The sequence below is a fragment of the Panthera tigris genome, chromosome X (genome assembly GCF_018350195.1).
Source record: "Panthera tigris isolate Pti1 chromosome X, P.tigris_Pti1_mat1.1, whole genome shotgun sequence".
Lineage (NCBI taxonomy): Eukaryota > Metazoa > Chordata > Mammalia > Carnivora > Felidae > Panthera > Panthera tigris.
Genome location: NC_056677.1, coordinates 746807 through 818105, shown reverse-complemented (window position 1 = coordinate 818105; position 71299 = coordinate 746807). Strand labels below are relative to the sequence as shown.

The 71299-nt window shown below is 51.6% G+C and overlaps 1 protein-coding gene across 1 annotated transcript; it reads left to right on the top strand.

Annotated features, from left to right (window-relative positions):
• Window positions 1-29306: 29306 nt before the first annotated feature.
• CRLF2 (cytokine receptor like factor 2) lies at window positions 29307-51686 on the top strand. Its single transcript, XM_007091017.2, has 8 exons — window positions 29307-29416; window positions 38505-38607; window positions 40047-40210; window positions 41693-41826; window positions 43851-44013; window positions 45177-45282; window positions 47736-47820; window positions 50755-51686. Exons 1-8 carry the CDS (start codon window positions 29335-29337, stop codon window positions 51028-51030), a joined length of 1113 nt encoding a protein of 370 aa, XP_007091079.1. The 5' UTR covers window positions 29307-29334; the 3' UTR covers window positions 51031-51686.
• The last annotated feature ends 19613 nt before the right edge of the window (window positions 51687-71299 follow it).

Genomic DNA, 71299 nt, shown 5'->3' with positions numbered 1-71299 from the left:
CTCCCCTGTTCATGCTCTGTGTTTCTCTGTCTCAAAACTAAATAAAAATGTAAAAAAAAAAATTAAAAAAAAAAAGTCTGAATACTCAAGATTTTTTTAGAGTTCCATGGCATAGATTATTTTTCCTTAGAAAGTCAACAGATTGAAAAGGGGAAATAAAGAGGGACACCTGGGTAGGACAGTTGGTTAAGCATCTGAATCTTGATCTTGGCTCAGGTCATGGTCTCACGATTTGTGAGATCGAGGTCCATGTCAGGCTCTGTGCTGACTGACCAACCTGCTTGGGATTCTCTCTCTGTGTCTCTCTCTCTCTGTCTCTCTCTCTCTCTCTCTGTCTCTGCCCCTCTCCTACTTGTGTTCTCTGTCTCCAAAACAAAATTAATTTATTAAATACAATTTTTAAAAAGCTGAACTAAATAACAGGTATGCTATAGAGAAAGCAGGATTTTGAATAAAAACCAATAGCCATAGAAATCATGACGTGGACGAGAGGGCTGGCAAGCTATCACTCAGACGTGCTATTCAGCATTGTGTCTGAGGTCTTGGCCAGCAAAGAAAATAAGATAATTAACAAAGAAAAGGATGGAAAGCCCTTTGATCCACCGGCGGTATGATTCGTGGCTTGTGTAGAAAAATCCCAGAGAGGGGACGCCCTCTGGCTCAGTCGGTAGAGCATGAGACTGTTGGTCTCAAGGTAGTGAGTTCAAGTCCCACGTTGGGTACGGAGCCTGCTTCAAATAAAATATTTTAAAATTATTTTTTTAACGTTTATTTATTTTTGAGGGCGGGGAGGGGGAGGTGCAGAGAGAGAGGGAGACACAGAATCGGAAGCAGGCTCCAGGCTCCGAGCTGTCGGCACAGAGCCCCACACGGGGCTCGAACCCACGAACCGTGAGATCATGACCTGAGCTGAAGTCGGATGCTCAACCGACTGAGCCACCCAGGCCCCCTGAGCATCTTTTACTTTTAATTAAATTTTAATTTAAATTCCGGTATACTTAGCAAACAGTGTAATATTCGTTTCAGCTGTACAACATAGTGATGGAACCCTTCCCTACGTCACCCTGTGCTCATCACGACAGGGGCATCGTCAATCCCCGTCATGTAGTTAACCCGTCGCCACCGACCTCCACTGACTTTTCGCTTCTGTTTCCCCGGAGAGAGACAGTGTGTGTGCCTCTGTGCGTGTCCCATATGGGCGGGCCGGGCGTCCCAACATACGCCAGATGGAAGGACGTTGAAGAAACCAGCAGGAACGTTTAGGAAACACCGGGACCCGTAGGGGAAACGTGAACACGCTTCAGCGCGCCTTGAATGCTTTTGCAAAAGCATCTACCTGTCCTTACGCGGGTCCTGGGCAGCCACCGTGAAAGGCGGGGCATTCGTGCAAATAGGCGAGAGGCGGGTCTGGCGGGGAGGCACCGAGCTATCTGGAGAGGCATGACGCACGGTGCGTTCTCGTGAGCAGACTCCGCTGCGCGGGGGTTCGCGTGCGAATGTGCACACACACCCTTTCCGCCCATCGCAATGGGGATGCAGCTGCCTGTGTTCGTCTCCACCTTGGACCCGCCTTCCCGCGGGATTCATGTCTGCTTTGTGCCGTTTCACACCAGGCCCTCACAGAGCCTCCCTGTGGCCCCCAGTCCCCATGGAACGCTCTTAGACACTGTTTGTCAACAGGCCCGAGTTCAGACGGTCTCTACTGGGGGAGATTTCGCTCTTATTGTCTCCATCCCCCCCCTCCCCCCCGCCCAGGGGACACCTGACAGTGTCTGGGGACAGTTGGTGTCATGCTAGTGTGGGGACTGCTACTGGGATCCACGGGGTAGCGACCAGAGACACTGCACAGCAGTCTACACTGCACAGGATGTACCGTGTCATGGTCTTCAGCCCCGGACGTCAGTGGTGGTGAGGCCATGAGAGTCTGTCTGTCCACCTACATGTCCATCATCTATCCATCCATCCCCCACCCCCCATCCATCCATCCATCCATGCCTCATATCTTGTTATCTATCTATCTATCTATCTATCTATCTATCTATCTATCTTGTCCATCCATCCATCCATCCATCCATCCATCATATCTATCTATCTATCACCCAACATATATTCTATCTATCCATCCATCCATCCATCCATCCATCTTTCCATCCATCCATCCATCCATCTTTCCATCCATCCCCTATCTATCCATTCTTTTATCTATCTATTTATCTATCTATCCATCATCCATCCATCCATCCATCCATCCATCCATCCATCCCCTATCTATCCATTCTTTTATTATCTATCTATCTATCTATCAATCTATCATCTATCCATTCACCAATCCATCCATCCATCATCTATCAGTGTATCAAGCCATCTTTCTCTCTGTGTGTCTATGGCAATGCTTTAAAAGTAGGGTGATTTTGCCCCTTAGGGGACGTTGGACAATGTCTGGGACATTTCAGTGGGAAGGGGATGTGACTCGCATCTGGGTGTGGAGACCAAGGATGCCTCTGAAAGCCCAGGACACCCGCATCCGAGAACTGTCCAGCCCCAGATGCCCCTGGTGTGGAGTTGGACACCTGCACGGGGGGCTTGGGGATACTCGTTTGCCCTTCCTGTCCCTGCAGGCTCCCTTCCCCTCCCTCACGGCCCCGGGGACCCTCCCGCCCAGTGTGTCCTTCCAGAGAAGAAGGAAGGGGGCTGTCCTCGTCACTCTTCCAGAGTAGGGCAGGGGTGAGGTGGGCGACTACTCAGAAGCAGGACCTCAGCAAGCTTTCTGGGGTGGGTGTAGTTCTGGCCACTTGTCACATCTCTTCCCAGAAATAGAAGCAGATACAGTGAGGCGCATTTCCGAACAGCCTCAGGCAGGATTTCTCAACTTCCTGCCTGCCAGTGAGCAAGACCGAGCACTTCCTGGGGAGATGTGCTGTGGCCCCATCTCCTCGGGGTCGGGAGGCCCTGGTTCACAGTTATCTTCAGGGGCACAGGGTTGGTGGCTGGGTTGCTGACCGCTGCTCCTGTGCCCGGTGGGTGCCTCATCCCTCACGTCAACATGGTGCTCTCCACCTGGGGGACCCGGACCTGGGGACAGACTTTCAGTCCCTGAGAAAGCGTACAGGGCAGAGCCTGAACCCCGCTGGCCGGCTCGGTATTTCCAGGGTGGACCATGGGCGTTGCAGACTGAATGTGTCCCCCAGAGTCACCTGACCCCCAAGGGGTCAGTAGGGGGGAGATTAGGTTTAGATGAAGTCAGGGTGGGTTTGTGTCCTGGTGAGTAGGGGTGTCAGTTAATATCAGAACCACACTGTGTAGTGACCTCATTACACACACACACACACACACACACACACACACACACACTGCCAGATACACTTGTATGTCTTATAGACTGGCCTAGGATAAGTGATGAATCTCACATATCCATGCACTATATATAACATAGGCTGTATTGCAGTGCATATTACATATTTTATGGTTCATTATATACCAAATATTTTGTCATACATAACATATACTTTTAGGTAATGCATATATGACATTTCACATACACTGGGTACATTTATATTAGATAATGTATACTTTAATGCAATAGATGTGTTCACTTTATATATTACACACATCTCTATATGTCTATATAATTTAGTGTATATTTTATGTAATAGATGTGTTCACATTACGTATAACATACTTGTATATATTTATATTATATAGTGTATACTTTTATGTAATACATGTGTTCACTTCATATATTACATAACCTGTATATATTTATATTATGTAGTGTATATTTTATGTAATAGATGCGTTTACTTTATGTATTATATATACTTCTATATATTATGTAGTGTATGTTTCATGTAATAGATGTGTTCACTTTATGTATTACATATACTTGTATATATTTATATTACATAGCGTATGCTTTTATGTAATAGATGTGTTCACTTTAAATTTTTTTTAAAGTTCATTCATTTTTTTTTAATAGACAGAGACAAAGCGTGAACGGGGGAGGGTCAGAGAGAGAGGGAGACACAGAGTCTGAAACAGGCTCCAGGCTCTGAGCCGTCAGCACAGAGGCCGACTCAGGGCTCGAACTCACAGACCGTGAGATCGTGACCTGAGCCGAAGTCAGACGCTTAACCGACTGAGCCACCCAGGCGCCCCAGACGTGTTCACTTTATATATTACATACACCTATATATATTTATATTATGTAGTGTATATTTTATGTAATAGATGTGTTCACGTTACACATAACATATACTTGTATATATTTATATTACATAGTGTATACTTTTATGTAATAGATGTATTCACTTCATATATTACATATATTTATATTACATAACGTATACTTTTATTTAATAGACAATTATACTTTATATATTGCATGTATTTATATATTATGTAATACCTGTATTATATTTTATGTATACTACATGTATTTATAGATCTATATTACATAATATATACTTAAAAATGTTTATTTATTTATTTTGAGAGAGAGAGAGAGAGAGAGAGAGAGTGCACTCGCAAGCAGGAGAGGGGCAGAGAGAGAGGGAGAGGAGAATCCCAAGCAGGCTCTATGTGGTCAGCACAGTGCCCGATGTGGAGCCCGATCCTACAAACCCGAAATCAAGAGTCGGATGCTTAGCTGACTGAGCTTCCAAGGTGCCCCTACATAATGTATACTTTTATGAGGCAGATATATCACACGTTATGTACAATATATACTTTTGTGTGATATATATTACATTTTATACATTACATACACATATATGTTTAGATATAATGTGCATATTAGAAAATGTAGGTTTTTATGTTATATCTGTTATATAATATGTATAATATTTTATATGTAACATATATTATGTATTATTATTATTTTTTAAGTGTTTTATGTATTTTTGAGAGAGCGCAGGTGGGGAGGGGGTGGAGACAGGATCTAAAGTAGGCTCTGTGCTGACAACAGTGAGCCCAATGTGGGGCTTGAATTCATGAACTGTGAGATCATGACCTGAGCTAAAGTCACATGCTCAACCAACTGAGCCACCCAGGTGCCCCCATATTATGTGTTATATATTATATATAATGTATATGCCTGTATGCAATATATAATCTAATCTATATTTATATACTTCTTTAACATTTTTTTTAACATTTATTTATTTTTTGACAGAGAGAGACAGAGAATGAGCAGGGGAGGGCCAGAGAGAGAGGGAGACACAGAATCCGAAACAGGCTCCAGGCTCTGAGCCGTCAGCACAGAGCCCGACACGGGGCTCGAACTCACGGACCGCGAGATCATGACCTGAGCCGAAGTCGGACGCTTAGCCAACTGAGCCACCCAGGCACCCCTATATATTTATTTTAAATGTCATATATACTTTTGTATATGTCTTATTTATTATATATATGTATGTATTTACATTATATATGTAATATATAATACATTTTATATGTCATATGCATATATTCATATGTATGTTTATATAATGGAAACTAGATATTTAGTAATATTCATTATGAATAATATAGATCTTACATGTCACATATACTATGCATTATATATTATGTAAATATTATAGAAATATATGCTTTTATGCAACATATAAACAATTATGTACTTATATATTTATTTAATTGATTGTATATACTTTTATTTACTATATTTTATATCAATTACCTACATTATATGTATATACTTTATGCAATATATATTATCTGTATATTATATTGTTTATTTATTTATTATTTTTATTGTTATTTTAATGTTTATTTTTGAGAGAGAGAGAGAGACAGAGCACAAGCAGGGGAGGGGCAGAGAGAGAGGGAGACACAGAATCCGAAGCAGCTCCAGGCTCCGAGCTGCAAGCACACAGCCCGAACCGGGGCTCGAACCCATGAACCGTGGGATCATGACCTGAGCCGAAGTCGGACGCTCAACTGACTCAGCCACCCATGTGTCCCCATTATATTGTACGTTTAACAACCCCAACTGGAGTTTAATTAGACTCAGGTCTTCCTGACTTTGGTCACTCTGCTCCTGTAAGGAATCCCTCACACAGAAAACCTCTGTTCTAGACCCTCCCAGGTACACGGAGGTCACTCCCATGACCACGGAGTCCATTGAATGTACGTGGCTGACATGCTTCCACATGGCCATTGCTGTTTCTTGGGGTTATTTTTGTCACTCATCCACTCATCTAGATGAGTGCTAACTCCAAGCAGGGCAAGGTTCGAGTGTTTCCCAAGAGTTTATCTCGGACGGCGGCCCCTCAGTTCCTCTGTGGATGCAATTCTGACGCGCCTGTGACTCAGAAGAAGATGCCCCTGCTTGGACGTGGCTGTCACTGGCTCACGGGGCTTCTTGTGAAGCCAGAGGAGGACGTCGCCTTCCGGGGAAGATGGCCCTCTGACGTCTCAGTGCGTGTCCTTCGGCTGAGTCGGGTCTGGGACACAGACGGGTCTCCCAGGAAGTTCTTGCGGGAAGAGTCCCAAGGCAGTGAGGAACCATCTGGAACCCTTCCTCGTCCTGTACTTTCTACCAGCCGTGGACAGTGTGCAAGACGTTCGTCCTCCGCCCTGGGGACCCACACGCTCAGGCTGTCCTAAGACCCCTGCCTGTCCCTTCGTCCTGCATCTCCCAGGCTGGACACGCAGATCCCGGACCTCATGCACCTGCTGTGATGCTCCAGGCCATTTTATGTCCTGTGCCTGTGCCCTCAGACCCTCTCCACACACTGCCCCCTCCCTCCCCAGCTGACCCGGACAGACAGACTTGGTCCCTGGTGCATTTGCCACCCAGAGAACCTCACATCTTCCTTTGGAGTCCCTTCCTGCACTAGCCTGGGGGCTCCTGGGTCTCCATTGCCTTCCCCTGCACACAGCCCAGCAAATGGACCATGGTGATGTTTCTAGAGTGGGGGGGGGGGGAGCGTGGGAGCAGACAGAACACCATAAAGGGTGCAGGGTGGGGGACCACACCGTCAGTCCCCGTGAGTGAGTCATTAGTAACAACCCACCTGGCCGTGTGAGAGTCCAGAACGTGCCGAACCCCCGCAGGAGAAAGAGCCCATGCTCCGGGGTACCTCGAAACCGACAATGGAGGGACATGCCTTCTCTCTGTTGGGAAACCACCAGGTAACAAGGTTACCACAGAGTAACCACTGAGCTGGGTACCAGCTGCTGAGCCAGTGGAAGGTTTTCGCTGGGGTGTCCTGGAGAAAGACACTGGACGTTGAACACCGTCCCCTCCCAGTTCATGCCCACCTGGGACCTCAGAAGGCGGAGTTACGTGGAAATAGGACATTTGCTGATGGAATTAAGTGAAGGATCTGAGAAGAGGTCATCCTGGATCAGGGGGCCCTAAATCCTTACAAGGCAGGAGACAGAAACAGAAGACAAGCCATGTGAAGACAGAGGCAGAGACTGGGGAACGAGGCCACAAGTCCAGGGGCGCCCGGAGCCCCAGAAGCTGGGGGAGGCAGGAAGGACCCTGCCCTGGAGCCTCTGGAGGGAGCACAGCCCTGCCTGGATCTCAGCGGCCCTGCCCCGCCTGGATCAGACTCCCTTCTCCAGGGCTGGGAGGGGAGGGGTTCTGGGAGGAACCCACCTGGGCCATCAGCGCATCTGGGGAGAGACAGACACAGGGTCCTGGGCAGGAGTGGGAGGTGGTCTGAATCCTCATCACGTCTGTATCCAGAGTCCGCAGCCAAGGGGACTGTGGACACCGCGCTCTCCGTGCAACGTGCACATGCTGCCCCTGAATTTCCGCTCCTGAAAAGTGTCTCCTTCCCGGTGGGCGTGAAGTTGTGCGGGAGATGTCACAGTTGACAGGCACTGAAAACGTCCCGGTTAGCGATGCGCAGACAGCAGGGAGGTCGGGGGCACGTTCTGTGTGTATGTCCTGGGGAATTTAAGATTTTGTTTTTTGTTTTTTTTTTTTAATATTTTTTAGTGTTTTTTAATTTATTTTTGAGACAGAGAGACAGAGCATGAATGGGGGAGGGGCAGAGAGAGAGCGAGGGAGACACAGAACCGGAAGCAGGCTCCAGGCTCTGAGCCATCAGCACAGAGCCTGACGCCGGGCTCGAATTCACGCGAGATCACGCGAGATCGTGACCTGAGCCGAAGTCAGACGCTCAACGACTGAGCCACCCAGGCGCCCCTAAGATTTTGTTTTAATGTGTATTTGTTTTTGAGGGAAACAGAGACCGAGCACGAGCAGGGGAGGGGCAGAGAGAGAGGGAGAGCGAGACACAGAATCCGAAACAGGCTCCAGGCTCCCAGCCGTCAGCCCAGAGCCCCACGCGGGGCTGGAACTCTCGCGAGATCACGCGAGACCACGCGAGATCGGGACCGGAGCCGCAGTCAGACTGAGCCGCCCGAGCCCCCAGGCGCCCCAGACGTGCGTGGAAGGTCTGATCGTTCCGCCATAATGGTAGTACCAAAAAAGCGTTACAAAAACGTTCCGATCAGCGGATCTTTCTGCGGAAATCACTCCCGTGTGTCGCGGGGGCCCTGTTTTAGAGAAGGACTGAGCACTGAGCACCAAGGAGGACAGCAAGGAAGGGAATCCGGAAGCACGGGAACCGCGGGAAGACGACGCTGGACGGGGATGGGGAAGAAGGGTGGGGGCCACGGCAGACCCTCCAGCAGCAGGTCAAGTGTCCGAGTCCTGGAACAAGGAAAAGCTATCAGCCTGTCCTTCCCCCTGACCCTCGTGTGGCCCTCCAGGGGGACGGTCCCGGGGACCCGGCTCAGCCCGTCCCCTGTCCCTAGACCCTCCGTGTGGCCACCCAGGGGGTATCGTCCCGGGACCCAGCTCAGCCTGTCTGTCCCCTGGACCCTCGTGTGGCCCTCTAGGGTGGACCGTCCCGGGGACCCGGCTCAGCCCGTCCCCTGTCCCCTAGACCCTCCGTGTGGCCATCCAGGGGGTATCGTCCCGGGACCCAGCTCAGCCCGTCCGTCCCCTGGACCCTCTCCCACCTCAGCCCGTCTGTCCCCTGGACCCTCGTGTGGCCCTCCAGGGGGACGGTCCCGGGGACCCAGCTCAGCCCGTCCCCTGTCCCCTAGACCCTCCGTGTGGCCGTCCAGGGGGTATCGTCCCGGGACCCCAGCTCAGCCTGTCTGTCCCCTGGACCCTCGTGTGGCCCTCCAGGGGGGACGGTCCCGGGGACCCAGCTCAGCCCGTCCCCTGTCCCCTAGACCCTCCGTGTGGCCGTCCAGGGAGTATGGTCCCGGGACCCAGCTCAGCCTGTCCCCTGTCCCTAGACCCTCCGTGTGGCCATCCAGGGGGTATCGTCCCGGGACCCAGCTCAGCCCGTCCGTCCCCTGGACCCTCTCCTACCTCAGCCCGTCTGTCCCCTGGACCCTCGTGTGGCCCTCCAGGGGGACGGTCCCGGGGACCCAGCTCAGCCTGTCCCCTGTCCCCTAGACCCTCCGTGTGGCCATCCAGGGGGTATCGTCCCGGGACCCCAGCTCAGCCTGTCTGTCCCCTGGACCCTCGTGTGGCCCTCCAGGGGGGACGGTCCCGGGGACCCAGCTCAGCCCGTCCCCTGTCCCCTAGACCCTCCGTGTGGCCGTCCAGGGGGTATCGTCCCGGGACCCCAGCTCAGCCTGTCTGTCCCCTGGACCCTCGTGTGGCCCTCCAGGGGGGACGGTCCCGGGACCCAGCTCAGCCTGTCCCCTGTCCCTAGACCCTCTGTGTGGCCATCCAGGGGGTACTGTCCTGGGACCCAGCTCAGCCCGTCCGTCCCCTGGACCCTCTCCCACCTCAGCCCGTCTGTCCCCTGGACCCTCATGTGGCCCTCCAGGGGGGACGGTCCCGGGACCCAGCTCAGCCCGTCCCCTGTCCCTAGACCCTCCGTGTGACCATCCAGGGGGTATCGTCCCGGGACCCCAGCTCAGCCTGTCTGTCCCCTGGACCCTCGTGTGGCCCTCCAGGGGGACGGTCCCGGGGACCCGGCTCAGCCCGTCCCCTGTCCCTAGACCCTCCGTGTGGCCACCCAGGGGGTATCGTCCCGGGACCCAGCTCAGCCTGTCTGTCCCCTGGACCCTCGTGTGGCCCTCTAGGGTGGACCGTCCCGGGGACCCGGCTCAGCCCGTCCCCTGTCCCCTAGACCCTCCGTGTGGCCATCCAGGGGGTATCGTCCCGGGACCCAGCTCAGCCCGTCCGTCCCCTGGACCCTCTCCCACCTCAGCCCGTCTGTCCCCTGGACCCTCGTGTGGCCCTCCAGGGGGACGGTCCCGGGGACCCAGCTCAGCCCGTCCCCTGTCCCCTAGACCCTCCGTGTGGCCGTCCAGGGGGTATCGTCCCGGGACCCCAGCTCAGCCTGTCTGTCCCCTGGACCCTCGTGTGGCCCTCCAGGGGGGACGGTCCCGGGGACCCAGCTCAGCCCGTCCCCTGTCCCCTAGACCCTCCGTGTGGCCGTCCAGGGAGTATGGTCCCGGGACCCAGCTCAGCCTGTCCCCTGTCCCTAGACCCTCCGTGTGGCCATCCAGGGGGTATCGTCCCGGGACCCAGCTCAGCCCGTCCGTCCCCTGGACCCTCTCCTACCTCAGCCCGTCTGTCCCCTGGACCCTCGTGTGGCCCTCCAGGGGGACGGTCCCGGGGACCCAGCTCAGCCTGTCCCCTGTCCCCTAGACCCTCCGTGTGGCCATCCAGGGGGTATCGTCCCGGGACCCCAGCTCAGCCTGTCTGTCCCCTGGACCCTCGTGTGGCCCTCCAGGGGGACGGTCCCGGGGACCCAGCTCAGCCCGTCCCCTGTCCCCTAGACCCTCCGTGTGGCCGTCCAGGGGGTATCGTCCCGGGACCCCAGCTCAGCCTGTCTGTCCCCTGGACCCTCGTGTGGCCCTCCAGGGGGGACGGTCCCGGGACCCAGCTCAGCCTGTCCCCTGTCCCTAGACCCTCTGTGTGGCCATCCAGGGGGTACTGTCCTGGGACCCAGCTCAGCCCGTCCGTCCCCTGGACCCTCTCCCACCTCAGCCCGTCTGTCCCCTGGACCCTCATGTGGCCCTCCAGGGGGGACGGTCCCGGGACCCAGCTCAGCCCGTCCCCTGTCCCTAGACCCTCCGTGTGACCATCCAGGGGGTATCGTCCCGGGACCCCAGCTCAGCCTGTCTGTCCCCTGGACCCTCGTGTGGCCCTCCAGGGGGACGGTCCCGGGGACCCGGCTCAGCCCGTCCCCTGTCCCTAGACCCTCCGTGTGGCCACCCAGGGGGTATCGTCCCGGGACCCAGCTCAGCCTGTCTGTCCCCTGGACCCTCGTGTGGCCCTCTAGGGTGGACCGTCCCGGGGACCCGGCTCAGCCCGTCCCCTGTCCCCTAGACCCTCCGTGTGGCCATCCAGGGGGTATCGTCCCGGGACCCAGCTCAGCCCGTCCGTCCCCTGGACCCTCTCCCACCTCAGCCCGTCTGTCCCCTGGACCCTCGTGTGGCCCTCCAGGGGGACGGTCCCGGGGACCCAGCTCAGCCCGTCCCCTGTCCCCTAGACCCTCCGTGTGGCCGTCCAGGGGGTATCGTCCCGGGACCCCAGCTCAGCCTGTCTGTCCCCTGGACCCTCGTGTGGCCCTCCAGGGGGGACGGTCCCGGGGACCCAGCTCAGCCCGTCCCCTGTCCCCTAGACCCTCCGTGTGGCCGTCCAGGGAGTATGGTCCCGGGACCCAGCTCAGCCTGTCCCCTGTCCCTAGACCCTCCGTGTGGCCATCCAGGGGGTATCGTCCCGGGACCCAGCTCAGCCCGTCCGTCCCCTGGACCCTCTCCTACCTCAGCCCGTCTGTCCCCTGGACCCTCGTGTGGCCCTCCAGGGGGACGGTCCCGGGGACCCAGCTCAGCCTGTCCCCTGTCCCCTAGACCCTCCGTGTGGCCATCCAGGGGGTATCGTCCCGGGACCCCAGCTCAGCCTGTCTGTCCCCTGGACCCTCGTGTGGCCCTCCAGGGGGACGGTCCCGGGGACCCAGCTCAGCCCGTCCCCTGTCCCCTAGACCCTCCGTGTGGCCGTCCAGGGGGTATCGTCCCGGGACCCCAGCTCAGCCTGTCTGTCCCCTGGACCCTCGTGTGTTCTCCAGGGGGGACGGTCCCGGGACCCAGCTCAGCCTGTCCCCTGTCCCTAGACCCTCTGTGTGGCCATCCAGGGGGTACTGTCCCGGGACCCAGCTCAGCCCGTCCGTCCCCTGGACCCTCTCCCACCTCAGCCCGTCTGTCCCCTGGACCCTCATGTGGCCCTCCAGGGGGGACGGTCCCGGGACCCAGCTCAGCCTGTCCCCTGTCCCTAGACCCTCCATGTGGCCATCCAGGGGGTATCGTCCCGGGACCCCAGCTCAGCCTGTCTGTCCCCTGGACCCTCGTGTGGCCCTCCAGGGGGGACGGTCCCGGGACCCAGCTCAGCCTGTCCCCTGTCCCTAGACCCTCTGTGTGGCCATCCAGGGGGTACTGTCCCGGGACCCAGCTCAGCCCGTCCGTCCCCTGGACCCTCTCCCACCTCAGCCCGTCTGTCCCCTGGACCCTCATGTGGCCCTCCAGGGGGGACGGTCCCGGGACCCAGCTCAGCCTGTCCCCTGTCCCTAGACCCTCCATGTGGCCATCCAGGGGGTATCGTCCCGGGACCCCAGCTCAGCCTGTCTGTCCCCTGGACCCTCGTGTGGCCCTCCAGGGGGGACGGTCCCGGGACCCAGCTCAGCCTGTCCCCTGTCCCTAGACCCTCCGTGTGGGTGTCCAGGGAGTATGGTCCCGGGACCCAGCTCAGCCTGTCCCCTGTCCCTAGACCCTCCATGTGGCCATCCAGGGGGTATCGTCCCGGGACCCAGCTCAACCCGTCTGTCCCCTGGACCCTCGTGTGGCCCTCCAGGGTGGACCATCCCAGTGACCCAGCTCAGCCCGTCCCCTGTCCCTAGACCCTCCGTGTGGCCGTCCAGGGAGTATGGTCCCGGGACCCAGCTCAGCCTGTCCCCTGTCCCTAGACCCTCCGTGTGGCTGCCCAGGGGGTATCGTCCCGGGACCCAGCTCAGCCCGTCCGTCCCCTGGACCCTCGTGTGGCCCTTCAGGGGGACGGTCCCGGGACCCAGCTCAGCCTGTCCCCTGTCCCCTAGACCCTCCGTGTGGCTCTCCAGGGGGGACAGTCACAGGGACCCAGCTCAGCCAGTCCCCTATCCCCTGGACCCTCCCTGTGACCTTGCTGGGGACAGCTGAGACAATGCGTCCCCCTCTGGCCTGTCACCATAGGGTCCCCTGTCCCCTCCCCTGCCTTCTGTGGGGTCCCTGGGATCAAGGGACCGGCTTCCACCCTCACTCTTTCTCCCCCCCCCCCCAGTGTCGGAGTTAGGCTTTCAGGGTTTGGAGCCTGGCTGACCTGCCCCAGGTTTCCAGAGGGTGCTACTGACCCCTAGTGACCAAAACTTCTCCTCGGAGGCAAACACAGGATGGCTGGCCCTGCAGGTTGGCGTTTCCGGAGCTCAGGGCACAGGAGGGCTGGGGGCTCGGGAGGCACAGGCAGCAGGTGGGGGGCGCTCCAGGACCCTCGAGGGACACATGGGGTCACAGCCGCTCCGGCCCGTTCTCTGTTGTGGGTTTAATGGTAACCCACCCCCACCCCACCCCCACATATCCATATTGGAATCCTAAGTGACTGGGACCGGGAGGCTCTGTGGAAACAGGGTTCTTGCAGACGTAATTACTGGCCCCTGCAAGAACACAGACGTGCGGGCACAGTCCCCATCCGTCAGGCCGTGTGTTCAGAGTTCCACGGGGATCCCACACACCTCCTGACCCACCACATAAGCCCGGGGTCCCCTCTGTACCCCTCAACTCAAAAAGGCAGACAGCTCAGACCCCTGGGCCACCTCCCTGGTCTTGCCCTTCGAAGCCCTCTTTCCGCGGCCCCCCACAATCGCAAAGCTTTCCCCTCGGGTGGGGGAACGGCGGTTTCCACCTTCGGGACATTTCTGTCTCAGCGTTCAGAGCCTTACTCCCTATTCTGGGTTTCCCACCCCCACCTCCCTGCCCCGAGAGGCAGGAAACCCTGGAAAGCGAAACACAGTTGGGAAAATTGCCATGTGGGGACCGCGGGTCCCTCAGTTTGTGGGGAGAAAGCAGAGACACCCCCACCCCTCCCCAAAACTTCTCTGGGTCCCGGTTGCGGGGGATGAGAACCCTAAGATTTTAGTTAGAAAATCTTCCCGAGACTCTTAGTTTGAGGTGCAGGCAGGTGCGGGATAAGCTGGCCTGTGTCCCTTTCCTTATTTCCCCAAACAGCGGGATCTTCAGGGACCCTGTCCTCGGCTTTCCTGGGGACAATACTGCCACCTGATGGCCTTATTTTGCGTTCGCGGCCGAGGGGCTGCGGGAAGCTGACAGGTTGACTTGTCAGTTTGGGGGTTTCAGTGCTTTTCGGGTAATAATAAACGGCCACATTCGGGGGCTTAAAGAAGGAGGAGTTTGCCCATCATTCATCTGAGGTCCAAGGGTGGCAGGACCACTGAGATCCAGGGGGGGCAGGACCACTGAGACCCAGGAGGAGCAGGACCACGGAGATCCAGGCAGGGCTGTGCTCCCTCCAGAGGCTCCGGGGGAGGCTCCTTCCTGCTTCTTCCAGCTTCTGGGGCTCCAGGCGCCCCTGGGCTCGTGGCCGTGTCCCTCCCGTCTCTGCCTCCCCCTTCACGCGGCGTCTCCTCTGTGTCTGTGTCTCCTCTTCTGTCTCCTACAAGGACCCTGCGATTGGATTCAGGGCCACTCCAATGACCTCACGCTTGATTACATCTGCATATGAGAGCCTATTCCCGGGAATCAACCCATAACTTTGGGGGACACAATTCCACCCACTGGGGGACACTGCCTAGAACAGCCATAGGCATCAGCTTGGGCCACGAAACCATCCAGGTCCTTTTTCCTCCGGGTGCCCGGGCGGGTCCTGAGTTCAGAGCCTTGGCCCTCAAGTCCTGTGTCCCCTGGTCTTCTGGGCCGTGGCTTGACTTGGAACTTTCGGTCACTAGGGGTCAGCAGCTCTCTCTCTCTGTCTCCGAACACCCGGTCGGCCCAGGCGGGTGGAGAGGGCGTCCTGTCCGTAAAGGTAGGGCCATCACGGGACTCGGGGACCCGTCCTTGGCTGAGGGCAGCGCACGAGTCCCTTCTCGGAGGCCAGGACGGGCGCCCCCACTCTGGGCTTGGGGAAGCTGGGATGCCTCCCGTCACCGTGCCAGAGCCGACCCTGGGACACGGGGCTGCTCCCGGAAGGTTTCTCTGCACACTCAGCCTGGTGCCTCCGACGGACAAAGCCTCCCCCCCCCCCCCCACCCGCTCATGGGGCGTCCTGTGGGGCCCGCGGGAGGGAAAGGGTGTGGTCCTGCTGCCCTCGGGGTCCAAACTTCAGCCCGAGCCCTCCTGGAAGAGGCTGGTGCCCGAGCCCAGGGCAGAAAGGCACAGAAAGTCGTTCTGTAACTTTTTTTTACCTTTTAAACTGGAGATTAGCTTCCCCCCTCCGGGTTTCGGGTTTTCTCAGCCATGGTTTCCCCAGGGGCCACCTTGCGGGGATGGTCGCTGCACTTTGATGGGGGGCGAGCTCTTTTTCCACCTTTTATTGTTTTGCAAACTTGTCCCAGGAGAGCCTTAAACGTAGGATTTCTGCAAAGTCAACCTTTGCACGGAGGTTTCGTGTCCCCCCCCCCCCTTTCTGGCACATTCCTGCGAAACCCCCACCTCACCTGCCCTGGTGTCTCTCCAAAGGTGCGGGTCAGTTACCCGACTTCTGAAGATTCCCAGACTCAGCCCAGATTTCCATCACTCACCCCAGAACCCCCCACTCACCCTGCATTTGCACCATTCACCTGAGACCCCTCAGAATCACCCCAAATTTCCATCACTATGTTGAGACCCCCAGAATCACCCCAGATTTCCATCACTTACCCTAGAGACCCATGGATCACCCCAGATTTCCATAACCTACTCCACAGAGTTTAGACTCACCCCAAATTTCCATCACTCACCCCAGAAACCCCTTTTACCCCAAATTTCTGCTGGGGAGGAAACATGCGTTCTCTATCCAAGGCTTTACTGTCTGGTCTAAAAATCAGACAGACGGATTAGGAGGAGAAAATCAAACCGGCCCCAGGAGCCCCGGGAAAGCAAAACGCTTCTGGGAGGCCTTGGGGGGAAGGGCAGTGCTGTGGGGGGCGGTCCTCCAGCAGATTTCAGTCCCGGCCGCCTTCCTGGAGGGGGTGGGGGAGTTTCCTGGATTCTGAGCCCCTCCCCCACATCCTGGTCCCCTGAGGGAGACCCCCTCACACCCGCAGATTTCCTTACAAATGTAAATGTCTCCTGGGTCACAGCACCTCCCACCAGGCAGGCCCCCCGTCGGCAGTGTCGTCAAAACAACCGGCTCTGGAAAATCAGTACATCAGAGGTGGCATCTTGGGCTGGAAAATTCGCTCCCCACTCACCGAGACCTTCAGCTCCCTTCGGAAATCCCCAGGCTCACCCCAGATCCCCATCCCTCACCCCAGACTCCCCCAGATCTCCATCCCTCACCCATGACACCCCCAGACTCACCCCAAATCTCCATCCCTCACCCCAGAGGCCCCCTGACTCACCCAAAATCTCCATCCCTCACCCCAGAGACCCCCAGACTCACCCCAATCTCCATCCCTCACCCCAGAGACCCCCAGACTCACCCCAAATCATTATCCCTCACCCATGACACCCCCAGACTCACCCCAAATCTCCATCCCTCACCCCAGAGGCCCCCTGACTCACCCAAAATCTCCATCCCTCACCCCAGAGACCCCAGACTCACCCCAAATCTCCTTCCCTCACCCATGACACCCCCAGACTCACCCCAAATCTCCACCCCTCACCCCAGAGGCCCCCTGACTCACCCAAAATCTCCATCCCTCACCCCAGAGGCCCCCTGACTCACCCAAATCTCCATTCCTCACCCCAGAGACCCCAGACTCACCCCAAATCTCCTTCCCTCACCCATGACACCCCCAGACTCACCCTAAATCTCCATCCCTCACCTCAGAGACCCCAGACTCACCCCAAATCTCCATCCCTCACCCCAGAGGCCCCCTGACTCACCCAAATCTCCATTCCTCACCCCAGAGACCCCAGACTCACCCCAAATCTATATCCCTCACCCATGACACTCCCAGACTCATCCAAAATCTCCATCCCTCACCTCAGAGACCCCAGACTCACCCCAATCTCCATCCCTCACCCCAGAGACCCCAGACTCACCCCAAATCTCCTTCCCTCACCCATGACACCCCCAGACTCACCCCAAATCTCCACCCCTCACCCCAGAGGCCCCCTGACTCACCCAAAATCTCCATCCCTCACCCCAGAGACCCCAGACTCACCCCAAATCTCCATCCCTCACCCATGACACCCCCAGACTCATCCAAAATCTCCATCCCTCACCTCAGAGACCCCAGACTCACCCCAAATCACTATCCCTCACCCCAGAGAGCCCAGACTCACCCCAAATCTCCATCCCTCACCCCAGAGACCCCAGACTCACCCCAATCTCCATCCCTCATCATGGAGACCGCCACTGACCCTCAATTCCACCACTGACCCCAGAGACCCTCAATTTAACCCCCAAATTTCCATCCCTCATGCACAGTCCCGTTATATGCAAAGTTCTCATAAAGACCCCTTGTATCCGGGAAGAAGGGGGCTTGGGCTCCGTGGCCGTCCAGTCCCTCCCAGAACCCTGTAGGCCACGACTTTTCAAAGCTGGGGGGGGGGGTTGTTCTTTGCACCAGGAACATCAGCATCGCCTGGGGGCTGGTGAAATGCTGAGCCCCAGGTCCCACCTGGATCCCCGTCCTGGAACCTGCATTTTGCCCAGACCCTCCCGGCCTCAGTGACTCACCTGCACCCCAGAGTCAGGCTGCTTGTTCCGGGTCCTCCCAAGTCGGGTCCCACGTCCAAATTCTGTTCTGTCCACGTCCTTCTCGAATCCCTTCAGAACGTGTTTCTGGACTGCTGTCTTTGCCACTGGAGCACAGAGCACATTCCCGGGGCGCAGATAGGGGTTTGGTGCCCTGTTACAAAAGTCTACGATGCGGACCCTTCGGGGGTTCAGGCCGGTAGGGGTCCCAGTCTTGGTTTCGGCTCAGGTCGTGATCTCGAGGTTTGTGAGTTCGAGTCGCGTCGGGCTCTGTCCACGCCCCGGGGGACTGGGGGTTAAATTGAGGGTCTCTGGGGTCAGTGGTGGAATTGAGGGTGAGTGGGGGTCTCTGGGATGAGGGATGGAGATTGGGGTGAGTCTGGGGTCTCTGGGGTGAAGGATGGGGATTTGGGGTGAGTCTGGGGGTCTCTGGAGTGAAGGATGGAGATTTGGAGTGACAGCAGGGAGCCTGCTTGGGATGCTTTGTCTGTCTCTGTCTCTGTCCGTGTCTCTGTCTGCCCCTCCCCTGCTCAGGCTCTCTCTGTCGCTCAGACATGAATAAACATAAAAATGAAGAAATAACAGCAGACAAACCCAAGAAAATCCGCGAGTCCCTTTCCCAGACGTGCTCGTACAGGGTCCCCTGATGCACACACCTCAACGGCATCCAGAAACGTGATGCTGTTTCCCACCCGGAGTCAGGACCCTGAGCAGCGGGGACATTCCTACAGGACAGTCACGCCATCCACCTGGCCGGCGACCGCCGGGCTCCACGGGGGTGGACGTGTCCCACAAACACCCTACCCAACGCATCCCCAGCCCAGAGCCCCCGCAGCCCATCCCACAGGGCTTTGGCCGCACCCAATGCACAAGGAGAACTCGGGCAGAGGGCACGTGGCAGGGAAAGTAGCTCGTGGCCAAACAGGCTTCAGCGTCTCACTGTGACCCAACTTTACGAAAAGCGGGACTGCGAGGTCACTGCCGGGGGTCCTCCCCAGCGGCCAGGATACATGCAACCCGGAGCTTGAGTGACTTTTCCAAGCCGTGCCTTCCCTGCTTCCAGTACGTGGTCCTCCCGCTGAAAGCGAATTCTCTTCTTATTTCAGGGGGAGCAAATATTCTTTGCAAATTCCTTCGTGCATCATGGTGACAAAAGACGCAACGTGAAATTTACCCTGTTCGCTGCGTCTTACGCGCACGGCTCGGGGGCATGTGAACATACACACTGTTGGGCACCTACCCCCACCATCATGTCCAGAACGTGCCATCGTCCCAAAGTGAAGCTCGGTCCCCGTGAAACCCTGACTCCCCGTCCCCCCGTCCCCAGCCCCTGTCTCCACCATCTCCTGTCTGTCTCTGTGGATGTGACTTGTTTAGAGACGCTATATACGGGGGGTCACACAGGATCTGCCCTTCTGTGTGGCTTATGTCACTGAGCGTCATGTCCCCAAGGTCTGTCCACGTAGTGGCAGGTGCAGAACGTCCCTGCTTTTCAAGGCTGAGTCACATCCCACCGTGTGCACGGACCAGAGTTTGGTCCTTCCTCCATCCATGGGTGAACCTGTAACTTGTTTCTACTGCTTGGCCATTGTCAACAGTGTTTCCGTGAACACGGGGTGCAGATATCTCTTGGAGTCTCTACTTCCAATTTTTTTTTTGAGGGGGGCATCTGTACCTACACGTGCGATGGTTGGATCCTGTCCTGAAAGAAAACGTGCTTTTAACTCAATGGGCTATTTTACACCTCAACGGACGTCAATTCAATCAGCTGTCTGTGTATATACATTTATACACACGTATATATTTATTTTAAGGAATTGGCTCATGCAATTGTGGTTCTGGGAACTTGGACATCTGTAGGGGAAGCCAGCAGGCTGGAAACTCAGGCAGAGTTTCTATTTTGCAGCCTTGAGGCAGAATTAATGTCTTTATCTGGAAGCTTTTATTTTCGCAGTGAAGAACTTCAGGTGATTGGGTGAGGCCCACCCAATATGGAGGGTGGTCCACTTTACTCAAACTCAACTGCCAGTAGATGGCAACCATACCTATGATCAATACGCTTCTGCAGGCAACTCTGATGCCACTGTGTCTGCCTGCCCTGTGCCCATGTACGTCAGCGCTCTGGGGACACTCTTGGTTGTCACAACTGTGTGGGGCTATTGGCATGTGGTGGGTGGAGACCAAGGATGCTTCTCAACATCCTACAGTGCACAGGGTGCCCCACATCTGAGTCATGCACCCCAATGTGAGCTGTGTTGAATTGAGACGTCTACCTATCTATCCACATACCGATCATCAATCATCTATGAATTATCTATCATCTATCTATCTATCTATCTATCTATCATCTATCCATCCATCATTTATATCTATTACCTTTATACCTCTATATCTATCTATCTATCTTTCTATCATCTATCCATCCATCATTTATATCTATCTATTATGTCTATAGCTATCTATCGATTGATCTATCATCTATCCATCCATCATTTATATCTATTATCTTTATACCTCTATATCTATCTATCTATCTATCCATGCATCATTTATATCTATCTATTATGTCTATATCTATCGATTGATCTATCATCTATCCATCCATTATTTATATCTATATCTATCTATTATCTCTGTATCTATCTATCTATAAATCATGTATGAGTCCATCTATGTATCTACCTACCTACCTATCAATTGTCTATGAGTCTATCTCTCTATATCTATCTTTCTATCTCTATATCTATCTATCCATCGATCCATCCATCCATCATTCATATGTATCTATTATATCTATGTATCTATGTGTCTACATATGTATGTATGTATGTATGTATGTATCTATCTATCTATCTATCTATGAATCATCTATGAGTGCATCTGTCTACCTACCTATCTCTCTATTATCTATCTACCTACCTATTTACAGACGTTTACAGCAGCTTTCCTCATAATTTCCCACACTTGGAAGCAACCAAGGTGTCCTTCAGCAGACGGATGGATAAATAAACTGTGGTCCATGCAGACAACGGAATGTTATTCAGCACTAAAAACAAATGAGATTTCAAGCATGAAAAGGCGTCGAGAAACATTAAACGCACACATTACTAAGTGAAAGAAACCAGTATGAAAAGACTCCATAGAATCTGATCCCACCTCTGGGACATTCCGGAAGACGGAAAATCATGCACACAGAGACAGATTGGTGATGGCCAGGGATCCAAAAGGGAGGGATGAGCAGGTGAGGCACAGAGTGTTTTTAGGGCAGTGAAGACACCCTGTATGATCATGTAAAGATGGCTTCATGTCATTGTATGTTTCCCCAAACCCACAGAATGGGCATCACCAAGAAAGAACCTTAACATAGACTCTTATTAACTAGTTAATAAGAATGTCTCCATGTAATAATAACATCACATTTAAAAGACATCGATGAACGTCGATGCACTAATGATAATGTATCAGTATTGGCTCATCCGTTATATCAAATATACCAGATAGATACAAGACTGTGACAACAGGGAAACTATCTGTGTGAGCATATGGAAACTCCCGGTACTTTCCACTCACTTTTGCCATAAACGTAAAACCGCTCTAGAAATAATCTCACCAAAAGACATTGAGCAGGTTCCCTCCCCTCTCCTTCCTCTTGTGTTCATGCACCTTCTGGAGTGGTGGCCGTGGGGTCTACCAGTTACCCGTAATAGTCTGTCTTGGGACTTGCAACATCAGGAGAGGATTCTATCTGAAGAGCATGAGAGCATGGGAGCAGAGGACACAGAGCAACATCGAGGCAAGTATTTCCTTAGTATGATTCTGAACCATGCTTATGGGCAGCTGGGTCTTTGTCTGGGTCTCAGCTTTTCAAAAAGATCATGGGGTCACCGGCCGGCCAGTTGGGTGTTGGGATAAAATACCAGAGGGGGCTGAGCACTGGGGGAACTGGCCAGAGTGTGGTTCTTGACCTGGGTTCTTGACTGACCATATTCCCTCTGCAAAAGTCCTTCCAGAAGTTCCCTTTGGATATGGGCACTTTTCTGTAGGCATGGGATGCTTGAGTACAATGTTGTCTTTTTTTTTTAATGATGGATGTGAATCTCTCATCACAACAAATGTGCCCTTTCATTTTGTTTGTGTATTTAATTTTTTTAATATTTATTTTAAAACATTTTTAGATGTTTTTATTTATTTTTGAGAGACACAGCACAAACAGGAGAAGGGGAGAGAGAGAGAGAGAGACACAGAATCTGAAGCAGGCTCCAGGCTTTGAGCTGTCAGCACAGAGCCCGACATGGGGCTCAACTCACGAACCATGAGATCATGACCTGAGCTGAAGTTGGACGCTTAACCGACTGAGCCATCCAGGTGCACCAAGAACATGCCATTGTAAGGTGCATGACCCAATGGACATGACTGTATTCATGATGTCCAGCCATCACTTGCCCCCAAACATTTTCATCTTCCCAAGAGGTGACCCTGTCCGCATCAGCTGTCACTTCCCATCCCCGTTGGTAACCTCTGGTTACCAACTCCCCCCTCCCCCCCAACTCATCCACTTTCTGTCTCTGTGATTTTCCTGTTTTGGACATCACGCACATGTGGCCTTTTGTGACTGGTTTCTCTTACTGAGCCCCATGCTTTTAAGATCCATCCATGTGGTACCTGGGGTGAGTGTTTCTTTTCTTTCTATGACAGAGTTATCATTTTTCAAAGAATGCCGTGCTTGAGAAATTAGGGATCTCTTTCCAAGAACCCAACCTGGGTCAATGTCTCCTCAGACCATCTCATTCCTCCTATATCCCACAATAAGCAACCCATTCCTTTGGGAATACACAAAGAGTCCTACAAAGACAGAGTGCGGGACTGCTGATGCCTGGGATGTTAGACAATGGTTTTGCTCTGCTGTTGGCATGGTTCCATCCACACAGGAGTATTTGGTACCCTGAGAAGAGCCCCGACCAATCGGGTACCCTCAAGGCCTCTTGAGACCAAGCATGGACCTGATGACCCCCTTTCTTATATGACTGTTCAGCCATGTGAATGAAGTCTGCAGAGGAAGGGCCGCCATCTTGAATCAGGGCACATTGTTAAGAGGGAGACCAGGCTGCTGGGGGATCTGAGAATTCATGAAGGAATGCGCCTCATTTAACCTGGAAACCAGCATTGTATCTCCATGTCTGAAAAGGGGGTGGGGGGGACAGGGGGATTTTCTGTTCATTGCAGCCATTCAGAAGTGGAATGAGCCACTCTGTCCATAACAAGCTTGTTGACCCATTGAAGGTTAGCATGATGCCTTTCTGAGTTTCTCAGGGATGCGTTAACAAAGTACGTGCACGGGTAGCTTCACAAGTACAGAAATTTACCGCCTCACCATTCTGGAGGCCAGAAGTCCCACGTCAAAGTGTTGGCAGTGTGGGTTCTTTCTGAGGGTTGTGAGGACAAATCCCTTTCCCTCTTAGTTCTGGGACCCCCAGGTGTTCCTCAGCTTGCAGACGACCGTCTTCTCCCTCTGTCTTCATATGGTCTTCCCTCTGTACGTGTCTGTCTGCATATCCAACTTCTCCTTTTTATGAGGACATAAGTCATATTGGGTTAGAGCCCACTCAAAGTCTCTCGCCTAATGCAATCATCTGAAAAGACCTTATTTCCAATTAAGGGATACTCATAACTTCTTGTAGGTAGGACTTCAACATCTTTTTTGAGGGACAAAGTCAACCCATTTTAACATCTATAAGGGATCTTTCAAACCAAGAGTGGATGATTCTTTCATGTTTTCACCCACCCACCCAACCATGCACCCATCAATTCATTCATTCATTCATTCACCTATCTATCATCTATCTATCTATCTATCTATCTATCTATCCGTCCTTCCATCCATCCATCCATCCATCCATCCATCCATCCATTAATCCTTCCATCCATCTATCCGTCCTTTTGTCCATCCATCCATCCATCCATCCATCCATCTGTCCATCCGTCCATCCATCCATCCATCCATTAATCCTTCCATCAATGCATGATCCACACATCCATCCATCCATCCATCTATATATTTATTCATGCATGCATTTATTCACTCCATCAGCTTTCAGAATTATACTCCTTCTGTGTGTTGCACACAGGGTGGACCCCACGCTCCCGGGGAGCTGTATACCCAGACTGACAGAGCCCTATCATATCAACAATCGACACCCATTGTTCATGTATGTATTTATTTAGGCCTCCACTTAGCTAGTGTTTCACGTAATTTTGTTTATGAGACTTTATCACGTCATGAATGAAAAAGGTTTGCTTACTCCAGTCACACTTCCTTGTTGAGGAAAGGTCTGGAGAACTGGTTTACTTCTCCCGCATTTGCCCAGGACGTTGGTCAGCAGTGACTGCTTCCTGGTATCTTCTGTGAGAAGCAAGGCCGGGTTGGGGGAGGGGGAGGCAGAGCAAGGGAAGGCAGGATACTGGGATAGCGATGACCAGGGACTCCTGTTCATGTGTCGCTGCTAGGACTCGGTTGTTTCCTTAGGGAATGTTATTCAGCTGACTCAGCCTTGCATGCTAGACGTTGTAATTATGTGGCCCAGAAAAAGCCATGCAGTTGAGGAGTCTGGTTTTCTTTGGCCCATGATGTCCACTGATGGGTGCTCCATGCTGCTTGTCTCTGTCGGCTCAGAGAAGTGATGGGAACAGACACAAACGTAACATAAGTGCACGCAGACCAGGCTCTCTTCTCTCCGGTCCGGACATGTGCAGCCCTGTGTCCATTCGTGCACCCTCTGAAGCCAACCCCCCCTCCACTCTAGGAGGTTCTGGATCAGACCCTGTGTATCTTCCCATCTTCCCATCTCTACTGAAACAAATGAAATAACAGCTTTTCACGTGGTCCTGTAGCACACAAGCCCCACTGTCCTGTATCCCTCCCTTCTAGGGCAGTCTTCTCTGCTGGGGTGGGGAAATGCTTCTGTTATATAATGGTCCCTACAGCAGAGTAAACTGGGACCCATTTTCGCTCAGAGATGAATCTGATAGCAAACCGCGTCGCTCACGACTTTCAGCTGCACCGACGCCTTTTTTCACGATTACATCTAGCGTGTGGGGCAGATTCAGAAATAAAGCCGGCGAGACTCAAGATAAGCGATCATCTCTCCATGCACATTCTGACACAATTAATTACAGAAGGAGCTTGACATGAAAGGCTGGTGGAGGCTTAGCCATTTCTAGAGGCAACTGTCGTTGGGATGAACACATCTTACCTTGAGTCGATGTAAGAATTAAGTGTCTCTTCTGGAAACAACACAAATCTCATTCAAAAGAGATCGCTACTGGAGAGCCATCAAAATGAGTGTGAATTCTTTACAGCAACCCCCGAGGAGAGGCGGACCCCTGTTTCCCTCCTCTTGAGTCTGGGGTGGCCCCTCACTTGGCTTTGGGCAATTGAAGGTGGGGGAAATGAGGGTGTGCCAACTGGAACATTCTATCCTGTCGAGTCTTCCAGTTGGCGAAGGTCCTACCAAAACTCTTGGATGATAGTCAGCTCAGCTGCCAGGAGGATGAAGGGGCCATCTAGAACATTCTATCCTTTGAAGTCTTGCAATTGCCTACGGCACAAGCCAAGGCCAAGTAGAGCCGCTGAGTCCTGTCCACTCGCAGAATCAGGAGACGTAACAGCAGCTTGGGGTTCCTTTGTGCTACGACATTTTGGGGTGATTTGTTCCATACAGGTCACCAAAAATAGATAACCAAGTAACCCCTACATGCCAGACGTGTAGAAACTAACGTATGAAAGACATAAGGGAAGCATTCTTCCTAGAGAAGGGCTGACATTTTTAGTGACATTCGAACTCATGTTCTACAACCCCGTCCATTTTTTTTCTTGGTTCGTGATTCATCGCACATGTCTGGCATTGTGAAATACAAACAACACAATATCGGTTTGTGGTTTTGAGTGGAGATGATGAAGAAAGGAGGTAGGAGGCGTGCTTATGTCTCATCTCCATGAGACACGATGCTAGCCTTCAGAGCTACGTCCAAAAGGGACGGGAGCGTTGGCTGCTCATTTTCTCCTGATTTCCCCCCAATTATTTTCTTCCCCCGTTAAAGGGGGGAGGGCCAGAGAATATCAGAAAGATGGCCTGGGTCTACTGAAATGCTTTCCCCACCCGTCAGCCTTCTTGGAGGCATGAGTTTCAGTGTGTCCAGCAGTAAAACATGTGGGACCCTCTCTAGCGGCTTACAAGGAGGTGCGGAGAACATCGTGTATTCCAAATTTCTCCTTGGGCTTCTTCGGCCCTCCCAAGGGACAAACACTCTTTTTCATGTGGTTGACCTGATTAGCTGTGATAGTCCATTTTGGGGGGAAACTACACATGGGTCTCTTTCCATAAAATTCGAATCTCACCAAATCACCATTCCTAAGTCACAGGAGAGCCAGAGCAACCCTTGACCATCTTCTCACGTTGGCCTCTCCTGCCATTTCTTCCTGGCTTGTCCACCGGCATTTCTCCCTTTTGTATGTAAACATCCTGAGGTGAACTTTCCGCAGGACAAGCCCCCCACCCCCCGGAAAAGAGCTAGAAACTCCAGGTTCTCTAGGACAGCAGGGAGGATGGTGGGTGGAGGAGAGTTAAGGGGACATTTGGTGAGGTCTGGAGACGTTTGGGTGTCATGACTTGGTGAGGCTGCTGTTAGCACCCGGTGGGTAGAGATCAGGGGCACTACTCAACACCCTACAGTACAAAGGACGCCCCACAACATAGAGTGGTCCAGCCCCACATGTCCTCAGTGACAAGGTGGAGAAGCCTGTCCTCAGCATGAGATTGTCCATCTATTTATGTCTATCCATCCATCCATCCATCCATCCATCCATCCAACCATTGTATCTATCTATCCATCCATCATATCTATGTATCTATCATCTATCTATCTATGTATCTATGTATCTATTATCTATCCATCCATCCACTCATCCATGCATCCATCCAATCCATCCATTCTATCTATCTATCTATCTATCTATCTATCATCTATCCATCCATCCATCCATCCTTCCATTCATCCAACCATTGTATCTATCTATCTATCTATCTATCCATCCATCATATCTATGTATCTATCATCTATCTATCTATGTATCTATGTATCTATTATCTATCCATCCAGCCAGCCATCCATGCATCCATCCAATCCATCCATTCTATCTATCTATCTTCCATCCATCCATCCATCCATCCATCCAACCATTGTATCTATCTATCTATCTATCTATCTATCTATCTATCCATGCATCATATCTATGTATCTATCATCTATGTATCTATGTATCTATTATCTATCCATCCATCCAGCCATCCATGCATCCATCCAATCCATCCATTCTATCTATCTATCTATCTATCTATCTATCTATCTACCTATCTTGCATCCATCCATCCATCCAACCATTGTATCTATCTATCTATCTATCTATCTATCTATCTATCTATCTATCATCTATCCATCCATCCATCCATCCTTCCATCCATCCAACCATTGTATCTATCTATCTATCTATCTATCTATCTATCTATCCATCCATCATATCTATGTATCTATCATCTATCTATCTATGTATCTATGTATCTATTATCTATCCATCCAGCCAGCCATCCATGCATCCATCCAATCCATCCATTCTATCTATCTATCTATCTATCTTCCATCCATCCATCATGTATATCTATCTATCTATCTATCTATCTATCTATCTATCTATCTATCTATCATCTATCCATCCATCCATCCATCCTTCCATCCATCCAACCATTGTATCTATCTATCTATCTATCTATCTATCTATCCATCCATCCATCATATCTATGTATCTATCATCTATCTATCTATGTATCTATGTATCTATTATCTATCCATCCATCCATCCATGCATCCGTCCAATCCATCCATTCTATCTATCTATCTATCATCCATCCATCCATCTTTCCATCCATCCATCCATCCATCCATCCATCCATCCATCCACCTGCCCATACATCATATCTATCTATCTATCTATCTATCTATCTATCTATCTATCTATCTATCAGCTATGACACTATGATATCCACCTCCTAATCCCTGGAATCTATGAATATGTCACCTTACATGACAAAAGTGCTTTTGCAGATGTGATTTTGCAGATGTGCAGATGGGGACAATTAATCTGGATTATCCACTTGGGCTCAGGGTCCGTATTTGTACGAGGGAGGCAGAAAGGTGAGAGTCAGAGAAGGAGATGTGCCCATGGCAGCAGAGGTTGGAGGGAGGTAGGAGTGGCTAAGAGTCAAGGAATCCAGGGAGCTTCTAGCAGGTGGGAGGGCAAGAAATCAGCCTCTCCCCTCGAAATTCCAGTGGGAATGCCAGCCTGCCAACATCTTGATGTTAGCCCAGGGTGACCAGGGTTGGACTTAGGATGTGCAGAATGTTCTGGGTAGACAGATCCCTGGTCTCGGGCCAGGAGGACTTGAGTCACCCTGCACTTAACACGTGATTGGAAGACAGCTCACTGTTAGCTTCTCAGAAACACAGGTTTTTTTCAAAAGTTTATTTTTTTTTGAGAGAGAGAGAGAGAGAGCAGGGGAGGGGCAGAGAGAGAGAGAGAGAGAATCCCAAGCAGGTTCCAGCAGGTTCCAGGCTGTCAGTACAGAGCCTGATGCAAGGCTCAAACCCACAAACTGTGAAATCGTGACCTGAGCTGAAACCGAGAGTCAGATGCTCAATCGACTGAGCCACCCGGGCGCCCCTAAACACACAGTTTTTAACTCTAGAATAAACTTATTCCTGCTTTATTTTGTTTTGTTTGTTTTGTTTTTGCCTATGTCGTTCTGGTCACAAATTCTGTGAGTGTGAAAATGCTTGGTAACTGGGGCTGTTTTTGCAAATACAGACATCACTGTTGAATTGAAGAAAAACATTTTTGAAGGTCATCTCGATCCCCAGTGGGGGGCTTGAACTCATAACCCTGAGACCAAAAAAAAAAAAAAAAAAAAAAAAAAAAAAAAGATTTGTCATTCGAATTCTGGAAGTCCCCAGAATGTGACCGTAGGGATGCCAGGCTCACGCCCACGGGGCTGGAGACAGATGGGGAGGGGGCACCAAATGTCTGTGCCTCTGGGTGACCTTGAAGCCTGCTGTCCAGCAGCCCTGAGCACAAAGTGGCTGCAGGAGCCCACTCCGCTCAGGATGGTCTTGACCAGCCGGCAAGGCTTGGAGCCCAGCTCGTCAGCGTGGATGCAAGACTGATGTTGGTTTTTGGTCGTGATGTTGGTTTTTTTTTTTTTTTTTTTCTCAAGAGTCGTCTTTTTAAGATCCACCCTGCTTCCCGTTGTCATTTCCTTGTTTCTGTTCCACTCTTTAAAAACAGGGTGACCTCTGTGCCTTAGGCGTCAGGGCCCAGATCCTGCTCACTGCCTCCTCTCTGTCCCAGCATGAGGACAGTCTTCCTGCCCTGTGCAGCGGCCGCCCTGTTTCTGCTGGGACGTGCGACGGCTTCGGGGGACGCGGGCCAGGGTGAGCCACCGTGCAGATGCGGTGACATGTGCAGAGTGTCCCTGAGTTGAACCTACCCTTCCCTGCCCTTCCCCTTCCTTCCTTCTTTTCTTTCTTTCCTTCTCTTTCTTTCCTTCTTTCTCTCTCCCTCTTTCTTTCTTTCTTTCTTTCTTTCTTTCTTTCTTTCTTTCCTTCACTCCTTCCTTCTTTTTCTTGTTTCTTGTTTCTTGCTTCTTTCTTTCTTTCTTTCTTTCCTTCCTTCCTTACTTCACTCCTTCCTTCTTTTTCTTGTTTCTTCTTTCTTTCTTTCTTTCTTTCTTTCTTTCTTTCTCTTTCCTTCCTTCTCTTTCTTTCTTTCTTTCTTTCCTTACTTCACTCCTTCCTTTTCTTGTGTCTTCTTTCTTTCTTTCTTTCTTTCTTTCTTTCTCTTTCCTTCCTTCTTTCTCTCTCCCTCTTTCTTTCTTTCCTTTTCTTTCTTTCTTTCTTTCTTTCTTTCTTTCTTTCTTTCTTTCCTTCTTTCTTTCTTCCTTTCTTTCCTTCCTTACTTCACTCCTTCCTTCCTTTTCTTGTTTCTTTCTTCTCTTTCTTTCTTTCCTTCTTTCTCCATCTTTCTTTCTTTCTTTCTTTCTTTCTTTCTTTCTTTCTTTCTCTTTTCCCTCCTTCCTTCCTTCCTTCCTTCTTTCTCTCTCTCTTTCTCTTTCTTTCTTTCTTTCCTTCTTTCTCTCTCTTTCTTTCTTTCTTTCTTTCTTTCCTTCTTTCTTTCTCTCTCCATCTTTCTTTCTTTCTCTCCTTTCCTTCCTTTTTACTCTCTTTCTTTCTTTCTCTTACCTTCCTTCCTTCCTTCCTTCCTTCCTTTTTTTCTTCTTTCTTTCCTTCCTTACTTCACTCCTTCCTTCCTTTTCTTATTTCTTGCTTCTTTCTTTCTTTCTTTCTCTCTTTCTTTCTTTCTTTCTTTCTTTCTTTCTTCCTTTCTTTCCTTCCTTACTTCACTCACTCCTTCCTTTTCTTGTTTCTTTCTTCTCTTTCTTTCTCTTTCTTTCTTTCCTTCTTTCTCTCTCCATCTTTCTTTCTTTCTTTCTTTCTTTCTTTCTTTCTTTCTTCCCTCCTTCCTTCCTTCCTTCCTTCCTTCCTTCCTTCCTTCTTTTTCTCTCTCTCTTTCTCTTTCTTTCTTTCTTTCTTTCTTTCCTTCTTTCTCTCTCCTTCTTTCTTTCTTTCTCTCTCCATCTTTCTTTCTTTCTCTCCTTTCCTTTCTTTTTTCTCTCTCTCTTTCTTTCTCTTACCTTCCTTCACTCCTTCCTTCCTTTTTTCTTCTTTCTTTCTTTTCTTTCTTTCTTTCTTTCTCTTACCTTCCTTCACTCCTTCCTTCCTTTTTTCTTCTTTCTTTCTTTCTTTCTTTATTTCTTTCTTTCTCTTACCTTCCTTCACTCCTTCCTTCCTTTTCTTGTTCTTTCTTTCTTTCTTTCTCTTCCTTCCTTCCTTCTCTCTTTTTTTCTTTTTTTCTTTCTTTCTCTTACCTTCCTTCACTCCTTCCTTCCTTTTCTTCTTCTTTCTTTCTCTCTTTCTTTCTCTTACCTTCCTTCACTCCTTCCTTCCTTTTCTTATTCTTTCTTTCTTTCTCTCTCTTCCTTCCTACCTTCCTTCCTTCTCTCTCTTTCTCTTTCTTTCTTATCTTTTTTTTTCTCTTTTGCGACTACAGTGTCTTTTTGTTTGTTTTTTGTTTGTAAAAGTAACAAGGAGCTTGGACAGTTCTGTGAGTCTCTGAAAATCTGAGTTTCTCTGATGTGAAAGGTCACTGTTGTTTTTTCATGTTTTTTTATTTATTTCAAGAAAGAGAGCAAGAGAGCAGGGGAGGGGCAGAAAGAGGGATAGAGAGAGAGAGAGAGAGAGAGAGAGAAAATGAGCAGGAGAGGGGCACAGTCAGAGAGGGAGAATCCCAAGCAGGCTCCGCACTGTCAGCACAGAGCCCGAGTCAGGGCTCAAACTCACAAACCCCGAGATCATGACCTGAGCTGAAATCCAGAGGTGATGCATAAGCCCCCCGGGCGCCCCACAGAGGGCTCATTGTTCATGGCGTTTGAATGGATCAGGCGTGAATGGAAAAGTAAATAAATAAAAGAGCCCCTGGGTGCCCCACCGAGATTCTGGGTGGTTTCGCGTCCTTGCTGCCTTCCTTGCAAGAGACCCAAGGGTTTGCTTTCAATTAACGTGTATCTGCTGGTGAGGAGAGCAAGTCACCAGAGATCCTCGGACGAACATGAGGGTGTCCCCGCCGTGTCAGGCCGTCACAGGTGTGTGTTGTCTGAACCCGTGCCTGCTTGTTTCCAGAACCTTCTTTCCCGGGCCATGCTCATATGTTACAAGCTTTGATAGTAGGGGCCAGGGAGAGAGGGCGGAGAGCCTGGGGGCAGGTGTCCTTCCTTCCCGAACAGGTTGGACTTGATTTTCTAGCCTGGCGGGTGGTGGAGATGGGAGCCCCCAGGGCACATCAGGGACTTTTCGGTTCTGAACTGTCACACTGCCTGCCTGGTTTGCAAGGGTCCGTGGGCACCTGTTTGCTATGGTCTGCTGGTGACACATGGGGTTTCCAGCCGGCCCAGGAAGGGGTCCGAGGGAGCCTGGATGGGGGGGTCCCCGGGCTGGCACTGGTGATTCCCAGACTGTGTGCGGTCAGAGACGGAGTGCGAGTGGGGGAGGGGCAGAGAGAGAGGGAGACGCGGAATCCGAACCGGGTTCCAGGCTCTGAGCCATCAGCACAGACCCCAAGGCGGGGCTCGAACCCACGAACCGTGAGATCAGGACCCGAGCCCAAATCAAGAGTCGGACGCTTAAGGGACGGAGCCCCCCAGACACCCTGGGTTTAGACGAGTGGTGGATTCTGACCCGCTTGAAACACATCCATCAGCGGGTGCCTCTAAGCGTCTTTACTGGACAGAGGTGGACAGACAGACCCACTGATGGCTCAGGGTCAAGCTGAACGCACGGAAAGCCTTTCTAGTAACTTCTCAGAAAACACTGAAGCTGGTTTTCTCGCTGAAAGGCATCTGTGGTTTGCTCGCCCTTCTTGCAAGGGACCTGCCTTCCCCCCGAGTCATTGCAGCTGGGAAAGCCTTCGGAACTAAGTACCGGAACCCAGGGTGTCCCGTCGTGAATCTACAGGGACTCAGAAAGCCACGGGGCACAGAGAGAGGGACAGAGAGGCGGATGCCCATTGACAGCAGGGAGCTGGACATGCGGCTCAAACCCATGAACCCTGAAGTCATGATCTGAGCCAAAGTCAGACACTTAGTCCACTGAACCCCCGCCCCGGGCACCCCCCAGCTTAAAAAAAACCTTGGTTCTTTTTGTCACTTAAACTCAAGGTAGCCAACGAATAGTGTCGTATTTGTTTCAGGAGTAGATTCAGACACTTTCCTACTCGACCGACACTGTGGGTGTTGAGTTTGCAGTGGTCTCGTCACTGGAAACCCGAGGGCCCCCGGGAATGGGAAGTGAGCAAGCATTCTAAGTGACATTGCCTACCTTGTGACACCGTGGTTCCCCCCCCCCCCCGGGCCCCGTGACCCGCTGCTCTGATGGGACTTTGTGTACTCACCCCAGAAATACCCAGGGCTCTTTGGGGGCAGAGTCCCTCGTTGCAGCAAATTCTCGTGATTCATTAATCACCTTTTCTGTCTGTATAGAAAACATGATCAGAATCAGGAGAATTCATTGCAACCATTTCTGTCTTTTTTTTTCTTTTTGATAGAATAGGCTTTTAAAAATGTTTATTTATTTTGAGAGAGAGAGAGAGAGAGAGAGAGAGAGAGAGAGAGAGAGAGAATCCCAAGCAGGCCCCAGGCCATCAGCACAGAGCCCGACCTGGGGGGTGGGGGGGGCTCCGTGTCATGAACCATGAGGTCAACCGATGACCTGCCCTGCAAAGCAAGAGTTGGACGCTTCACCGACTGAGCCACCCAGGCGCCCCCTTTTCAACCCTTTCTTAGGTTGCTCCCAAGACCAGATCTTGAGGTATCATAAAATTATGTGGTCAGATACAATTTTTTACAAAATTAAGTTGCTCATTCTGTTTTAAACAGTTATGGTAAACTGAGGCTCCTGGGGGGCTCATGGGGTGAGCGTCTGACTTCAGCTCAGGTCATGATCTCATGGTTCGTGAGCTCGAGCCCCGCGTTGGGCTCTGTGCTGACAGCTTGGAGCCTGGAGCCTGCTTCGGATTCTGTGTCTCCCTCTGACCCTGACCCTCCCCCACGCACGGTCTCTCTTTCTCTCTCTCTCTCTCTCTCTCTCTGTCTCTGTCTCTCTCTCTCTGTCTCTCTCTGAGGAATAAACAAACATTAAAAAAATTAAACATTTATGGTAGACTATATGTAAAAATTTCCATGTTAAGCACTGTGTTAAGTACACTCACATTTTTGTGCAACTATCCCTACCATCCATTTCTAGAATGTTCTCAGCTTCCCAAACTAAAACTCAGTCCCCATGAGGGCCCCATCTTGTGCATGAGGGGGTCTCCACGGAACTGTGGATTCTCATGAACTATTGATGAAGTCTGGAAATCAGTGCCCCGAAGATCTTTGTCTCTCTCTCCCTCACCCCCACCCTCTGGACAGAGATTCTCATGAACTATTGATGAAGTCTGGAAATCAGTGCCCCAAAGACCTTTGTCTCTCTCTCCCTCACCCCCACCCTCTGGACAGAGATTCTCATGAACTATTGATGAAGTCTGGAAATCAGTGCCCCAAAGACCTTTGTCTCTCTCTCCCTCACCCCCCACCCTCTGGACAGACACCTTGTGTCACTAGGGCTGTCTGTCCTACAGGTTCTACAGTTTTACACCTTTGCCTCTCGACAGAGCCCAATAAATTGATCACATCTAGTAAAGTTCGCACGTCTTCTGACCAACAGTGGGGTAAAGCACCTTTCCCAAAAACTTCCTTGCTGCTGAGCCACTGATGTTCAAAGGTGGCACCCCTGAGACCACAAGACTCAGATGACATCACTTCGTGGAAGTAACAGACGGACCGTGGCCCAGGAGGGTGGGTACTTCCTACAGACGTGTGGGTTCTCCTCACCCTGTCTGGAAAATTTAATCAGAGGCAAAATGGCTGCCCATCCAGAAGCCTCGTCCACAAAGGAGAAGAACCATCATATGTTAAAATAAACATTCAGCCTCAACGCCGTCTGACTCCCATGCAATCCGTTAAAGAGCTTTGCGAAGATGGAAGCCCGTTTATAGAGCTGGTGGGCAGAGCCCATTACACACGTATTCCGGGGACAAGCGATCACTAGTTCCCCAGTAGGAGCCTCGTCAACTGTTTGTCATACAAAGTTCTCCCTAAATTCATGGATGTGATCATCTGCATTGAGCTAACTGGCTTCATCCAATGGAGAAAAGATAGTTTATTTTATTTTATTTTATTTTATTTTATTTTATTTTATTTATTTTATGGAGAAAAGATATTTTATTTTATGGAGAAAAGATAGTTTATTTTATTTTATGGAGAAAAGATATTTTATTTTATGGAGAAAAGATAGTTTATTTTATTTTATTTTATTTTATTTTATTTTATGGAGAAAAGATAGTTTATTTTATTTTATTTTAGATTTTAAATTGTGTTTTAATAATTGGAAGATGCCTTTAAAGTACTCTCAAGAGCCAACGTGAATCACAACCCCAAGATCGAGAATCTCACGCTCCACTGCCTGAGCCAGCCAGACGCCCCGTTCATTTTTAACAGGAACAATGAGGTCTTTTATTTTTAAATTTAGATTTGCCCTTACAAGGCACAGGGCAGGGGTGAGGACCACATGCACAAGCAAAGGTTTCCTTTGTACTTTGCAAACCGCACCGGAGCCCTTACAAATGGCTTGCTAATCTCAGGTCCCACTGCCTCAACAGCAGCACTGTGCTGCACGAAAATATTTTGTATGGTCAGCGGGGGTCTCCCATGGATTCCATCCCCTTCTCAGAGATGTCTTGCCCACACCCCCATGTTGAGGACCCCAGACATGTCCCTCATGTACGCTTGACAGGAATGCCTCAGTCCATCCTTGGAAGGAAGCAACAGGGACACAGTAACTACCTTTTCTTTGTCCTTTATTTATTTTTTTAACTTTTTAAATTTTTTTAATGTGTATTTATTTTTGAGAGAGATGGGGACGAGAGGCTCAGAGAGAGAGGGGGAAGCAGGTTGCAGGCTCCGAGCTGCCAGCACAGAGTCCGACGTGGGGCTCAAACCTCTGAACTGTGAGATCATGACCTGAGCCAAAGTCAGATGCCCAACTGACGTCCCTGTTTCTCCTCCTCGAATCGAGGAAGCTGCCTCCTGTCCCTGCGGCCAACTCATCAGATGAAACCACAAGATCACTTCTGCTTTCCTGCTGGTGGATTGAGCTGTCTGGCTTTATCAATCAGACATTTCCCGCAGACGGAGGTCAAAGAATCTAACCTAATGTTTGCTGAGGACTGAGCGGTCAAGTTCCCTCCCTTTCAGAACCTGAACGTGTTCACCATAACAAATGGACGCTCGTTCCCCTTTGGAAGATCAGGGGTTTCCAGAAGCCAGAACGTCCTTCTCGACCTCTCTATTTCTGGAACCGATGCATGAAGGTCAAGATCACCTATAGTGTGATCAGTTACATCAGGAACAATGGCCAGCACAGAACAGAAGTATTCTGCACACTCTGAGCATTAGAAAGACTTCCTTAAAAACTCAAGGAAAATTCATACCCCTCATTCTGCCTTTGATTTTTAGAGGCTGTGATAGACCCAGAGTCCCATGACGGGAGTTTTCACAGAGAGTCCAACTTGTTTACATGCCTTTGCTTATCAGTTCAGCATGTCTTTCCAGAAGCTTTTTCCACGTGTTGAGCACAGGGCTGGGCACAGTGGGTGATGTGATGTCATCAACCAGATTGGAAAAAGAAAACTAGAATAAGTAGAATAGCTGTGTTGATTAATGGAAGCCAGATTGCCAACATGCACGACATTGAAAGACAGACTATGCAAATGGCCAATGGCCAAATGATCTATGAAAACAGAGCTCTGATACGCAACCTGGGCAACCTGTCCAGGAAACCAGCCCCTCGAGTCAATATCTGACGACTTCCCTAAATTGCATCCACACTTCCAACTCAGAACCAGTCAGAGAAAGCCCCTCCAGCCAATCACATGGTACAGCAAGCTTTCAATAAACCTCTTCTGCCTGTTCTCATTCGGGTGGTCTTTGTTCATTTCCACAGTGTAGACAGTCATTGGTCCATTGTGTGAGAATATTGGTAGGACCTCCTGAGGGACACATTAGTGAAACACAAGATTGGATTTGGGTTGCTGTGGGGCCAACAGTGAGAGAGAATGGTTAATTCTGGACCATGAGGTGGGATGTGACCCCATGAGTGTCCATCAGGCCGAACTATCCAGCCCAGAGATGTCAGAGCTGAGCACACAGCGATAGCACCAGGACATGTATTTGCCTCCTGCTGGAGGGGTGGGGATGGGGGCTGAACCCAGAACTGAAGGTGGAGTGGGAGTCCCTGACCTGGGGACTTCCAGACTCTCTTTCTCAGCATTTGTGGACATGTCTCTGTTCACCTTCCTCTCACCCACAACCTGCTGGGTGCTAGAAATGTGTCCTTTGATCCATCCATCGATCCATCTATCCATCCATCTTTATATCTATCTATCTATCTATCTATCCACCCATCAATCATCTTTCCATCTATCCATCCATCCATCCATCCATCCAACCATCGATTATCTATCTACCTACATATCTATCTAAACATCCATCCATCATGTCTGTCTATCTATCTATCTATCTATCTATCCATCCATCATATCTATCTTTCTATCCATCCATCCATCCATCATATCTATCTAACCATCCATCCATCATATCTATCTATCTATCCACCCATCAATCATCTTTCCATCTATCCATCCATCCATCCAACCATCGATTATCTATCTACCTACATATCCATCCCCTATCCATTTATCTATCTATCTAACCATCCATCCATCATGTCTGTCTATCTATCTATCTATCTATCTATCCATCCATCCATCATCTTTCCATCCATCCATCCATCCATCCAACCATTGATTATCTATCTACCTACATATGTATCCTCTATCTATCTATCTATCTATCTATCTAACCATCCATCCATCATGTCTGTCTATCTATCTATCTATCTATCTATCTATTCTCTATCCACTTTAACCCAACCCAACACCACTGAGTTCATGCTAGTCTTCCTTATTCCCCAAATTGTTACTCCCTTCTCTGACACTTGGAAAGTTGCCCGTTGTAACCCTCAGGATCAGTGCATATTTTCCCGATGCTAGAATACACCCACTAACCACTTTCACAATGACTAACCCAGACATCTGTGAGCATCAATACTGCACCAGCTTAAGTAACTTTAAAAGCCAAGACCAAAGGACTCACTTGTCTGTAAACTTTTTCTCAACTTGTCATGTGTGCTGTTCCAAGAGAGACAGTGAGTTTGTTGGTGTCTAATGCCCTTCGTGTGACTAAAAAACATGATGTCATCAGACACATGGCTCACACTCCATAGGTGCTGTTTACCCTAATAATGGCCATTATCTCTTGTGAACATCACAAGAAAGGTAGCTATAATCTTTTTTTTTTAATGTTTATTTTTGAGAGAGAGAGAGAGAGAGGGGAGGGAGAGAGGGAGAGGGAGACGGAGAGGAAGAGACAGAGAGAGGGAGACACAGAATCTGAAGCAGGCTCCAGGCTCTGAGCTGTCAGCACAGAGCCTGATGAAGGGCTCGAACCCATGAACTGTGAGATCATGACCTGAACCAAAGTTGGAGGCTTAACCGACTGAGCCACCCAGGCGTCCCTGGGTAGCTGTAGCCTTGCTGCTGACGTTTGCTTCTATCCTGAGCAACCTTTATCTATCCTGCCGCTCTTACTGATATAATTAATGCTTGGCTTGTTTCGGACAATCGTGATTCTATCTGTCCCTTTAAAGCACTCTACTATCCTTATGACAGATGTGCGGCTGTCCTTTTACAAACCTCCAACCGTTTTCAGCATTGCCTCAAAAGACACCCTATTTGTCTCTTTTCACCCAGAACCAGTCCTGCAGGTTCGGATTATCAACTTTAACTTTGAGACTGTGCGGGTCACATGGAGCCCGAGCCAATACTCCGGGACAAATCTGACTTTCGTCTACAAGTAAGTGCTCTCGGGACGGGGAAACCGTGCTCTGAGCTCAAATATGTCTCCCTCTGAGATGCCAACAGTTGGGAGGCAGAGATAGAGAACGTGGGAAGGGTCAGAACGTGCACGTGTGAACGTCTGAGGCCGGTCTAGCCTCGAGCCCTCACCGCGACTGCAAGCAAAGATCCCCGAGACATGGAACCGAGTGATGACTGAGTCACGCTCAAAACCACCTAGATTCTGACCGACACAGACACAACTTTCCTTGAGTTGCAGCCATGGCAAAGGTGAACCTTGTGGGATTTTTCACACGAGCTTAGCGACCGCCACCTTCTGAAAATGTGAGTCCCTATCACGGGCTTATGTGTGTCACTCACTCCAACACAGGAGCATAGATGAGGGAGCAAAGGATTCTCCAATTAGTCAAGTCTCAGTTCTGTGAAGGTGAGGTGTCTGGTGTGTGATTGATTCTTCGCAGTTTGGAACCAGAAGAGATCAATGGGAAAGTGTAGGCAGGAGCTGTGTTTTAAGGTGAATTGGGGTGATAAATGAGACTCAGGAAGAAAAAGGCGCTGGGATTCCTAGGCACTCACACAGCTACGTCACTTGAGTATCAGTTTGTTACCAAGGGCGTCGTTGATCTGGCCACTGCCTGGACGTAACATTGCAGGATACCTCAGACACATCTTCAGTCTTGCTATGTCCCTCCCCAAGTGCCTCCTCAAGTCAGGGGCATGGTTACCATGCAAGTTAAACTGTACTTTTATTAGTTTTCTGGGGGCAGTTGTGACAAAGTATTGGAAACTGTGCAGCTTAGAACAGCAGAAATTCATGCTTTCCCAGATCTGGAGACCAGAAGTCTGAGATCCAGCATGGGCAGGGCTGCTGAGGTCCAGGAGTGACAGGGCCGCTGAGATTGGGGTGGGGGGACAGGACCACTGAGATCCAGGAGGGTCATGGTCATAGTCCTTCCAGAGGCTCCAGGGGAGCGTCCTCCCTGCCTCTTCCAGCTTCCAAGTCCTCAGGTGTCTCTTGGTTAATGTCCCTCCCATGTCTGCCTGTGGCTTCATGTGGCTTCTGCTCCCTGTCTGTGTCCGTTCCCTTGTGTTTCTTGCACGGATGCCTCCATTCACTCTAGGACACAGTCTCATGCCTGATGATCTTACGTCCAGACCTTTTAATCACGTCGACACTGACTGTATTTCCCAATCCGATGCCATTCACAGATTCCAGGGATTAGTCCTTGCAAAGCCCGCTTGCAGCCCAGTCCGGGAGACATTCAAGGGGCCTCACCTTTCGAGAGAAGGGACGCTTTTCTGTTCCGATCGTTCTTGCTGTGCTTGTAGGAAAGAGTCCTTGGCCCTGTAAAGAATAAACACCACTTGCCGTCGATGTGCCAAGGTGCTATTTTCACAGGCTGTCTACGGCTGAAGCGTTCTGTTTTCTAATTGCAGGTTGAGTAGTGATGAGGCCAGTCGCCCATGCTGCAACTACATCGTTCACGAAAGCCACACTGCCGGCTGCCTCCTGGAGGCAAGAAAGGACGAAATCCTGTGCTTTTCCCTTGGGAATGGAACGGATATCCTTTTCCGAAAGTGCGAGTGGATAAGCGCGTACCGTAAGTACCCAAAAAGTAGTCAGTGCCACGTGCTGCTTTCCTCCTCCAACGGAGAAGAGACTGGCCGTCTGCAAAGTCTGTCTTGTCACACACACACGCAGGGATGCGTCCACACCGAGCAGGGGACCCCGGGGGACCCCGTGGAGGCTGTGAGGTGAGACACCAAGCCCAAGATGGAGCATGGCCCCCTGGCCCCCAGCAGAGAGACAGAGAGAAACGCCCTCTCACCCTCGATAGCACCCCATGGGTTTTAATCAGTTGCCCCCAGGGTTGGCCGTCGATCTCGGATTACAAAACTGTACAAATAGGATGAAACCCTCTTTCCAAAATGTTTATTCTTTACTCTAGATTTCTGTAAGGTAGCTGTGGGTTTTTTTTTTCTTTTTTTTCTGTTTTTTGATGGATGGAGTGTCACAGTCTATCTCAGCCCGTGACGAGGGCTATGGACCCCTTACGCATAAAATCAGTCAAGGGCTCTGTAGCAGCTTCCAAGGGCGGCCATAACAAATTACCAGAAACTGGGCAGCTTAATACAACGACACCAGCCATTGGATTCAGGGCCACCCTCATCCACGATGACCTCATCCTACCTTGATGAAATTTTACTAATTTACTAATAAAGCCACATTCTCAGGTGCCAGAGATTAGGACTTGGACGTTCCTGTGGGGGGACGCCGTTTAACCCACCTCAGTGTCCCTTTGGTACAGAACAAGCTGACTGGGAAGGAGTCTCATGTGACGTTTCCCATGTTCAGTCTTCATTTCGGTTTGCTGGACTGACGGTAACCACAAAACGAGTGGCTCAAAACCAGAGGAATGTACCCTCCCACGCTTACAAAGACCCCGGCGTGTGAAATCAAGGCTAGCTCCTTCTGGAGGCTGTGGGGGAGGATCCGTTCCATGCTTGTCTCTTGGCTTCTGGTGGCTTTCTGGCAACCCTTGGTGTCCCTTCGTTTGTAGAGACATCAGCCCCGTCTATCCTTCTACCTTCACAGGCCCAGAGGTATATCATCTATGTGTGTTCACACGCCCTTGTCCCTCTGTGTGTCTGTCTCTTCCTATGAGGACACCAATGATATAGGATCAGAACACACCCTACTCCACTAACCCCCGTCTTATCTTTAATAATTACACCTCTAATGATTCCATTTTGAAACACAGTCGTATTGTGAGATATTGGGGGGGGGGTGGCTAGGACTTTAACACATCCTTTTTTTAGGGCCACACTCTGGATCCCATAACAGATACTTCAGAACTTTTCACACAATTTCAAAGAGTTCCTTCCGTGACCCACACACAGGTCCTTGACGCTCTGGTTAAAACCTCTGCGATAGATAAGCCCTCAATCCCATAAGGTATTTACGGAAGGATTCATGCAGGCAGAAAAACGTGCATCTAAGCAAACTTACCCCTATAACGTTAGCGATGTGGAATCTTTGTCTTCCTAGAGGTGGCGGTCATTCTGTTGTCTCTCCTTCTCAGTGAAACCCAGCTCCCCAGAAGATTTGAGTTTCCGCTGGCATGAAGACGCTGTGACGGTCACCTGTTCTGACCTGCCCTACAAGCGTCTTCTGTACGAAATCCAATACAAGAGCGTTTTCGACACGGAGTGGCAGGTGAGTGGGGGTGGTGTCTTCTCAGGGCGAGTGTGAGCGCGAATCCCCAGGTGGTAACTGAGAGAGACATGGAGAGGCTCTGAGACGTGTGTTGACATTTATTTTAAGGAAGTGCTTCTGGGATTATAGGGTCAGGCGAGTCTCAGCCCAGCAGGCTGGAAACCCAGACAGGTTTCCATTATGGTCTTGAGACCGAATTTCCTCTTCTCTGGGAAACTCCAGTCTGTCCTGTCAAGGCTTTCAACTGATTGAGTGAGGTTCACCCACCTTATGGAGTGGTCTAAAGTCGGCTGATTAAAAACGCAGTAACACCTAGGCTGACATATGACTAAAAAAGTGGATGCCAAATGTGGCCAGATTCACAAATAAAATTCATCACCATCACACCCTCCCAGTCACACCCTGGGTGCCACCCACCCCTGTTTGTATGCCTTGTAAACATATGGGAACCCTTTCTGGTTCTGAGTCTATGAGCACGGTCTATGGAATAAATTAAAATTACGTGACTATGAATGACCCAGTGGCTCACAGCTATCTTCCAATAATCAGATGGCTACTGTGTAGACAAGGGATTGAGTTCTTCACAAAAGGGGAACGGGAGCCAATGGGAGAAATCTGCAGACAGCAAATGGAATCACCTGCAACCAGGTGCAGGGAGGTGCCCATCAGTGAAGGCCCCCAAGTCTGAAGTTGGATTGGAGGGGCTCTCCTACAGGACAGCACAAGTGGTTAAGCAACGTGGACTCTGAGTTACCTGCCACTCTCGGGAGTCAATGATTCCATAATTCTGCAAGTACACCTGGGATCACTGATCTCTGCAGACTTGGACAGTGAGGTCGGCCAGAAGCACCATATCCCATGGCCCCATCCAGGGAGTAGGGGGAGAGAAGGCAGGGTGAGTATTACTGAACATCTCAGCCCAAGACACTCGATGTCTCCCATCCCTAGGGGGGATGGGAGGGGCTGCCTTCAACATTCATTTAAGATATACTTACTGAGTGTCTGCTAAATCCCATGCAACGAGGGCACAGAAAGAGCACGTAGCTAGGGCAACTTGGGAAGAGAAATGCAACAGTAAGGATAAAAATGAGAATGCACTGTAATGAGAGGATTGTCGTAAGGCAGTTGTATGTACTAGAAGCTGCAGGCAGCCTATCAAAAAAGAGAAAACTGACCTACTGCTGGTCTGGTAGAACGGAACCACTGAAATGAAATTTGATGAAACTCATCAAAGAAACACATGTCTCAGTAATAGGTGGGTATTGGAGTTTATCTGAAGAACATGCTAGTAACACAATGTGTCCTGATCACGATATTGAGCGTTAACAGACTTGAAGTGTGTATAAGTTGCCCAATTCTCATCTATTGAGCCCCTTTTTAGAGACTGATTATAAGGAAAGAATTGAAAATGGGGATGAGGTTTTATTCACAAAGACGTCTATTGAAACATCTGAAATAAATACAAAGCATTGGAGGCCACCTATATGACACACAATAGAAAGATAGTCAAATAAATTACGGCACATCTATATGATCAAATATGTAAGAGCCACCAAAGGCTTTTTAGTGACAAGAAGTGATATTTAGTGATAAAAAGTGACATTTAGTGGTACAAGCGATGTGTAATCACTGTTAAGTGATTATATCATGGAGATAGAATGAAAGGTTTTTATGGTTTTTTGGTTGAGTGTTTGTGTGTGTGTATGTTTTCTAAAGTCTCCAAAGTAAGTATGAGTCACTTTTGGATTCATACAAAAAATTACTGTTCTTTTTATAAGGAATAAGTTTTCACTGAGTAATCTTTAAAAGCATCTGTGGGAGTATGTGTTCCAAAGGATTGCTTCTTCTTGGAGAGGAGTGGGGAGATTGTTGCTGCATTTGTCTCTGCTGTTGCTTATAGCTAGGCAGGCAGAGGAATTGCAACAACATGAATGCTGAAAAGCAGGCGTCTTATGTGAGTCTCTTGCACGAGGGTAAAGAGTTGGGCTAAGGCAGTGATCACTGTCTTTGCTTTCTTTCTCCAGTCGAAGGAGGGTGAAACCTGCAATGTTACGATGCAAGGCTTGGATTCTGAGAAATGTTATTTCTTCCGGGCCAGAGTCAAAACACTGGAGTCCAGCTATGGCTCTGACACTTACCCAAGTGACTGGTCCAAGGTGACACACCAGCAGAGGGGCGAGCTGAGAGGTGAGGCTTGCTACACAGCAGTGCACGGGCCATCAGCCTGTCTTTTGGGGAGAGTGGAATGGGGGCACCTGAAAACACGAATGACCTCACTGTCTACTTCAAAGTTCAGTTTGAAAGTGAGGGCCCTTCTCGTTTCTCTCTCTAGGCTCCCTACCTCATTGGGTAATTTCATTTTTATTTGTATTAACAGCAACAATAATAACAAGTACTACTTATGAATGTTACATTGATCTAGGCATAGATTATAACTATATACATAAATAGATGATAGATAAATTGACATTGATAGGTAAATAAAAGACAGCTGATAGATAAGTAGATAGATAGATAGATAGATACATACATACATACATAAATATGATGGTTGGAAGGATGGATGGGTGGATGGGTAGATAGATACATAGATACATTGATATGATGGATGCATGGATAGATTAGATAGATTAGATAGATAGATAAATAGATAGATACATAGATACATACATATGATGGATGGATGGATGGATGGATGGATGAATGGATAGATACATGGATAGACAGATAGGTAGATAGATAGATATAATGGATGGATGGATGGATGGATGGATAGACAGACAGATGATAGATAGATACATAGATACATAGATATGATGGATGGATGGATGGATGGATGAATGGATAGATGGATGGATAGATAGATAGATAGATAGATAGAATGGATGGATAGATGGATAGATGATAGATAGATGATAGATACATACATACATACATAGATATGATGGATGGATGGATGGATGGATGGACAGATGAATGGATGGATGGATGGATAGATAGACAGATAGGTAAATGATAGATAGATACATAGATACATAGATATGTTGGATGGATGGATGGATGGATGGATGGATGGATAGATGGATAGGCAGACAGACAAATGATAGCCAAAAGTAAGCCTCAGTATCCTCAATGCCCCCCGCCCCACCTTGGCAATGCAGGTACTTGAGGGCAGTGTGTTGACTCCTACCGTGGCTGTCCAGAGACACCATCACTCTTTCCAGGATATTTTACACTGAAATCAAGATTTTCTGACCCTGCCATTTATAAGGGCAGAAAAGTAGAGGGTGGGGGTTGGAGCCTGACCAATCATGTTGAACACTCACAGTGCTCGTTCTGTTTTGCTTCAGATTCATGCCAGGAGAAAAAGCTTTTCCCCAAATTTATTTTAATTTGTGGTATGATTGCCTTGCTGACCGTGTCCCTTCTCCTTCTGTCTTTATGGAAAGTTCGGAGGTAAGGATGACCCTTTGGTTTTTTTTTTAACTTTGTTTATTTAATTTGAGGGAGAGCAAGCACGGGTGGGAGAGAGACAGAGAGAGGAGAGAGACAGAGAAAGAGAGAGAGAAAGAATGCAAAGCAGGCTCTGAACTCCTCGCTGAGCCCGATACGGGGCTCAATCCCAGGACCAAGAGATCATGACCGGAGCCGAAATCAAGAGCTGGATGTCTTTGCTTTACGTGAGCCCAGACGTTCCACTGTGACGTTTACAGGTGCAGGTGCCCTGGGGGGGGGGGGTGGGCAGGTGCCTTGCTTGCTTCTTAGGATGAGGTTTCCATAGCAACAGCTGGGGGTCACACATAGAGGAAGATATAGAACGGTCCCAGAGCACTGAGGCCGGGTTTGCACCGGGGGGTGGGTGGCACAACTCCGGAGGGTCCCCTTGGAACGTGCTACGGGGCAGAGACGCTGCGTCTAATTCTTGTGGGTGGCGCATGACCTTTCCACCCAATCGCTTCTGTTTTCCCAGCTTGAGTCGCTGATGTCCAAACACTTCTCTACCAGTGATGTGCTTGGGGTTTTATTGATTTATTAATAAATTTTTTTAACGTTTATTTATTGCTGAGACACAAAGAGAGACAGAGCATGAGCAGGGGAGGGGCAGAGAGAGAGGGAGACACAGAATCCGAAGCAGCCTCCGGGCTCTGAGCTGTCAGTGCAGAGCCTGATGCAGGGGTTGAACTCATGAACAGTGAGATCATGACCTGAGCCGAAGTCGGACGCTTAACTGACGGAGCCACCCAGGCACCCCTGTTTGGTGTTTTAAATACAGACCTGGAAGCAGCCCCGAGGGAAAGTTAGGGTCTCACTTCCTGGAGCACATTAACACTTGGCACTATTTTCAAGGGGAGCCCCTACTTGCAGTGAGGACTAAAAAGTCAACTGTACTGGTATCTTAGGGTTCCTGTAACAAAGGAGCAAACAAGGAGAGGCTCCCACCACAGACATCTATCCCGTCTCAGTTCTGGAGGCTGGGAGGCTGAGATCCAGGCAGGGCTGAGTCTGGGGGTCTGACATCCAGGCAGGTCTGAGTCTGGGGGTCTGAGGTCCAGGCTCGGCTGAGGCTGGGAGGCTGAGGTCCAGGCAGGGCCGAGGCTGGGAGTCTGAGATGCAGGCAGGGCTGAGGCTGGGAGTCTGAAATCCAGGCAGGTCTGAGTCAGGGGGTCTGAGTTCCAGGCAGGGCTGAGGCCAGGAGTATGAGATCCAGGCAGGGCCGAGGTTGGGAGTCTGAGATCGAGGAGGGGCTGAGGCTGGGAGTCTGAGATTGAGGAGGGGCTGAGGCTGGGAGTCTGAGATCGAGGAGGGGCTGAGGCTGGGAGTCTGAGATCCAGGCAGGGCTGAGGCTGGATGGGTCTGAGATCCAGGGGGTGCTGAGGTTGGGAGTGTGGAGTCCAGGCAGGGCTGGAGGCCTAGAATCTGACATCCAGGCAGGGCTGAAGCTTGGAGGTTGAGGTCCAGGCAGGTCTGAGCCTGGGAGGCTCGATTCAAGCAGGGCTGAAGCTAGGGGTCTGAGAACCCAGGCAGGGCTGAGGCTGGGAGGCTGAGGTCCAGACAGGGCTGAGGCTGGGTGTCTGAGATCCAGGCAGGGCTGAGGCTGGGAGGCTGAGGTCCAGGCAGGGCCGAGGCTGGGAGTCTGAGATCCAGGCAGGGCTGAGCCTGGGAGGCTTGATTCAAGCAGGGCTGGAGGCTGGGGGTCTGAGATCCAGGTGTGGGCACAGTTGGTTTCTCCCGCGGTCTGTGTCCTTAGCATGTGTCCTTGCATGTCACACTCTCCTTGTGTCCCTTCTGTCTGTGAGCACACCCATCCTGGTAATCGGTCTCTCTTTTTATAAAGCCACCAGTCATATTAGATTAGGATCATATTACATTACAACCTCTTAATTTCAGTGTCTGAGGGCCTGTGAATTAAAGTGACCAAAGGCCGGTTAACAGGAGAAAAGGCATATGTTTCTGTACTGATGGCATGATTTTCCGTGCACGCGGGATTCCCTGGGAGGAAATGAACACGCGGAGCAACAGTTTGTCTGGGGAGCTCAGCCACGACTTTAGCAACGGGCTTGTGCACCTGCGGGTAGGCAGAGGACAAGGCGTCCCGGAGCTCTAGGGCGGAAACTGTGGGAAGGAGACTAGAACATGAACAGAGAAAATTCATGGCGAGAAAGGTCGTGTGTGTGGAAATTTGTTGCTGATAACATTGGTTCTCTTCCTGGTGAAAAGTGGGGGTGGGGGGCGCCTTTACAAATGAAAATTTCCGTCGCAACCTGGGAAAGCGCTGCGTCGTAACTGCCACCAGGCCCCCCTCTTCGGACTGTTTCCACCAATCAGTGCGTTCGTGGCCTTGAGGGAAACCATGGTCCTGGGGTCACACGCCGCCCGCCCGCCTGACCAGATCTCCTTGTGCGTTTCAGACTGCACAAGTGCCTCATGCCCAGCGTGCCCGATCCCAAGCTCACCTTCCCTGGGCTCTTTGAACTGCACCGCGGTAACTTCCAGGTAAGTGCCCTCCCCCCGTTTGTCTCCAAGCTCCCGCCCTGTTTCCAAGCCAAGCCAGCGACCTCCCGAGACGCCCTCGAGCCTTTCCTGAACCCAGAGCCCGCAGCGTGCTTGTTTTTCTCTTGCTCACGCACACGAGGTGCAGGCAGGGTCTCAGAGGGCGGCCTCTGCTCCAATCGGCCCCGGAGATCTGTGCCCTCTCGGGATTTTCCAGCCCAATCGACCCTCTGATCTCCCCAGGAAGTTGTGCTGTCAATATGTTACCTCTGAAAACAAACCATAGACTTCCGCTTTTAAAACGGTTTACGGCCGTTACTTCATTCACTTGAGAGAGGTTGCTGGGGCTATGAGTGGGAGCTGCTGGGAATTGGGGGGAGGGGAGCAGCCCCCACCCTCGGGAGCTCAACCCCACTGGCTTGCCTTGTGCAGCACAATGAGTCAGCACTTTCCCGGCACGGCCCCCAAGCAGAGGCTTCAAACAACACAAATAAATCACCTCCTGTCTCCCAGTTCTGCAGACCAGAGGCTGAGACCCAGGCAGGGTGGGGCTGCTGAGATCCAGGGGGGGCAGGACCACTGAGATCCAGGAGGGGCAGGGCCGCTGACATCCAGGAGGGGCAGGACCCTTGAGATCCAGGAGGGGCAGGGCCATTGAGATCCAGGCAGGGCAGGACCACTGAGTTTCAGAGGAGGCAGGACCCCTGAGATCCAGAGGGGACAGGGCCGCTGAGATCCAGGCAGGGCAGGGCCGCTGAGATCCAGGCAGGGCAGAGGCGCTGAGATCCAGGCAGGGCAGGGCCGCTGAGATCCAAGCAGGGCAGGGCCACTGAGATCCAGGAAGGGCAGGGCCACTGAGATCCAGGCAGGGAAGGACCACTGAGATCCAGGAGGGGCAGGACCCTTGAGATCCAGGCAGGGCAGGACCTCTGAGATCCAGGCAGGGCAGGGCCACTGAGATCCAGGCAGGGAAGGACCACTGAGATCCACGAGGGGCAGGACCATTGAGACCCAGGCAGGGCAGGACCACTGAGATCCAGGTGGGACAAGACAGCTGAGATCCAGGAGGGGCAGGGTCACTGAGATCCAGGCAGGGCAGGGCCTCTGAGATCCAGGAGGGGCAGGGCCACTGAGATCCAGGCAGGGCAGGGCTACTGAGATCCAGGAGAGGCAGGACCACTGAGATATAGGCAGTGCAGAGGCGCTGAGATCCAGGCAGGGCAGGGCCGCTGAGATCCAGGCAGGGAAGGACCTCTGAGATCCAGGCAGGGCAGGATGAGGTCCAGGAGGGTCAGGGCCACTGAGATCCAGGCAGGACAGGGCCGCTGAGAGCAGGACCACTGAGATCCTGGAGGGGCAGGGCCGCTGAGATCCAGGTTGGGCAGGACCACTGAGGTCCAGGAGGGTCAGGGCCACTGAGATCCAGGCAGGACAGGGCCGCTGAGAGCAGGACCACTGAGATCCAGGCAGGGCAGGGCTGCTGAGATCCAGGAGGGGCAGGACCACTGAGACCCAGGCAGGGCAGGGCCGCTGAGATCCAGGCAGGGGAGGGCCACTGAGATCCAGGAGGGTCAAGCCCGCTGAGATCCAGGCAGGGCAGGGCCCCTTAGATCCAGGCAGGGCTGTGCCCCCTCCAGAGGCTCCAGGGGAGGCTCCTCCCTGCCTCTTCTAGCTTCTGGGGCTCCAGGCGTCCCTGAGATCATGGCCACGTCCCTCCCGTCTCTGCCTCCTCCTTCACGGGGCTTCTCCTCTGTGTCTGTGTGTCCCCTTGTGTCTCTTACAAGGACACCTGCCGTTGCCTTAGGGCCCCCTGATCCCAGATGGGCTCTTGTCCGATCCTTCCCTTCATCCCATCTGCAAAGACCGTTTCCCAAACAAGCTTCTGTATGGAGGCTGTGGGACTTCCACCTCCTCGAGGAGGAAGCTGAATGTCCAAACCCCTTAGATACAAGGGAGGAAGAACACAGCAGGGGAAACCTCGTCCTCCACCCCTTAGTTTCTGTGTCCAGAACCTGCCAGTGAAACACACAAAAGACAGATGGGCGGCAGACAAAGTTAGTTTCGTGTGCACATGACTCTGGGGCGTCCCAGAAAAGAAGCGTAACCCCAAAGAGGTACTGAGACCCGCGGGCTCCCGCGGTGTTTTGACCAAGCGTGACCAAGCGTGCAGAGGTGACAGGGCAGAGGAGAAGGGCGGGCGGGCCTGTGGCTGGCAGGCGAGGAGAGGGGAGTAGAAGATGTGTTGGCGAATAGGGCGTGTTGAGTACGCTGTGCTATTTGGACTTGAGCTTCGGGGGTGAGCAGGGCTGTGCTGCAGTTGTAAGGTCACCGTTTATTGGTTTTCGAGACAGAGTCAGAGCGTGAGCGGGGGAGGGGCAGAGAGAGAGGGAGACACAGAATCCGAAGCGGGTTCCGGGCTCCGAGCCGTCAGCGCAGAGCCTGATGCAGGGGTTGACCCCACAGGGATCCGTGTGGCACATTCTGCCGACTGAGCCAGCCAGGCCCCGCCCTTGTTGGGCTCTGTGCTGACACAGGACAGAGGTTGATACAACTGTTGAGAATCACAGCATCTGGGCCCCACCTGGACCCGCTCGCTGAGCAATCGTCCTGACGACAAGACCCCGCGAGACCCACAACCAGAATCAAGTTCCAGAAGCGCCACCACGAAAGTCCTGTTTCTTGTCCTAACACGTGAAAGGAGCCGCACAGGGTTTAGAAACAGCCTCTGAGGCTGAGGATTAGAGGCGGGTCTAAAAGCACCGTGGGCGGAGCTCAAAGATGCCAAACCCGAACGAGAGGGTGTTGTGTTCCCCTGGGCTCCGCGTGTGCGCCCCAGGGAGGCTGCCCGGGGCCCTGGGATGCTTGGCCACAGGACCCTTGCACCAGCCCCGAGGCATTTCCTTGCGCTCAAGATGCACTGTTTTATTATTCCCGCAGGAGTGGATCAAGGATACACAGAACGTGTCCCACGTGGCCAAGACGGAGGCCACGGAGCAGGAGTGTGTCCCCGAAGAGACCCTCGTTGTCCAGCTACAGAAGGCCGAGGCCGAGATGCCCATCGTGACGACCGGCCCGTTGTGCCCTCCAATGGAGGGGGAAGAGGCCTCCAGGGATGCTAGCCCGGTCGCGTGCCAGCCCCCACAAGGGGGCGAGGTGGTCTCTCTGGGGGGCTTCACGTTTGTGATGACTGACAACTCATACATGCTGTTATGAGGGGGTGCAAACTCAAAACCCAACATTGAGGCCTACATTGACACTATAGCATCTGAGGGACTCAGTACGACCACCAAGGGAACACCAACTATGCCAGAGTGTGTGGCGGGGGTGGGGGGCTCACTGAGGATCCTAACCGCCCAGCCAGGGCACTCCGTGTGTCAGCTTTCCCCCCACGCATGGTGGACGGGACTCCGTCTGTCGAGTGCTTCTTGTTTCCAGCTCACATGTGCCTTCGGCTGATGGTTTCCCATCCATCGCAAAGGACGCTGGCCAGGGCTCCCTGACGTCGCCTCCCTCCGTGCATGTCGCCCGCGTGGCTGTTCCGACAACATTTACCATCCTGGGCACTTTGCGAGCCCTTTTGTTACGCAGCACACATGCCCCTCGAGCAAGCCACTCCGCTCCCGGGTAGGAAAGGAAGCCTGCTTTACGGATGCGAACGAGCCACGCGGCTCCTGCCCTCACACGCGAAAACAGCCACTCGGCAACGACAGGACCGCGTTCTCCAGCAGAGTCCGTTTCTGTGGGCGTCCACACGCATGGTGTTGAGTCTGGACGCAGGTGGACCTTCGGCCGGATCCATCCTGCCCTTGAGGACATACTCTGTTTTTCTTTTGTAATGGAAATAAAGGAAGGTTTATCGCCTGGGCTTCAACTGCATAGATTATCGAGATCTTGGTTCTTTGGGCGGGCGGTGACTCCACCTTGTCTGTCTGGGGTCTCTGCCCGTTGCAGTAAATAAGTTTGGAGCTCGTGTGTGTGTGTGTGTGTGTGTGTGTGTGTGTTGGGGAAAGATGATTCCAAAAAACCTCTTTCCCACCCAGAAAACCCTCCACGGATGCAAAGAAAAGAGTTTTATCACAGAGCCCGCAGGAAACCACCTCACAGGCAGCCCGCCCAGAGGTCACAGCGATAGAGTCTCATTGGCTCTTTTAGCTTCAAAGCACAAAACCCATTCCTGTTCTCAAGGGGAGTTTTGTCGAATCTTCAGCATTGACGTGGGTTTGCAGTTCGGAGCCACCACCCAGCTGGGGTCTGACGTCCAGGAGGAGCTGAGGCTGGGGGTCTGAGATGCAGGGGTGGTTGAGGCTGAGGGTCTGAGATGGAGGTAGGGGTGACGCTGGGAGTCTGAGACATAGGCAGGGCTGAGTCTGGGGGCCTGAGGTCCAGGCAGGGCTGAGGCCGGGGGTCTGAGATCCAGGAGGGGCCGAGGCTGGGAGTCTGAGATCCAGGCAGGGCCGAGCCTGGGGTTCTGAGATCCAGGCAGGGCTGAGGCTGAGAGACTGAGATCCAGGCAGGGCCGAGGCTGGGACTCTGAGATCCAGGCAGGGCTGAGGGTGAGGGTCTGAGATTCAAGCAGTGCCGAGGCTGGGAGTCTGAGATCCAGGCAGGGCCAAGGCTGGGGTCTGAGATCCAAGTATGGCCGAGGCTGGGAGTCTGAGATCCAGGAAGGGCTGAGGCTGAGGGTCTGAGATGCAGGCAGGGCTGAGGGTGAGGGTCTGAGATTCAAGCAGGGCTGAGGCTGGGAGTCTGAAGTCCAGACAGGGCTGAGGCTGGGGGTCTGAGATCTAGGCAGGGCTGATGCTGGGGGTCTGAGATCCAGGCAGGGCTGAGGCTGGTGGTCTGAGATCCAGGCAAGGCCGAGGCTGGGACTCTGAGATCTAGGCATGCCCGAAGCTGGGGGTCTGAGATCCAGGCAGGGCCGAGGGTAGGAGTCTGAGATCCAGGCAGGGCTGAGTCTGGGGTCTGAGATGCAGGCAGGGCTGAGGGTGAGGGTTTGAGATTCAAGCAGGGCTGAGGCTGGGAGTCTGAGGTCCAGGCAAGGCTGAGGCTGAGAGACTGAGATCCAGGCAGGGCAGAGGCTGGGAGTCTGAGATCCAGGCAGGGCTGAGTCTGGGGGTCTGAGATGCAAGCAGGGCTGAGGCTGGGAGTCTGAGATCCAGGCAGGGCCAAGGCTGGGAGTCTGAGATCCAAGTAGGGCCGAGGCTGGGAGTCTGAGGTCCAGGCAGGGCCGAGGCTGGGAGTCTGAGATCCAGGCAGGGCTGAGGCTGAGAGACTGAGATCCAGGCAGGGCCGAGGCTGGGAGTCTGAGATCCAGGCAGGGCCGAGCCTGGGATTCTGAGATCCAGGCAGGGCCGAGCCTGGGGTTCTGAGATCCAGGCAGGGCCGAGCCTGGGGTTCTGAGATCCAGGCAGGGCAGAGGCTGGGAGTCTGAGATCCAGGCAGGGCTGAGTCTGGGGGTCTGAGATCCAGGCAGGGCTGAGTCTGGGGGTCTGAGATGCAAGCAGGGCTGAGGGTGAGGGTCTGAGATTCAAGCAGTGCTGAGGCTGGGAGTCTGAGATCCAGGCAGGGCCAAGGCTGGGGGTCTGAGATCCAAGTAGGGCCAAGGCTGGGAGTCTGAGGTCCAGGCAAGGCCGAGGCTGGGAGCCTGAGATCTAGGCAGGGCTGAGGCTGTGAGTATGAGATCCAGGCAGGGCCGAGGCTGGGAGTCTGAGATCCAGGCAGGGCCGAGGCTGGGAGTCTGAGATCCAGGCAGGGCTGAGGCTGGGAGTCTGAGATCCAGGCAGGGCTGAAGCTGGGGGGTCTTAGATCCAGGCAGAGTCAAGGGTGGAGGTCTGAAATCCAGGCAGGACCGAGCCTGGCGGTGTTAGATCTAGGCAGGGCTGAGGCTGGGAGTCTGAGATCTAGGCAGGGATGAGGCTGGGAGTCTGAGATCCAGGCAGGGCTGAGTCTGGTGGTCTGAGGTGCAGGCAGGGCTGAGGCTGGGGGTCTGAGATTCAAGCAGGGCTGAGGCTGGAGGTCTGAGATCCAGGCAGGGCTGAAGCTGGGGGGTCTGAGGTCCAGACAGGCGTGAGGCTGGGTGTCTGTGGTCCAGGCAGGGCCAGGCTGGGGGTTGAGGTCCAGGTAGGGCTGAGGCTGGGAGGCTGAGATTCAGGCAGGGCTGAGGCCTGGAATCTGAGGTCCAGGCAGGGCTGAGGCTGTGAGCCTGAGGCCACGCAGGGCTGAGGCTGGTTCCTCGTGAGGCCTCTTTCCTGGGCGTGTAGAGTCGGTCTTCTGTCCCTGTGTCCTCACGTCGTTCTGTGGTCGTCCCTCCCTGTGTGTGTGTCCTGACCTCCTGTTCTTTTTTTCTTTTAATTTTTTAATGTTTATTTATTTTTGAGAGAGAGACAGAGCGTGTAGTGGGGAGGGGCAGAGAGAGAGGGAGGCAGAATGGGAAGCAGGCTCCAGGCTCCGAGCTGTCAGCACAGAGCCCAACTTGGGGCTCGAACTCACGAGCCGTGAGATCCTGACCTGAGCAGAGGTCGGACGCTGGACCCCTCGAGCCCCCCAGGTGCCCCTCCCCCGGCTTCCTATTCTTATGAGGACACCCATCCTATGGGATCAGGACCCACCCTATGAGCGTCATTGTGCCTTGACCCCCTCCTTAAAGACCCCACTGCGAGCACAACGGCATTCTGAGGTCCTGGGGCCGCGGCGTCTGCCTACAGATTCTGGGCTGATACAGTGCCGCCCATAACAGGGACCAGTCAATCCAGAGAAAAGCTGGAGCTAAGAAACGTGAACCGTGCCCCACGGGTGTCCCACGGGAGAGGCACCGGGGAGCAGGTGCCCGTGCACCCACACCCCCTCCCTCTGTCCCCCCCCTCCCCGTACACATCCCCCCTTCCCCCCGGAGAGAGGCTCACCAGGGCTGCCCCTGCGGAAGCAGAAACCCGGGGGCTGCGTCTCTGTCCCCTGCGGGATCATCCCGGGGAGGAGGGAGGTTGTGCGTTCAACTATCGGGCCCCTCGTCTCCGGGACAGCTTCTGGGGAAGCCACGTGCGCACCTGTTCCCGTGGGAGGGGAGCCACGAGGAAGCACTTTCTGGTGGCGGCCAGAGCAGCCTGTTTTCATCGCACAGAAAACCCGGAGGTTTCACGCCTGCTTGGAAAGCGCCCCCGTGACGCGACGCGTGTTGGAAACAGAGAGAGAGAGAAAGGAGACAGTGGTGAATGTAGCAAGACAGCTTTCATTCCGGAACGTGGCAGTCGCGGACAGGAAACCTCGGTAGAGACCCAGCTCGGCTCTGAGCGCAGGGTGGGCACGCGGGGCGGGTGGCCAAGCGGCAGCTGGAAACCCACCAGCAGCAGCATCAGGGGTGAGTGGGATCCTGCCCAAAAGGATCTCCCAGGACTCCTGCCGAAGGCAGAGCCGGGTGATCAGACGTGACCTGGGGAGGCGGGCAGTGAGAAACCCCTTCAGGTCTCCAGGTGAGCAGATATCTGGCTGACTAAATACCCAGGTGAGCAGAAACAGCGCAGGGGTGCCTGCTAGAGTCTGGTGGAGGAGACAAACTGTAGAGTCCTCGCCCCGTCCTTGTCAATGCCCTGCCTGGGTCTCGTGGGGCCACGTAACAAATCACCCCAAACAGGTGCCTGACACAGTGACTGCCATGAGGGCGAGGGTGCTGGGGGAGGGTCCTGCCCTGGAGCCTGGGGGGTGGGGCTGTGAGGGAAGCAGTTTGTGTTTTCCAAGCCCCGGTCCGTGGGCCTCCGGATGGTCTCCCCAGACACGTCTGCCCGCACCTGGATGGACAAAGCGGTAACGTGCAGCCCTCAGCGCCGATCCTGACCGTGGCCCACGGTGCTGGCGTCCCTCTAGCTCACCTGCCCAGGGTCAGTCGTGCACCTCAGGTACCCGCCTCCCCCGGGGGGCCCTGTGTCCTGCCCTTCGCTGGGCTCTGATTCGGGGGGACGTGGCCGTTCTCCAGCAGGAGGTGTGACCGGAGGCCACAGAGCCCGGGGACATGGAAGGTGATGGGACCTCTGCCGGACGTGTTCTGATTCACCCGCGGGCGACTCAAGCCGAGCCCTGCAGGCGGGGGGGTCCCTGCAGGTGGAGGGCGAGGCTGACCTCCCGGCCCCGTAGAACGCCTCCCCAAAGCCAGGATTTATCAGCCGTCGCTGTGTCCCGAACACGAGTTCGGAAAAGCGCCCCCACGTGCACCCCACGGCGAGCCCTCGGGTTTGCGCTCTTCAGCCCGGCAGCCCTCTGCCTCCTTTGAATCCTACATGCCGCGTGCAGCCTGGGAACCGTCAGAAGGAACGGCGGATGTTGCACAGAAGAGCCGTGACTCACAGATGCTATCTCTCCCCTTTGCATCTCGCTCACAAACGTCCCCCGCCCCACGCGGTCCCCGCCCCCACGTGATGCTTATCACGATCAATGGCACAGATAACAGGCGAGAGCTGACGATGCCCCCCTGCCCCCCCTTGCACTGGAAAAGGAAGACGGGTGCTCCCCCCCAACATCCCAGACGCACGGAGAGACTCCGCTCTCTGAACAGGGCTGGCCCACCTGCCTTGAGAACGGCCGGACCTTCGAGGAAAGGGAGGAGCCCTGCTGCTGGCTGTCTGGCCGGGGCTGCGCTGTGTGACCTCAGGCGGTGTCTGAACCTCTCTGAGCCTTCGTCTCTGGTGTTTCCTGAGGACCCGCAGCCTCTTCTGGAGCAGCTGTGGGGATGAAACGTGGGATGGGCACGTGTCCACGCGGGATGGATAGGAGCACAGGGCTGCAAACCCTGTGAACCGGCTGCATTTACGCCCATAGTCAAGCATCACGCATGACCCTGGAGGCGCTGTCCCAGCCAACAAAACCATCCCGCGTGGTAGCTGCTTAGCCCACATTTGCCGGGAACACAGAGCTCCCTCCACATGTTCGTACCCGCTTGAGAATTCCGGACGTAGACGTTCGAGCACAACGCGGGACGACAAAGCACAGACCCTGAGGACGGGAGGTGACAAGTCCTGGACATTGGTGTCTTTTTTCCGAGCTCCTTGGGGCTAATCATGTGGGTCTTCCTGGAGGAGGGGGCAGAGCTCGCTCGCTGGGGTTTGGGGGCATCGGGGACTGGTGGGCAGGAGTCTCGCCCTGACAGAGGCCCCTGACTTGGTGGCCTTCGGGTCCCTGTCCCTTGACTGGGTTCTGCGCCCTGGAAGCCGATGAGGAAACATTGTGCACCGTCCCCGTGGCTTGGGGCTCCCTGGGGAGGCTTCTTCTGGCCACTCCTGCCCCCCATTTGTCCCCGGTGCACCCCACGGAGGGACAGAGAAACGCAGGACCGCAGCTGTCTCCAGCTCACAGGCGAGAAGCTGGCGAAGGTCCCTGCCGTCCTCTCCCCCGACCGTGACCTCTGCTCACCCGTGGCCACTGCCAACCTCGAGGCTGTGAATCCCTACACCCACCTTTCTCTGCAGAAGGCACACACCCTCGCTAGGACGTCAGCCACCTGGTGACCCCCAAATAGTTCTTAGACACCCCAGCGATGAGAGCTTCCAGGCACATCCATCACATTTTCAGAAGGAACTGTTGTGATCAAGTCTCTCAGGAAGTTTGCCCTTTATTCGCTGAGCCAGGACTGTTTCTAATAAAAAATTGTTTATTTATTTAAAAATTTTTTAATGTTTATTGTTTTTGAGACAGAGAGAGAAAGAGAGTAAGCAGGGGAGAAAGAGACAGAGAGGGAGACAGAATCGGAAGCAGCTCCAGGCTCCGAGCGGTCAGCACAGAGCCCGACGCGGGGCTCGAACCCACGGACCGTGAGATCATGACCTGAGCCGAAGTCGGACGCTCAACAGACTGAGCCACCCAGGTGCCCCGTGCTAGGTGTGTATTTGTAGGGTTCTTATGCAATGTGAGGCTGTAGTGGGTTGAAAGGTGTCCCCCCAGTGGCCACCCACTTGTCCGTAGAAACAGAACCGTATTTGGAAACAGGGCGTTTGCAGATGTGGGTAAGTGAAGGATGTGGGATGAGCCCCTCCGGGACCAGGGGGGCCCTGACTCCAATGGCAGGTGCCTTAAGACACAGAAGAGGAGAGACAGAGACAGAGGAGAAGCCCCGTGAAGCCAGAGGCAGAGAAGGGAGGGATGAGGCCACAAGTCCAGGGACGCCTGGAGCCCCAGAAGCTGGGAGAGGCAGGAAGGAGCCTCCCCTGGAGCCTCTGGAGGGAGCACAGCTGTGCCTGCCTGGATCTCAGTGGTCCCGACCCTCCTGGATCTCAGTGGTCCTTCCCTTCCTGAATCTCAGTGGTCCTGCCCCTCCTGGGTCTCAGTGGTCCTGCCCTGCCTGGATCTCAGGGGTCCTGCCCTGCCTGGATCTCAGTGGTCCTGCCCCGCCTGGATCTCAGCAGCCCTGCCCTGCCTGGATCTCAGCGGCCCTGCCCTACCTGGATCTCAGTGGCCCTGCCCTGCCTGGATCTCAGTGGCCCTGCCCTGCCTGGGTCTCAGTGGCCCTGCCCTGCCTGGGTCTCAGCGGCCCTGCCCTGCCTGGGTCTCAGCGGCCCTGCCCTGCCTGGATCTCAGGGGTCCTGCCCTGCCTGGATCTCAGGGGTCCTGCCCTGCCTGGATCTCAGTGGTCCTGCCCCGCCTGGATCTCAGCAGCCCTGCCCTGCCTGGATCTCAGCGGCCCTGCCCTACCTGGATCTCAGTGGCCCTGCCCTGCCTGGATCTCAGTGGCCCTGCCCTGCCTGGGTCTCAGTGGCCCTGCCCTGCCTGGGTCTCAGTGGCCCTGCCCTGCCTGGGTCTCAGCGGCCCTGCCCTGCCTGGATCTCAGCGGCCCTTCCCTGCCTGGATCTCAGTGGCCCTGCCCTGCCTGGATCTCAGTGGCCCTGCCCTGCCTGGGTCTCAGTGGCCCTGCCCTGCCTGGATCTCAGTGGCCCTGCCCTGCCTGGATCTCAGCGGCCCTGCCCCTCCTGGATCTCAGTGGTCCTGCTCCCCCTGGATCTCAGCGGCCCTGCCCCTTCTGGATCTCAGTGGTCCTCCCCTGCCTGGATCTCAGTGGCCCTGCCCCTCCTGGATCTGAGGGGCCCTGCCCCTCCTGGATCTCAGTGGCCCTGCCCTGCCTGGATCTCAGTGGCCCTGCCCTGCCTGGATCTCAGTGGCCCTGCCCTGCCTGGATCTCAGTGGCTCTGCCCTGCCTGGATCTCAGTGGTCCTGCCCTGCCTGGATCTCAGGGACCCTGCCCTGCCTGGATCTCAGGGGCCCTGCCCTGCCTGGATCTCAGTGCCCTGCCCCTCCTGGATCTCAGTGGCCCTGCCCTGCCTGGATCTCAGTGGTCCTGCCCCACCTGGATCTCAGTGGTCCAGACCCTCCTGGATCTCAGTGGTCCTCCCCTGCCTGGATCTCAGCATCCCTGCCCTGCCTGGATCTCGAACCCTGGCCCCCAGCACGGGGGGTGTGTGGAGAGGTCCATTTCTGTGGTTTTGGGCCACCTGGTTTCTGTTGCTCTGCTACAGTCACTCGCTGATAACACCCTCTGAGTTCATTCCCTGTCCGTGTTGCCACGTGTGCAAACCTCCCTCCGACCGCAACGAATATGGCTCCCATTATCCCCATTAAACCCGTTCATTGACTTCAGCCCAGAATTCACGGAAAACAGTTTCAGATTCGACGGTGCTGGGATTATGCGTGTTCAGCATTTCTGTGTCTCCGGAATTCAGCCAGAAAAACACACGCTCAGAAATCCGTGCAGACAAATGAACCCTCTCATTTTCACGAAAAGCTCTGTCCACATTTGGAATCACAGATCAGCGTATCCCCATCACCCTCGAGACTCGGACGGACAGGTGCTTTCAACGGGCGGCTAAATTACACAGAAGAAACGATTAGGATTCCAAAGGGAGGGGGGCGTCCAGACATCGGGCAGGCATGACAAGGTGTCTCTGGTTATTTTGGACAAAGACGTCGTAAAAACGTCTACGGTTCGTTCACGTCGTGGCTCAATCCATTTTCATATTTTCTTCAATAAAAAAGATCCCCTAAGGCGGATATTTCAAGGCCACGCATGTCGGCTCTGTCTCCCGGCCAAGAGCACGTGAATTTAAGAGGTGCCGAGTTGCATGGCTTGGGACCCTCCGAGTCTTAAGTCAAAAATTGCTTTTTTACCAAGTTCTGAGAACTGACATCGGGCGAAACACGTGGGAACTCTCGCAGACCACGTTCGAAGCACCCCAGGACCTTGGGAGCTCACGGTGGCAAATGCTTACATTTTATAACAGGTATAAAATTGGTTTTTTATACTTAAATGTTACAACAAGGGGGCACGGTTTCGACTCTCGTCATGAGCCGAGCGGCTCAGATTTCCCCGATCCGGGTCTGCTGTATCCGGGCTGCTGAGATCAACAAGTCCGTAAAGAGGGGATTTTCCATCTTCCTCGGGTCTCCCCCCAGCCCGGCTGTCACCTCTGGGTGGTCACCCCCTGTCGTGCTGAAAACAGGGGTTCAGGAAAGCGGCCGTTGGGGGCTTTAGAACGTTGCCAGCTTTTGAGTGAGGACACGCCTTTGCCTCTGAGACCCCTTGCGGGGAGAGGGTCCCACACATGCCCCAGGGAAGCGTGTGTTTCGTGAGCCGACGGCCACGTGGTCGCTGAGGACCTGTGGCCGGTCACAGACTCCTCTGGAATCCTTCACCCATAAAATCTGAGCAGTGTTGACGGGTTCCCAACACTGGCTTCCCTCCACTGCTGTGTGTGCATGAGGATATTTTTAATGAACTCACTCACCCTGTCAGCACGGTTGCTCAGGGCCCGCATTCCCCAAATCTGGTGGGAAAGAGGCCACGATCCTGCCCGGATTCACAGACGCCTTTCCTTTACAGAATGCACTTAAAATTTTTTTTGTTTTTCAATGTTTATTTATTTTTGGAGGACAGAGAGACAGAGCATGAGCCGGACGGGGGTGGGGCAGGGGGCAGAGAGGGAGGGAGACACAGAATCCGAAGCAGGCTCTGGGCTCCGAGCCGTCAGCATAGAGCCTGATGCAGGGGTTGCACTCACGGACCGTGAGACCACGACCTGAGCCGAAGTCGGATGCTCCACCGACCGAGCCACCCAGGCGCCCCCACAGGCTTCTGTTTAGACCCTCCTGTGCCCGTACCCCACAGACTTCAAACCTCTGGAGGGAGCACAGCCCGGCCCCCCTGGATCTCAGTGGTCCTGCCCCTCCCGGATGTTGGACTTCTGGTCTCCAGACCTGGGAAAGAATAAAACTCTGCTCTTACAAGCCCCCAATTTGGGGTCCTTTGTGACAGTTGCCCCAGAAATGAAGTCAGTGGCCCCTCAGGATGGTCTAAATGCAACAGTGATGGTGGTATAGTGAGGTTTGAACCGTACCGGAGGAACGTTTCCCATACACTTTTAGGTTCTGTCCATGGGGACGGTGAATTAAACTGAGGAGACCAATTTCCAGGCGGAAAAATAAAAACAATTTATGCACGCAGTGTGCGTAGGCACAGGAGAATGCAGTGAGGAGTTGTAGGGAGGGGAAAAAACACTTTTTCATCTTAACTTCCCGGGGGGGGGGGGTCCTATAATTGGGGGTGGATGTCGACAGATCCACAAGAGAAACACAAAGAGAAGCATATTAACATAGCATCACGCTTACACGCGGGAGTACCCAGAGATGAGTAACTCCAAGGGGCGGTTAGAATGGGCTTTTGTTTTTCAGGCTAAACGAAGAGAAAGGGGTTTGGGATATGGTAAAGGAGGGCGTTTAGTAGAGTTTGTTACGCAGATTTAAGTCAGCACTACTCCAGGTATAAGGGCTGTTCAGAGGGGCCCGTCTTCCGGGTGTGGGACAGGGACGCGTCCCTATAGTGGGCATTTCATTTATCAACGTGCATTTTCTTTGTTTCCCCACTCCCATCAGATTGCTTTGTTACGGGCAGAATTACGTCCCTTTATTTGGCGGATGGCTCAGCATAGTTTCCGGACATCTGTCCCGACTGCCTTTAAGAGAAATGAGCGTCCATGCAGCCTGACCCTTTGTCCCCGTCTGTCCCCTCCAGGCTTCAGGCTGGCGCTCACTTAAACCCCCAAGAGACCAGCGGCTGGAAGTCCGGCCTCCCCTTCCCCAGGCTCTGGAGCCAAAGGTCACTGACCCTGCCTTCCTGCAGATACTCAAGACGTCCTGCCTTCTGGTTTCTGCCCATAACGAAGCGATCTGATAGCAGTGAGAAAAAACAAAACAAAACATAAACACCTGAAAGTAGGCAAATCATCCTCCAAATTAAAAAAATCAACAATTTTGCCCTTAACAAAATGATCTGGTATTACTGTGTGTGTGCCAACTCATCTCCCAAATTTAAAAAAAAAAAATGAAAAAAAAACAAAAAAACATCGTTCTGCCCGCAGCAGAATGATCTGGTCCTGTTGATCTGTCACTTAAAGAAACGCATTTCTGCCGGTTACAAAATGCTGTATTCTCCCCCAACACTGTCTCTAAAGCAACTGCTGGGGGGGGGGGGGGCAGAACTCCGTGGGTGGGACCTTCCCTAGTATTTAGGGTATTTTACAGTCTTGTGGAAGATGTGTGGGGAGATGTGCGCCTTCTGGCAGAGGCAGCCTGTCTCCTGGTCACCCCTGCGCCCCCTCCTGTCAACATGTGCGCAACGCAGGCAACAGTCCAGGCCCTCCCGGTTCTGGGGCCTCACTCCTGAGCGTGACTTAATCCTCACATCTGTGTGTAGACCCTCCTTCTATTTTCCTCTTCCTCTCCCTGCATTCCCTGCCATCGGTGATTCTCAGCGGCCACCCCCCCCCCGCAATCCCCACCCCCACCCTGAGTTTGCAGCTTGTCCAACGCAGACGCCTCAGTGGGAATTCTCACTGGAATGTGACAGGTGTTTAACAATATCCAGGAGCTGGTTCCAGCCCCAAGTCGGGCTCTGTGAGGGCAGCTCAGAGCCTGGAGCTGCTTCGGATTCTGTGTCTCCCTCCTTCTCTGCCCCTTCCCCGCTTGTGCTCGCTCGCTCTCTCTCTCTGTCTCTCTCTCTCTCTCAAAAAATGAATAAATGTAAAAAAAAATTAAAACATCGAGGACCCAAATTCACCTCTTCGACCGCCATGGAGATGTCTGATCCTACCTTGGGATTTTCCACTTTTCCCTACGGAAAATATCTCTCTCCCACCGCAATTTCTTTTCCTTCTCAGCTGCTTAATTTTACGATCTACTAAATGCTACCTGTTCTTAATGTGTTCATCTCCTTTTTCTTTCTTCTTCTTCTTCATCTTTTCTTCTCCCGAAATTGGTAGAAACAAGTGATTTTTGGATATCGATTCTGGGTTTGGTACTTGTAGGATTCACTCCCTCAGTCATCAGAGTATCTTGACATGATTTCGGGATTTTTCCTGAGAAGCGTTGACTTACCGCCTCCTAATTCCTTTTCCCCTTGTTCTGTTCTCCTGTCCTCAGCTTTCTTTCTATTTCTTCTCCTGTTGATTTTTGTCATATTGACGATTTTCTCCCCTCCTTCTCTCTTTTGTCTCTAGCGGTCTCTCCAGGGAGCTTATCGATTCTGGGAGTTTTCCGGAAGGACCCAATTTTAGTTTGGGTCGTATATTTTTGTCTTTTATTTGTATTTATTTAAAAATTTTTAAAAATATTTATTATTTATTTTTGAGACACAGAGAGAGAGGGCACGAGCAGGGGAGGGGCAGAGAGAGAGAGAAAAAGGGAGACACAGAATCTCTAGCAGGTTCCAGGCTCCCAGCTGTCAGCACAGAGCCCCACGCGGGGCTCGCACTCATGAACCGTGAGATCGTGACCTGAGCCAAAGTCGGAGGCTTAACCGACTGAGCCACCCAGGTGCCCCATGGGACTCTGTACTTTCTGCTAGATTTTTCTCTAACCCTAAAATTACTCAAAACATCCAGTCTGTTTGTTTAAAAACAACTGGCTGTCTTAGGTTATATATGGTAACCACCTTGGAGAAGTTTTTTTCCATTGTAATTTCTTTATCTCATGAACGTAAATGTGTATTTTCAAATGTCCCTGCGTGTGGGACTTTTGGTTCTGTTTTTTTCTTCGCGATGTCTTGTGTAACCTGATTGTTTACAGAGCATATACTTTATTCGATTGTTGCCTTTTTAGGCCAATGGGCATTCACTGGATGAGTCCGTGTACGGTTTTAGGGGAGGGTAGACTTTCCTTTCTGCCCCATCGGTTTCCAAATGTGGATCCAGGAAATACATAGGCTGCGGGCAGGTTCCTTGGACAAATGGTGAACGCGTTTATTTGTGGTTCCAATTGCAATGTAGGGGGAAGATATGATACCTGAAAAAGCAGTGAGATTTGGGAATTTAAATACCCTGTGAATACAGGATGGGGAAGGGTGTTTGGGGGGACACCAGGTGATTTTAGGGAAGACACATTTCCTGTTGGAAGAAAAGACAGGAGGCGTGGTGGTTTGTGACAGAGTCTGTGTGGCTGTGGGGTGGACATCCGTGGCCAGATGGCCACGTTCCTGGGTGATGACGCCTTGGAAGGGTATTGATGACAATCAGTTTCCTTTTGGGGGAACAGTAGGCAGGTAAGCTCAGAGACAAAGCAAGCCTGTCCTACACCTGCTGATTGGCAACTGCCCGCAGCTTGAAGTCATCGATAGGCACTGAAGATGCACCCCAGACGCACGTGGATGGAGATACAGGCGGGCAGGTCCAGCGAGGGTCAGCCGAGAGCCGTGTGCAAAGAACAGCAGGAAACATCTTCATAAGGGTAAACGTGACGTCCTCAGGTTCTGTGCCGACCCAGGAAGATCTGGCGTTTGACAGGTCAGGACGCGGCTCTGGGGTCTCTAATGGGTGTGCAGACGGGAAGGCTGTTTGCTATTGACCCCAGCCTCAGGCTGCCCAGGGTGGGGGGGTCCCTGTGCAGAGACCCTCGTGGTCAGAACAGAGGTCCACGATGCTGTGCGTGGCATGGTTCTCATTTTAAATCGTAATTGTGGGAACGCCTCCTGGCTCCACAGCACTGGTGGTGATTGGGATGTTGAAGAAGCACTTTGAGTGAATGCTGAGTCCACACAGAGGTAGAGACAGAAAGCAAGGAGTGTGCTTTAAAAATGCCTTTTTTTTTGAAATCATGTGTAACGTTCAGAAAAATTGTAAGAATAGCATAAGAACTCATACCCATTACTCACTCAGATTTACCAATTTGTTTGCATTTTGTCATAGTGTGTGTGTGTGTGTGTGTGTGCGTGCACGTTCTGGTGTGTGTGCATGTGTTGCTATGTGTTTGTGTGGGTAATGCATTTCAGCCCCCAGAGGGGGAAATCACTGGGCAGCAAAAAACTTTACCCTTTTTAAGTATCATGCACATTTGTACATATATTATATAAACATATAGTATATACAAGGTAGGGGATGAGGAAAAACGTGAACAGGCCCTCTCTGAGGAAGGATAATGAAAGAAAAAACAAGTTCTGTATGGAATGTGAGAAGATATTTGCAAACGACATATCTGATAAAAAGTTAGTATCCAAACCCTATAAGGAACTTAATAAATTCAACACCCAGGAAAGAAATACCCCAGTGAAGAAATGGGCAACACACATGAACAGACACTTTTCCAAAGAACACACACCAAGTTGCCAAGAGAGCAGATCTTAAATGTGCTCATCACAAAGGTAAAAAAAAAAAGAAACAGGTCATTATGGGAGGTGATGGGTTTGTTCAGCAACCTCCCGGTTGTCACCATTTGGCAGGAGACCAACGAACGCCCCTGATCATCACATCGCACACCTTACAGTCACACAAAGTCACCAGTCAATTACATGTCAATAAAACGGGAAGGATATAATATTCTAAGAACGTTCTCTATGACCTGGCGTCTATCGTCCCCTTGCCCTCCAGGATTGCAGGCTCCATTTCTCAATCCGTTTCTTTTCCTTCATTCTGTCGGAATCCTGTATTCCTCTTTGCTTTTCCTGACCCTGGGGTTTTACTTATCTACTTCAAAAGTGATTTTGCTGTGGGAAGGGCACCTCACATGAGATCTACCCTCCGAAGAAACTGGGGACGCTGCCTGCTGCACGGCAGCTGTCTGGAACCTGCTCATCTTGCGTAATTGAAACTCTACACTCATTGATCAGTATCTTCACGTTTCCCCCTCCGCCCAGCTCCCGGCAGCCGCGACTCCACTCTGATTCTATGAATTTGGCTGTTTCAGAAACCGCCTACGAGTGGAATCACACGGGGTTTTCAGAGAAGACAGGCAGGTGGCCAAGAGGTACCCCCCAAAAACACTCCCCACCACTCCCCACGAGAGGAAGGGGCATCGAGCCCCCAGGGTGGGACCACCATGTGTCCAGGAGGATGCCTACCGGTTCTTACACACGTTACAGGATTTATAATATAATATGTACTTTCCTAAATGTTTATATTTATATAAGAATAGACAACAGATGGCAAGAAGGTGGAGAAAGTGGAGGCCTTGTAGTGGTAATCAAGTGTGCTGCAGCCACGTGGAAAATAGCTTAGAAATTCCTCCAAAAATAACGAGTAAATAAAATAAATAAATGAAATGGAATGGAATAGAATAGAATAAAACAAAACAAAACAAAACAAATCAAAAAATAAAATAAAAACAAAATGAAATAAAACAAAACAAAATAAAACACAAAACAGAATAAAATAAAACAAAAAACAAAACAAAACAAAATGGAACAAAATAAGACAAAACAAAATAAAACAAAACAAAATAAAACAAAACAAAATAAATAAAATAAAACAAAACAATAAAATAAAATAAAACAAAATAAAACAAGACAAAATAAAATAAAACAAAACAACACAAAGTGAGACAAAACAAAATCAAACAAAACAAAATAAAACACAAAACACAATAAAATAAAACAAAAAATAAAACAAAACAAAACAAAATAAAACAAAGCAAAATAAATAAAACAAAACAATAAAAATAAAATAGAACAAAATAAAACAAGACAAAATAAAATAAGACAAAACAACACAAAGTGAGACAAAACAAAATCAAACAAAATCAAACAAAACAAAATAAAACAAAACAAAATAAAACACAAAACAGAATAAAATAAAACAAAAAATAAAACAAAATAAAACGGAACAAAATAAGACAAAACAAAATAAAACAAAACAAAATCAATAAAATAAAACAAAACAAAACAATAAAAAAGTAAAACAAAACAAAACAAAATAAAACAAGACAAAATAAAATAAAACAAAACAACACAAAATGAGACAAAACAAAATCAAACAAAATCAAACAAAAGAAAACAAAACAAAACAAAATAAAACAGAACAAAGTAAAACAAAACAAAATAAAACAAAACTAAACTAAATAAAATAAAACAAAACAGAACAATGAAAACAAAATAAGACAAAATAAAACAACACAAGACAAAACAAAACAAAACAAAACAAAAAATAACATACTGCAATATTAAAATACGACCAAGTAATCCCCCTCCTGGGTATTTACCTGAAAGAAAAATCGGGATCAGAGTTTCCGAGACATTTTCACACCCATGGTCCCCGGGACATTATTCATCGTCGTGACAGTGTGGAACATGTGTGTGTGGCCGGGGGGATGGTCCACGACGAGGTGGTACAGGCCTACAGCACAATATTCCTCAGGCTTTGTTTGATGTGCATTTACAAATCTATTTTTATTTCAAAATAAAGAACCACTTAAAAATTGGGAATAAGTAAAAGGATTAGAATTTTTAAAAATTATTTTTATTTTTATTTTTGAGAGACAGAGACAGAGTGTGAGCGGGGGGGGGGGGGCAGAGAGAGAGGGAGACACAGAATCCGAAGCAGCTCCAGGCTCCGAGCCGTCAGCCCAGAGCTCGACTTGGGGCTCGAACTCACAAGCCGTGAGATCATGACCTGAGCCGAAGTCGGCTGCTCGACCGACGGAGCCCCCAGGCGCCCTCGTCAGTTTTCACGAAGACGGAGATCCTGGCTGGACCTAGAGGAGACAGTAAGTGACAGAGGCCAGGCTCAGAAGGACACAGTCACCGCGCTGACATTTTTGTAAACAATTCACACCTCTTTTTGTACGTTGTGCCCTTTCTCTGCTGTGCTGTTTATAAGCAGGCAGTTTCCCGTTTCCAATCAAGCACGCGCACTCAGCCCTGAACATACAGGAGCTGGTTTTTCTTTTCTGTCCCCGCAGTGGAAATGAAACACACGCATTTCTTCCCTTGTCACCTGAACAAAGTGCAAGTTGTGTATTGGGGAAATGGAAAGGTATAGGAAGAAAGAAAGAAAGAAAGAAAGAAAAGAAGGAAAGAAAGAAAGAAAGAAAGAAAGAAAGAAAGAAAGAAAAGAAGGAAAGAAAGAAAGAAAGGAAGGAAGGAAGAAAGGAAGGAAGGAAGGAAGGAAGGAAGGAAGAAGAAAAGAGAAAAAGAAATGAAGGAAGGAAGGGAGGGAGGAAAGAAAGAGAGAAAGAAAAAGAAAGAAAGAAAGAAAGAAAGAGAGAAAGAAAGAAAGAAAGAAAAGAAGGAAAGAAAGAAAGAAAGAAAGAAAGAAAGAAAGAAGAAAAGAGAAAAAGAAAGGAAGGAAGGGAGGGAGGAAAGAAAGAGAGAAAGAAAGAAAGAGAAAGAAAGAAAAGAAAAAAAAGAAAGAGAAAGAGAAAAGAAAAAAAGAAAGAAAGAGAGAAAGAAAGAAAGAAAGAAAGAAAAGAAAGGAAGAAAGAAAGAAAGAAAGAAAGAAAAAGAAAAAAGAAAAGAATGGAAGAAAGAAAGAAAGAAAGAAAGAAAAAGAAAAAAGAAAAGAAAGGAAGAAAGAAAGAAAGAAAGAAGAAAAGAGAAAAAGAAATGAAGGAAGGAAGGGAGGGAGGAAAGAAAGAAAGAAAGAGAAAGAAAGAAAAGAAAAAAAGAAAGAGAGAAAGAAAGAAAAGAAAAAAAGAAAGAAAGAAAGAAAGAAAGAAAAGAAGGAAAGGAAGAAAGAAAGAAAAAAGAAAAGAGAAAAAGAAAGGAAGGAAGGGAGGGAGGAAAGAAAGAGAGAAAGAAAGAAAGAGAAAGAAAGAAAAGAAAAAAAGAAAGAAAGAGAAAGAGAAAAGAAAAAAAGAAAGAGAGAAAGAAAGAAAGAAAAGAAAGAAAGAAAGAAAGAAAAAGAAAAAAGAAAAGAAAGGAAGAAAGAAAGAAAAAAGAAAAGAGAAAGAAAGGAAGGAGGGAAGGAAGGAAGGGAGGGAGGGCGGAGGAGGGAAGGAAGGAAGGGAGGGAGGGGGGAGGAGGGAAGGAAGGCTTCCTTCCTTCGGGGTCGACCAGCCGTCTCCAGCTTCGCCAGCATGTTGTCTCTGTGCGGTTGGAAGGAACGTGCACCATGATTGGGCCACTAGTGGACGGCCGTCCGGGGCGGGGCCTGGAGGGTGGGCTTCCGTAGCTGGATTCACCCCAGTGGTGGACCCGCCCCTGTCACCTTACAGACTCGGAAACCTGACGTCACCCCAATTCCCACCGCCAAGCTATTCCTTAAGGCTCGACGGACATTAGCCCAACTCACACACGCCTGAAGTGGACAGCCTCATGGGAATCGACTGGCTTACGGACACAGATGGGTCACCGTGGCACGGAAGGGTTTTCTCTGTCCCGACGCCAAGCGGCAGAGGAACCCCAGCCACGGTCAGAGTGACACGGCCGCTTTGGCCTCAAGGTTATCTTTCCCACGATTAATGTTGTCAAGTAGGAAAAACCTTTCCTCTATCCTTTTATGTTCTGTTCTGAGAGCAAGCAAATTAAACCGACAAAGGCCAGGTTGTCTTTCCCTCTATTAATATTGTCGGGTAGGAGAAAACTTTTCGTCTACCCTCTTAGGTTCTGTCCATGAGGCACGCAAATTAAAATGACAAAAGACAGATTATCTTTCCCACTATTAATAATGTCAAGTAGGGAAAACTTTTCCTCTATCCTTTTATGTTCTATTCTGAGCACAAGCAAATTAAACGGACAAAACCCAGATTGTCTTTGCCTCTATTAATATTGTCATGTAGGAAAAACTTTTCCTCTATCCTTTCATATTGTGTCCATGGGGCATGCAAATTAAACCGACAAACGCCACGTTGTCTTTCTGTCTATTAATATTGTCGGGTAGGAGAAAACTTTTCCTCTAGCCTCTTAGATTCTGCGCATGAGGCGTGCAAATTAAACTGACAAAAGCCAGATTGCTAAGAGGATAACATAGATTTAGTTACACACACAGGCACAAGAGTTCACAGAGAAATCTGATTTGAGGAGGCAGTTAGAATTTTGGGTTTATATACCATTTGAATGTAGAATGAGGAAGGGCAGAGGGCATCTAGGAGAAAAAAAAGATTGCTCACAAGGGGGACAGGGAGGGCAGTTATGGAAAAGCAAGTGGCTACTTGCAAAGATGAGTGGGCCCTTCGGGGACGGTCTCATCCTCAACGACGCGCTGGCCTCCCCAGGGACGGACGTGCCCCAACCACCCAGCAGGCAGAGCCCAGCGCCTACGGACCCCATTCCCGCCCCCACAGCCCACGATCTGGGGACCACAGCCGGGCTCCAGAGGCCCCCGCAGGTGCAGCCATGTGGGGCGTTCCTGAGCTGGGCCCTGCCTCCTCCCCTCTTCTCATTCTCCCGGCCTGGCCTGAGTCCCTGTTTCCTGACCCCACTCGAGGCCCCAGCGGGGGAGGCGAGGGGCCTTCTGGTCCCAGATGTGGGGCTCCGAGCCCACCCTCCTCCTTCAGCCCTGACCCTGAGGGCTCCTGCGAGCACACTCATTGTTTTCTTAGCGCTCTGGCCCCCCGGGGGGGGGGGGGGGGGGGGGCGGCCGCCACAGCTGTGAGACCTTTCCGGTCTGCTGCCCCGAGTTAGCAACGCTCACTTTCCGGAAATTTTAATGCACTTGTAACGCATTTAAAATTAAATTAAAAATAATTTTTTAAAAGTATTTATTCATTTTTGTCAGGCAGACAGAGAGAGAGACAGCGGGCTGAGCAGGGGAGGGGCAGAGAGAGGGAGACACGGAATCCGAAACAGGCTCCAGGCTCCGAGCTGTCGGCCCAGAGCCCGATGCGGGGCTCGAACCCATGAACCGTGAGATCATGACCGGAGCCGAAGTCGAGGCTCAGACGCCGATCCGACCGAGCCGTCCAGGTGCCCCTGTTGTGCATTTGGAGTTGGCCGGGCACAGCTTGCACCGACGAGGCCCATTCGTGGCCCCGAAGGAAGAAGGTGTCTTCAGCCCCCAAATGTGGAACCTGACTTGCTCGCCCCGTGCTTCCTGATGGACGGGCTGCCTGGCCCAAGATCACCCCGGGGCCGGTTACAAACGCAGGTCTCTGAAAACACCCACTCGGACACGACAAAACCCTGCAGACCTTACTCTGAGCATTTAAAAATGGGTCCAGAGGCGCCCGGGGGCGGGGCTCCGTCGGTGAAGCGTCCGTCCGACTTCGGCTCAGGTCCTGATCTCACAGTTCGTGGGTTCAACCCCTGCATCAGGCT

Excerpts from the sequence above, each read along its gene's own strand:
- CRLF2 (XM_007091017.2), top strand. The coding sequence starts at position 29,335 with ATGAGGACAGTCTTCCTGCCCTGTGCAGCGGCCGCCCTGTTTCTGCTG. Across the intron at positions 40,211-41,692 it reads CGAGTGGATAAGCGCGTACC|TGAAACCCAGCTCCCCAGAA; the intron begins GTAAGTACCCAA and ends TCTCCTTCTCAG. Across the intron at positions 47,821-50,754 it reads TGCACCGCGGTAACTTCCAG|GAGTGGATCAAGGATACACA; the intron begins GTAAGTGCCCTC and ends TTATTCCCGCAG.